Source organism: Benincasa hispida, chromosome 10 (genome assembly GCF_009727055.1).
Source record: "Benincasa hispida cultivar B227 chromosome 10, ASM972705v1, whole genome shotgun sequence".
NCBI lineage: Eukaryota > Viridiplantae > Streptophyta > Magnoliopsida > Cucurbitales > Cucurbitaceae > Benincasa > Benincasa hispida.
The window spans coordinates 13,383,104-13,455,192 of record NC_052358.1 but is presented as its reverse complement, the minus strand read 5'-3'; the positions used below and the strand labels follow the sequence as shown (position 1 = coordinate 13,455,192).

The following is a 72,089-nucleotide window of genomic DNA, read 5'->3' as shown; positions in this document are numbered from 1 at the left end:
TCTTGGAATGAGAATCCAAAGTGTGGGCTTTGTTTGGATTTAGTAGAGGGAATGACGAAAAGCGGCCGTACACAACAATCAAGCAAGTGGGAGAAGAGGTCGTCTATCGCATAGACGGGATGCTTAATCGTTTAGGTGAAGTATACGATCGTGTAGTAAAAGTAAACGATCGTCTATACGATCGTGTAGGAAAAGGTAACGATCGTGTAGAAAAATGGTGGGCGATCGTCCAATACGATCGCGTAGGAAAACATATGGTCTGCTATTTATAATGCACTCATCTATTATTTTAAACGAAGAGGTGTCTTCCTATTTCTTTTTTAAACCGTCCAATTAATGTGAATTTATCACATTCATAACTTATAAATTAATATCAAATATTAATTATAATATTTTTCCTCTACTAGATATATATCCAATTTCCTCCAAATTCATGTATCTCATACATAAAGTTAATTATATCATATTTAATTAACTCGTTCAATTATATCATATATAATCGAACTCCCTCTTGTCAATTTGAACATTTCAAATTGACCCAAAAACTAACTCTCAACTTATATCCAAGCTACCAAGGGGACCTCATGAACCTATGGCACTAAACCCTTTAGTCACAATATCCACTATCCGTTAACTGCCATACATTTCACTAAAGACCGATAGTTGAACTCTTCTTGCCATAGATGTATTTTTATGTCCATTGGATATAACCAATCATCAGTACGATGACCTTTCACAGATGCTCGTAAGTGCAGCTGGGACAAATTACCGTTTTGCCCTTGTAGTTACGTCTCATTCCTTAAGTATCACTCATTCCTTTAATGAACAATACAACATAGTCCAACTATGTGTGAACACCTCTCAGGCCAAAAGAAGGTGTGTGGCGCCACATCGTTCAAGCCTCGAAATCAGCCCTTAAGGGAGCTATCTATCTACTTACCTCTGCCTCGGGGAAGGAGTGAATTCCATCTTGTGTAGCTGAGTTCCCAACTCCCAAATCAGATGAATCCCCAAAATGGTAGGTTTGAGTCGACGTTCTGGCCACTCGCACCCATGCAAATCAAAGGACCGCCCTCAATGGCAGGAGTTGCTAACTCACTCAGGATTGAGGTCATGTTACCCATGGTAATCCTAGTGAAGTGAAGTCTCAGTTATGAACGGTGTTATATAACGAGACGTTAACACTTTGTGGTCAGGTCTTATACAAACTCTTTGTATAGGATGCCCCCGCTCGCATGTCCCCTACACGAATGATCAGGATCAATTCATCTGTAACAAATCACAACACTTGTGACCATTCCACAAAGCGGGCTGCATCCGTAGTGTTACCAGGATAAGGTTTCCCTCCTATATCCATATAATACAGACCATTTTGGTTATCACTCAAGACATGATCTACTTGTATGTCACCACATACATGCTTAAGTTACATATAGATAACCAAGGATTTTAAGTTTATTGGTTTGTGGTAAAATGAAAAACATCTAAATGTGCAAAGTCAAGTAGTAAAGTAAATATCATTTATATTATACATCATAAGTACTGTCTCTTATACACATCTAGATGTGTATAAGAGACAGTACCGTTGGAGCTTCGAGCCATAGGTCCATAAGGTCCCCTTGGTAGCTTAGATACAAGTTGAGAGTCAGTTTTTGGGTCAATTTGAAATGTTCAAATTGACAAGAGGGAGTTCGATTATATATGATATAATTGAACGAGTTAATTAAATATGATATAATTAACTTTATGTATGAGATACATTAATTTGGAGGAAATTGGATATAAATATGATTTATATCTAGTAGAAGAAAAATATTATAATTAATATATGATATTAATTTATAAGTTATGAGTGTGATAAGATCACATTCATTGGACGGTTATAAAGGAAATGGGAAGACGCCTCTTCGTTCTAAATAACGAATGAGTGCATTATAAATAACAGATGGTGTGTTGATCTCGGAGTGCATGAATATTTGTGAAAAAGATATTGTCATCGTTTAGAAATCAATGCCTATACGATAGTGACTGCACGATCGCTTACATATAAGATATCACTAAGCAATCGCATATCGATTACATCGTCGCGCACTATTATCTAAATGATCGTTTACCTTTTTCCTATGCGATCGTTTAGCTCCTGATATTTACTAAACTACGATCGCTTAGTTTTTCCTATGCGATCATTTAGACGATCGGTCACCCTTTTTCCTACATGATCATTTATACGATCGCTTACTTTTCCTACACGGTCGTATACTTCACCTAAACGATAAAGCATCTTGTCTATGCGATAGACGACTACATCTCCCACTTGCTTTATCGTTATGTACAGTCTCTCTTCCTCCTTCCCTCTACCAAATCCGAATAAAGCCCACACTTTGGATTCTCACTCCAAGAATATTGAGGGCTCTGAGTGGTGTTGTCTTCTCCGTTTCCTTCTATCCGAGTGATGATTGTTCTAGGTAGATGGTTGGGCTTCAGACTCGCTGTGAAGAAGAAATCTTCATCTTGTATGATTTCTTGATCTCTTTAGCATTATGAAAATATGTTTGTATATATATGTGGTAATTCTGTCACAATGAATTGGAAAGATCCGCTTCCGCTCGTAGGTATTCTTGAATAAGAGTTCATTCATGTATGTATGTGTGTATATATGTGTATATATGTATATATATATATATATAAATTCAATGGGAATGATTATGAGACTATGATAGGTTGTTGAGATTATAAACTACTAATCAAATTTAATAGGTGCTAAAGAGATAGATTCACTGGAACAGGTTGGACCGTAGACGTCAAAAGAGGGTTGACGACTGTTGTCTTCACATTCCTTCTCGGATTTAGAGGATAATTTGGGAGGGGTGTGACAGGAAATCTATAAACTTTCAATTTCATATATGATACGTTCTTGATATATTCAGGTTTTTTAAAAAATTGAATCTATTGGATATTGAATTACTTTTGATGAAGTTTAAACTTTCAATTTTGTATTTAGTAGAACTATGAATAATTTGAGGAAAAAATTGAATATCCAATTACCTATTACTCTATTAAACATAAAATTAAAAATTTATAAAGTTATTGGACACAATTAAAAGTTTAAGATTGAATACTAAACTTTCAATTTCATATATGATATGTTCTTGACATGTACAAGTTTTTAGAGAAGTTGGATTTATTGGATATAAAATTGAATTTTGAGCATGTCTTCCATGGTGATCCATCAATGGTAATATAAAAAGTGGGTTCAAGTTGATTTCTTTTGTTGTTGTCTACTTGCTTTCTAATAAGATGTGTGACCCGCATTGAAATTTGTAATTAAATTATGTAATCTAATTGACGAATGAACGATGCTCAATAGGATCGTGGTTGAAAATTACGTGAGATCCACTATCTTTATCGTTACGAATATTATTACTATAACGATATGAAGAACACGAATTTGTCACATTTATTATTACTGTTACCATTATGGTAAAGGAGTAATATCTAATGATAACAATAACGACAACGGTCAAATAGTATTATTTTCTATTGAATTTGAGTGTCATCTCATGGACTTATGATAAAATTCGCCTTGTGCACAAGTACTTTTGAACTAAAAACATTTGGGTACCGTTTGGATTGCATTCATTTTTGTACACCCCTAGAAGATTAATAAAAATATGTGGTATACATTTTATATATATAAATATAATATTTTTCGAATTATGAAGAAGCGGAATGCATGATTGAGAGGCTCCGCCGACGACAACTAACGATGGGCCTTTATCAATAATCAATAATTGTAGTTGTAGGGTGGTAGCTTTTGGAGTGTGAATGCATCTGTTACGGAAGATTTGATAATCAAATGATAAAATCACCATCAAGGTACGACTAATTATTCTGTCACAAATCTGATTTGGTTGGGAAATCGCGAATTAGATGACAGCCAATCAGATTGCGCCAAGTTGCAAGATGGTGCGCTTGGCCGTCGCAAGCAAAATAAATAATAATAATAATAATAAACACAAGGTCGCAGGTGACGCGGCCACCTTGATTATTGATTATTACACTAAAAAAGAAAAAACGCGTCCGTTTCTGTACGTCACTCGCGAGTTTGTATTTAATGTGCGTCCTCTCAATCTCACTTCTCATCTCTCCCTTGTCAATATCGTGTGACTCTCCATCATCTCCACCTCATAATTGAACTTCTATTGCCCCTTTGATAACCCTTATTATTTATTTATTTTTCATTTTTTAAAAAATTTAGAATACTTACCGAGTATTCATGGATTGGATTGGATTGAAAGATTTTTTAGACCTAATCTAATTATTCAGGAACCCAAATAACTCTAATTAAAAAATAAACTCAATTCAACCCATCCATGAAATAGTTGAGTTTGGTTGATTCGGGTTAATTGAATCATTTATTTAAAATTTTGTTCTAAAAATAAGCAAACGTAAATATATAAATATTTAATTTAATTATTTTCATATATTGAATTAAGACTAACAACTCGATTTCAATTTATATAATGAAATTTTTTTTCTAAAGTACAAAAAAAACTACTTTTAAAAATTGAAGAATACATTATTAAAAAAATATTGGAATTAAATAAAATTAAAATCAATAGTGCTGGTATAGTTATATTGATATTATAAATAATAAAAAATATATTTTAAAGTTAATAGTAAATTCAGGTTAGTTCGGATTGGTTTGAGTTATATTAGATGAACCCATGAACCAACCCAATTCATAAAATTTTTATTTATTTAAACTCAACCCAATCCAAAACCGTACGGAGAAGGTTGGGTTGATCGATTTTTTCGGGTCATCGGGTTTTTTGAACTCCCCTACTCTCACCTCTCCTTATCCTTGAAAGCCAAAGATTGGCTTCAAATTTGGATGAAAGTTGAAACTTTTTTTTCTAATTTATTTGATCGTAAGAGGTGTTGAGAATCCCACATTGGAAAAATCAAGAGAACTCGCACTCTTTATAACTTGTATATTGTTTTTTTATTTAAATTTTATAATATACATACTTAATATTATCTACTACAACATCTAAAGAAAAATATAATGGAGTTAGATATGAATTGTTATACTATCTGAGAAATGACTTCAGTGAAAGAGAACATTCAAAGCATTGTATATCAAATTTGGACTAAAAATTATATTTATTTATTTATTTATTGTTAATTTGACATTGAAACTTGTTTGATTTATCGCTTGATATTATCGATATTTGAATTTTTTTTCTTTTTTCTTTTTTCTTTTTCATGTTCAAAGTTATTTTTATTATATATTATATAATATTTATTTTTTGATACTTTATACAGTGTTTTTCTCTCTCTGGCATTTACAATCATCATTTCTTTTATCTATTTTTATATTTCTCTCACTACATACTTCTTCTATTTTGTATATTATATAATTCATACTTTGTTGTTATTTTTTATCTCTCTAGTTCATAATCTAAATCCCCTCTTTATCTCTTGCTTGTGTTTTTTCTCTTTATTTTTTTCAACTAAAAAACAAAAAAGAACTGATTGTACTTCTTATGATAACACTTTTTTAAAAAAAAAAAAAAAAAAGTTGATTACAAACCAGATCGATTTTACTTTTGAACTAAATCGATCATGTTTTATTGTAAACTAGACCATTGATTCACTTAATTGTAAATTCCTAAACTATTACCTCTCGATAGTATTCCATAATCATTTTTCAAGTTTCACTATTATATATATGATTAATTACCAATCATATTTGGCTTTTAATTATTGATTTATAAGCTTAAAGTCATAGTTTATTATTTAAATAAGTTTTTTCTAAACTTTCATTTTAAAAAATCACAATATTTTTTGTAATTTTTCATGATATCCAGGATTTTTCTCAAAGTATCCGTCGATATATCCATACATTTGAGTTGTTGATATCTACATCGATAACGATATTTTTGTCCTCGAGACAATGTAATTTTTTTTAAATATGTTTGGATGGTTATTGTTTATTTTCGTATTACATAACTAAAATATATTTGAATTTTAAAAAGATGAAAGCTCTATAAATAAATAATAAACGATAAAAGACAATATACATAATAATATAAATATATATTATAACAATTATCAAGCAGAGACTCGTGTGGATGCAAAATGTAAACAAGTTATTATGACAAATATTTATAGTTGGGAGTGTTGGGGAGGTACTTTTAACCCTTAGAAATAACCTAAGTTGATGGTTGGTTAAATTTATAATTTAATTTGTGAGTTTTGAAGTTCGTACCTATTCAAATATTTTAAATTTTGTGTTTGAGTGGTAATAAAAAAAAACAAAATAAAGTTACAAAACCAACTAATATGAACTTTTAAATTACGTATGGGTTAGTTAAAAAATTAAAATTATAATATGATAAGGTTAAACAGTAATCTAACTCTAATTCATATATAAAATATTTTTCAAATTTGAGTTTGGTATGGAAAGTTTTTGTACAAACCGAATTTTGAGATCATTTTCTTATTTCAAATAATTATCTTTCTTGTGATTAATTACAAAGAACATAATTCATTTAAAATCAATTATGATATCAGATCCTTCTAAATTTTGAGATTCCAAATAAGGCATACATATTTATAATTAATTAATTTCTATATTCTTAAATTTATAACAATTGAGTCTTTACGATAATAAATCTCATCAAAATTAATTGTGAATATTTAACCTTTAGTGACTTGATGTCTGTAGTTTATCAAAAAGTTGGATTTTCTAATTTATTTATCAGTCTATATTTATAATAAATTTTATTAAATGTACGATAATATTTTGCATGATAGAGACGTTACAAATCATAAAATTTATAAAAATTAAAATTAAAATTTTAAAAAAATAATAATTTAATAAAATACGGTTGGAACATGGAATTTACCGTTAAAGTCGGCGGAAAGCCGTTTGAAATCAAAAGCCACGTGAATTAGCGTCGAGTTGTGACATCCAATAACGGCTGGCAATACGACCCTGGCTGCAACCTGAATGGTGCGTACTTCTCTGGGTCCGGTGGGCTTATGAAACAACTATTACAGCTTGGTCCAATTTTCTATTTGGGCTCGTTCTTGGGCCCATATACATAGTCTTTTACGTAACCGCCCCTTTTCAACAGAGTTATTTTACGCAAATAGCCCCTTTTGAGATGAAGAATTCCCTCGTCAACTACGTTCATCTCCATAATCTATACCACATATATAAATGAGGATAAATAGGGATAATTTTTATCTTTCCTTTTTGTCCTTACTTTTTCTACAAAATATCTATTCTATCCTTATATCCTTTCGTTCTAAAACCTCATTATTCAAAAGACACCCCATACATTAAAAGATACAAATCTCAACAATATAATTAAGAGTTATTATATGTTCTAAAACCACTTTTTTTTGGAAGATGTATCATCGTAAAAATATCTAAATCCTAATAATATAATGAAGAGTTATGAATATATTACTTGGGAAAGTAACATAAATTTATATCGTCTTCTAAATATCTCTCAAAAGAAACCTTGGTGTGGTGATGATCCTCGTGGGATAAATTTTTGTCGGCATGAACGTTTTCACGAGGTACATCATGTCTCCCAACAATTTTTGTTTAGTTTCGTAGAAGTTATTTTTCCTCTATTGGTATTTTTTTTTCATTTTTGCCAATTAATTCATATGATTAAACTTAAAACGAATGGTTTCTAAAAATGGTCATTAATGAATGGAAAATTGCTTGAAAATTAGAAGAAAATTATATCGTCTTCAAAGTATCTCTCAATACTAGACCAACAATCTTCTAAAAGAAACTTTTGTGGTGTGGTGGTGATTGTCAAAGTATAATCTTTGATGACGTGAGTATTTTTACGAAGCACATCATGTCACTCAACATTTTTTTATTCAACAATTAGTTATTTTTTTCTTTTGTTACTGTCCAACAATAGAAGAGAAGTTCTTTTTTCTTCATTATCTTTTGAAAGATTTTGCTTCCGAGTATTTTGTGGAATTTGAAAATTCGCAATGATAATTAATGCATTGACCATCATTTTTTTTACTTTTATCGATACATCACATACTCATATACTTATCATGGAAGAGTTATGTTTTATCGTCATCAATCTTATATAGTGATAGTCGTGTCTCTTCAAAACCAACCGGCACATAAACTAGCCTGTTGGTTGAAAGACCACATAAACAATTTGAGGAGGTATTGAGAGTATTAAGGGAATTATTAAAATACACAAAAGCAAAAAGAGAAGGAGAAAATTCTCCCCTTTTAGCTCCTTTTTATGTAATATAGATATTATATATATATATATTTATTTATTTATTCATTCATTCAGTTAACATATTAAGTTATCACTTAAATAGTTCTAGTTCTATATTTTCAACACATTATAATATTTCTTTTTCACATTTCAAACAAATATTTAAAAAATAAATAAATTAAACAGCATATTAAAATTATTTGTTTTAGTTGTTGTTATTTATATTAGAAAATAAATAGAAAGCAATATATATATAGCAATTCGAATATTTAAATGTTATTATCAAATATAAAAAGAAAAATTAAATGCAATAGTATAGAAATGCAATGAAAAATGAGTTTAAAAAAAAAGTAGAAAAAGAACAACAAAATAATTTAAAACAAACAACAAAAGCAAAATTAATTATGTATTAGTTTATGTCTACTTCAAATTCATTGATTGTTAGTAGAAGCTGCTGAAGAAATCTTTCAAGGCGTGTTAAATCTCCATTTCATATTCTATTCGTTGTTGAAGCAAGCAATGTATGAAATTTATTTTATATTTAGGATTATACAATCGAGGCGTTTGAATAAGCATCCGCATTCACATGTAACTAACAACAAGTTGAATTGATAATGGAAAAAATGGTGAACAAAACTCTATTTTTATAATTAGAGGTGATGAAAACGTTACAAAAATCTCTTGTAATTTCAAATAATATTTAATTTTTTAATTAATTATAATTAAAAGCAAAGTTTTAATTATTCTTTTTTTAGAAAATGAAAAAGACAACTTTATAAATTTCATTTATCTGTCATAAGTTTATGGTTCATTTAATTTTACATTTACTCAAAAACTAAAATTTTGTCAATTATATTTTGTTTACAAAAATATAATGAATCTTTTGGCTAATCTTTAGTATGATTAATGTATCAAAAATTTTCAAACAGTAATGATGATAATAATAATAATTTGCAATTAATTCAGATGAAAAAAATTTGTTTTTTATTTTTGATTTTTTAAAATTAAGTCTATTTTTTCTCAATTTCTTACAATGATTTGCATATTTCTTAAATATAATGGTTGAATTATTAGCATTCTTTTTTTAAAATCAACTTTTAAAAGCTAATTTTTTTAGTTTTCAAATTTTGGCTTGTTTTTAAACCATTGGTAAAAATTAGATAATAGAAGAAGAAATATGGAGGTGGACGTAGTTTCTATATTTTATAGACTTAATTTTAAAAAACAAAAATAAAAAACCAAATGATTACTAAACAGGACATATATTTTTTAGATCTAAATAATAAACTTATTATTAATATTTAGTTTTGCAATTAACCAAGGTGAATTACACTTTTTGAAACCAAATAATAAATTAATTATTAACAAAAAAAAGTTACACTTTTTTACAATTAAATAACAAATATTATAAATATCATAATATATGTGTAAAGTAGATACCCATTATTGGTGTCAAAGAACTAAGTGGCATTTGCTCACTACTCCATGTGTTTTCCATGTGTCTTAGATCACAGACTATTAGTTTCTATTAATCCATCTCTACTTACCAAATGCCTACAAATAGTGGCATTTGATGGAATTTATATAGGGTGCATGTTGGTGAGAAATCCAAATAATTTGGAGCCAATTTCTTCAATTAATTTCCTATTTTTTATTTTCAAAATTTGGTTATTTATTTTATATTTTTTTATATCTATGTTCCGTTATGCCTCATTTTGCTACTTAATTTTACAATACATCCTAAGCATGAGCTTCTGTCGGTTCCCCTGCTGAATATAGGTCTTAGAGGTAGGTTATTTTTCTCCTCTTTATTATAATTAACAAATTAAATGTTATTCAGCATATATTAGATTTCTAATATAAATATAATGTATTGTGATAGTGTTACCTGACAAACCTTACAAAATTAAAATTCGCAACCCTTGACATTAATGATAAGAATTATTTGTCATGGGTGCTCAATGCCGAAATCCACCTAGATACTATGAACTTTTGGGAAACAATTAAATAAGGAAATACGACATCCAGTCAGGACAAAACAAAAACTATGATTTTTCTTCATCGTCATCTCCACGAGGGATCGAAAATGTAGTATCTTACAATAAAAGATCCACGTATCTTGTGAAAAATTTGGAGAGAGAAGTATGATCATAAATAAATAAATAAATAAGTTATTCTTCCTAAAACTCGTTATGAGTTGATGCTTTTGAGGCTACAAGATTTGAAATCAGTAACGGATTACAACTCTATGTTATTCAAAATTGTTGTTATTAAAGGAAAATTATTGATGTTGATATGTTAGAGAAGGCATTTTTTACATTTCATGTCTCGAATATGATTTTGCAGTAACAATATCGAGATAAAAATATTTTAAACAGTATTCTGAATTAATTTCATATCTCCTCGTGGCCGAACAAAATAACTAGTTATTGATAAAACTCACTAACCTCGACCAACCAGAACAACACCATTTCATGACGTGAATACTATGAATTTTAATAACAATCGTGGCCGAGGTCGTTGTCATAACTGTGGTAGAGAAAGACATAATTTTTCTTTTTGTGGTGGCCATTATAATTATCCAAATTTCAAGAGAACCACGCGAAATGATGATCACAAAGGAAAAGCTCCACAAGGTAAGAGTCAATAAATATTAAATAGAAATGCTTCCGATGCGGTATGACTGGTCATTGGGCATGTTATGTCGTATATCATGACATTTAGTTTATCTTTACCAAGCTTCTCTGAAGGGAAAAAAGAGGAAAACTTAGGAGCAAATTTTGCATACTAGGATATCGATACTTTTACCCATCCCAGAAGACAAATTTGGATGTGGCATGCTTCTTTGAATCTCTCGAAGATAAAATTAGCATTAGTGATGGTTAGTTTCAACAAACATGCAACAGAATAAAACATAATCATTAAGTACTCCAATTCATCAACTTTAACTTCAAACTAAGCATGTTCATACAATATATAGAAGGTTCAGAAATACCTTTGAAAATATTCTTGAAACTTCAAAATCAACTGCAATCTTCTCCTCTACTGGTCGTGAACCATCAGAAGGTCCACTATCCTGTAGGAACCTTTGATTGAGTTGTGGGACATAAAACAAGTTGAATTAAGGGAAGAATTTGAGAAGATACACAATGGTTTTTCACCCAGCTAAAGAACCCTTCTTCAACATCAAATCTCAGTAAAAACCAACAATTTGCATGCATTTTCTCATCATTAGAATTTCAGTTTTATATCAAGAAAACATGCAATCATATTGCATACTCAATCCACACCTCCTACTTCAACAATTTGAGTGGATTTCAATGAAATAGTGAATAAGGTGCTTTAAGTGAAAGTGGGAAAATCCCACTTTTATGGATTTTTCCAATTTCAAATTTTCTTTTTTTTTTTTTTTTGAAAAATAATTTTCATATTTCATTCTTTAATAAAACTAAAAAATATTAATTTTAACCAAAATTAATTTAATTAGTTAATTTTTTTTAATAAATTAATAATTAATTAAACAATTTATTTAACTATATTAATTTAATATCAAATATTAAATTAATTAAACACCAATTTCACTACCATGGATGGATTCATGAAATTAATATTTGAAGGATCTCTTACCAAAGAGTTTCATGAGCAGATTCGGATTGCTCCGATCTCACAGTGACCGAAATACATATTATACATTCACAACATACAGTTATGCAAGCAAACACTAATTATCGACATGCTATGAACGACAAAATAACAAGGGAAAGAGTGTCATATTAATTGAAGAAAATCTTCAATCTTTGGAACTCAACGCAGCGGAACCCTCCAAACGATCTACCAACGCCTAGCAGTAGCGTCAACAACAGCAACATGAACAACCGCACGAACACGAACATCGCGGGGACAACACCACCAAAAAAGAGCCTCAGGTATTCTCGGAGTGAGAACCTAAAGCGTGGTATTTGGTGAATTTGGTAGAGAAATGAGGAAAACCATATCGTGTAGGCGATAAACAAGTGGGAAGGAAACAACGCTATCACATAACAAAATGCTTATCGTTGGAAAAGCTACACGATCGTGTAGATTTTACTGAATAGTCGTTTAGGAAAAGGTATACGATTGTTTAGCAAAATCGACACACTATACGATTGTTTAAAGAAGCTATCCAATCGTGTAGGAAATTGCGTGCAATCGTTTAGGTGCGAGGTGGACGCTCATTTAGGCGCGAAGCAACTATCGTATAGGCTCTCGATTCTTTAAGCGATAATTTTTTTTTTCAACAACGCGCTCTTGCGAATTCTTTTAGGCGATCAATCAAAATGAAAACTATTTTTATTTTAATTCATCGGTTACAATAACCGATGTTGCCCCACTAACCCACGTCCGAACGTGAATTTTGGATTAATTATCATATAATTAATCAACTAATTAAGTAATAAATATAATCATATTATATTTTTATCCTATAGTTTGATATCACATATCTACTATCGTATTTTCTCCTCTACTTGATATAAATCATATTTATATCTAATCCTCCAAAATAATGTACCTCATACATTTAGCCAATTATATCATATATAATTAACCAGTCCAATTATATCATATATAATCGAACTTCCTCTTATCAATTTGAACATTTCAAATTAACCCAAACACTGGTTCTCGACTTTATTCAAGCTACCCAGGGAACCTAATGGCCCTGTGGCTCGAAGCTTAAACGATCCATGAATAGCTGACTAAACTCTTTAGCCAAGATCCATCATCTGTTAACTGTCAAACATTCCACTAAAAACCAACAACTGAACTCTTCTTACCACAGATATATTTCTGTGTCCATTGGATATAACCAATCATGAGTACGATGACTCTTCACAGATGCTCGTAAGTACAGCCAGGCCAAATTACCGTTATGTCTCTATAGTTACATCTCACTCCTTAAGTACCACCGATTCCTCTAATGAACAATACAACATAGTCCAACTATGTGTGAACACCTCTCGGGCCAAGAGAATGTGTGTGGCACCATATCGTTCAAGCCTTGGAATTAGCCCTTAAGGGAGCTATCTATCTACTTACCTCTGCCTTGGGAAAGGAGTGAATTCCATCTTGTGTAGTTGAGTTCCCAGCTCCCAAATCAGATGAATCCTCAAAATGATAGGTTTGAATCTGCGACCTGGCCACTCGCACCCATACAAATCAAAGGACCGCTCTCAATGGCAGGAGTTCCCAACTCACTCAGGATTGAGGTCATGTTACCTATGGTCATCATAGTGAAGTGAAGTCTCTGTCATGAACGGTGTTATATAACGAGACGTTAACACTTCGTGGTCAGGTCTTATACAAACTCTTTGTATAGGACGCCCCCACCCGCATGTCCCCAACACAAATGATCAGGATTAGATCATCTGTGACAAGTCAGAATACTTTTGACCATTCCATAAAGCGGGCCGCATCCGTAGCGTTACCAGGATAAGGTTTCCTTCCTATATCCATATACTACAGACCATTTTGGTTATCACTCAAGACATGTCCACTTGTATGTCACCACATACATGCTTGAGTCACATATAGATAACCAGGGATTTTATATTTATTGGTTTGTGGTAAAGCAAATAAAACAAGTAACCAAACAAAAATACAAGATGTGAAGTAAATATCATATATTAACAACACAAGCGTTCGTACAAACTGTTTACAAACTACAGGACACGAGACTTTAGGGCATCAACCTCAACAATATTTAAATTATATTTAAATATTAATCAATTCTCCAAATTTCATAATTAAACGCGTAATTATATCGCATATTATTACTAATTCCCTTAATTTGAATTTGAACGTTTCAAATTAACTCATCACGCTATTCTAAGGCTTATTCCGTTTGTGAGCTAGTAAGGTGACCTAATGGACCTACAAATCACGGGCTCCAATATTCCAAGACTAATTGATTAAACTCTTTAAATCGAATTAATCCTCATTCGTTAACTACCAGATCACTCCACTAAAGCCCAGTAGTTGCACTCCCCTCACTGTAAATATATTTTATCCACTTGATATAACTATGATTAGTAAGTTAACCTTTCATAGGTTGTTCGTAATAACGGCTGGGTCAATAAACAAGAGTTCATAGTTACCTCGGGATTATGGTTAAGTTACTTAGGTTATCACTTTGAAATAGTCAGTCTTAAATAGTAAGCAACGTTATAAAGTAAGAGTGACTTATTTCTTGGTCCGATCTTATACAAACTCATTGCATAGGACGTCCTCACTCCTTATGTTTCCACATGAACGCATTAGGATAACTTCATTTGTAGCACTTATAACGATTGTAACAACTATAAAGTGGGTCGCATCCAATAGTTTTACCAGAATAAGGTACCCAGTCTTATTCATATACTATAGACCATTTTGACTATTTACTGAACTTGATCCACTCTTGTGTCTCCATGTAAAGTTCAAGCGTTCATATAACAACTATGGATCTTTAAATTTATTGGATTTAGTCTTAACAAGTGCAATTTATATATTCAATAATAACTTTATTGAATAAACGTTAATAAAATCTTTATTGAAAATAAAATATGTTTCTTGTTTACAAACTACGAGTTTTAGGACATAAAACCCAACAGTGATAGCGTAACAAGCGCTTCTTTTAATTTAGAGAATATTTAGTATCAATATTGTCTGCTTTTTTTTTTCTACCTTTGTTTTTTTTCTTAGTTGATGTTAACTTGTGTATATTTCAAGTGTTGTTTTTCTTATTGTAATTATTTTCTTTTAATGAAGAAACATTAATCATTTTCATATGTTGGGTGATTAAAAAATGAGGAAAGAAGATTTATATGTGGCAGACAGTGCAACTATACACACAATACTCACAAGTAAAAAATACATTTCCAAATTGACAATGCTAGAAGCAGAAGTTATTACGATATTAGGTTTTGCAAATTTAATTAAAGGGTTTGGAAAAGTAAATATTATTTTGCCTAGAGGAACAAAATTTATAATTGACAATTCATTATTCTCTAGTCAATCAAAGAAAAATCTTATAAGTTTTAAAGATATATGTTGCAATAGTTATCATATTGAGACTGATAGAAAAACTAAGATAGAGTATATTTATATAATATCTACTATCTCACGTGAAAAATGTATATTGAAATTTTTTTCTGCCTTATCATTTGGATTATATTATACTTATATACAAGTAATTAAGACATATGCAACAATGAACATGAAGTTCATCAATCTAGACATATTTATAATTTGGCATGACCGATTGGCATGAAGTTCATCAATTGGTCATCCAAGATGTATAATGATGAGCCAGAAGATTCTTTAATCTAATGAATTATCATGTGATGCTTGCTCTCAAGGAAAATTAATCATTAGACCATCACCAGCTAAATCACCTAAATTTTTAGGGCGAACTCATGGTGATATGTGTGGACCTATTAACCAACTAGTGGACAATTTATATATTTATGGTATTAATAGACACCTTCAGTAGATGATTATACGTGTGCATATTATCAAGTCAAAATCTTACATTTGCAAGATTAATTGCTCAAATAATTAGTTAAGAGCATAGTTTCATGATTATACAATTAGATCATTCGTCTTGATAATGTCGGTGAATTTACTTATTGTATGTCAATTGGGATAAATATTGAAGATCTTGTAACTCGTGTTTATATGCAAAATAGTTTAATAGAATCATTTATAAAACGTTGGCAATTAATTGCTAGACCATTGCTTATGAGAGTTAAGCTTCCTATATCTGTTTGGGGTCATGCTATTTTGCATGCTACGTCGCTTATATGTATTAGGTCAGTAGCTTACCATACGTACTCGCCATTACAATTAACTTACGACCATGAGTCAAATATTTCTCATATGAGAATTTTTTAATGTGCAGTATATGTTCTAATTGCTCCACAACAACGTACTAAGATAGGTCCTCGAAGGAGGTTAGGAATATATGTTGGATATGATTCCTCATCGATTATTAAATATCTAAAACCCTTGACGTATGATTTATTTGTTGCACGATTTGCTGAATGTCATTTTAACGAGACAAATTTTCCAACATTATGGGAAATTATGAAGTTGGAAAAAGAAATTACATGGAATGCATCATTATTGTCTCACTTAGATTCTCGTACAGATCAATGTGAACTTGAAATTCATAAGATAATTCATTTACAAAATATAGCAAATCAGTTACATATGCATTTATAGATACAAAAAAGTAACTAAGTCACATATACCAACTGCAAATGTTCCATCGAAAATTGATGTCCCAACTTAGCAAGTTGTTACTAATGAGCTTGAAACCACTAAAAGCATGGTATACCACTAGGTTCCAAAGATAAAAATCTTCGAAAAGAAAAAAAGTCAATAGTAAAAAATATTTGGTTGAAGATGTAAATATCCATGAAGAAAATCTGGACATGACTAGTTGTTGAATTAGTGAAGAATGTGAAATATCTAAAGATAATAATGAGATTTCAATAAACTATGTCGTGACAGGGAAAAGATAGAACCAAACTAATATAGTTATTGAGAACATTTTTACCCATAATGTTGTTCTTGATATTATATCTAAGATCGAGGATTCTGAACCAAAATCTGTTGAAAAATGTCGATATAGAAAATATTGGATTCAATAGAAAAGGAAATCGATGCATAATAAAACTCACATTCAAAACATCAAGTTTTTGGACCAGTCGTTTAAACACCAGAATGTGTTAAACATGTGGGATACAATGGGTATTTGTGAGAAAAAGAGATGAAAATAATGAGGTTATAAGATGTAAAGTAAGATTAGTTGCACAGGATTTTTTTACAAAGACCTGACATTGGTTGTGAGGAGACATATTTTTCGGTGGTGTATGCAATTACACTAAGATATTTAATAGCTTGACTGTGTATGAAAGTTTATATAAGTATCTTATGGATGTAGTCACAACATATTTATATGGATCTTTTGATAATGATATTTATATGAGAATCCCATAAAGATTTAAGATACCTGAAACATATAAATAAAATTACCAGGAATTGTATTCAATAAAGTTACAAAGATCATCATATGAATTGAAACTACTAAGATGAATATGGTATAGTTGTCTGAGTGGATATTTGTTGAAAGAATGATATCAAAATAATCCAATATGTACATGTGTTTTATAAATAAATCACAACCAATATTTGCTATTATAACTGTATATGTTGATGATTTAAATATAATTGAAACTCCTGAAGAACTTTCAAAGATAATAGAATATCTTAAGAAATAATTTAAGATGAAAGATCTCGGAAAAATAAAATTTTGCCTTGGTTTGTAAATTGAGCATTTAACATATGGGATATTTGTTCATTAGTCAACTTATATAGAATTTTTTTTGAAAATGTTCTATATAGACAAAGCATATCCATTAAAAATTCAAAGGGAAGTCTGTTCACTAGATGTGAAGAAAGATACATTTCAACCTTGAGATGATAATGAAGAAATACTCGGTCTTGAAGTACCATATCTTGGTGCAATTGGTGGACTTATATATCTTGCTAATATAATACCAGATATTACATTTTCAGTAAATTTATTAGCTAGATATAATTATTCTCCAACAAAAAATATATTGGAATGGAATTAAGCACATACTCCGTTATCTTCAAGGAACGATGAATATGAGTTTGTTTTATTCAAATAAATCAAATTTTGATCTAGTTAGTTATGCAGATTCTTGATACTTATCTGATCCATACAAAGTTATATCTCAAACAGATTATCTATTCACACGTGAAGGAATTGGTATATCATGATGATCAGTGAAACAAACCATAATGACTACTTCTTCGAATCATACTTAAATTCTTGCAATTCACGAGGCTAGTAAAAATTGTGTATGGTTAAGATCCATGACTCGACACCTTTAGAGAACATATGGTTTGTCTTCTAGTAAAAATCTTCAAACGATATTATATGAAGATAATACAACATGAGGATATATTAGAAGAGATTGAATAAAACATATTTCACCCAAGCTTTTTCTTTACTCATAATCTTGAATAAAATTATGACATTATTTTACAACAAATTTGTTTGAAGGATAACCCGATAGACTTATTTACAAAATCATGACCAATCGCAACCTTTGAAAAATTAGTGCAAAACATTGGAATATGGCGACTTAGAGATCTCATGTAATGTTTTTGTGAGAGAGAGTAAATATATTGTATTCATTTAAAAGTATCAATAATATGAAATATGTATTTTTTTTTCCTTTACTAGGATTTTCTTCCATTGGGTTTTCTCCTAGTAAGGTTTTGATGAGACATATTTTATATATACTAGTTAAAAAAACACGTGCGATGCACGTGATCATACTTTTTTAGAACATAAATTTTGAGGGTAAAATTTGAAAAGTGATCACTTATTTTAAATAGTAAATATTTAATATCATTTTACAAAATCAACAATAGTAAACGAGGTTTATAGTTTTTCTTATAAGTTAATTTACAACATATATAAGAAGCAACCAAACTGAGCATTATAGCTTGCATAAATGTTTTACTATCGTCTCGAGGCTAAAGGACCGATTCTCTCATCCCACAAATTGTAGGGGGGAAATCACAAATGACTAAAAAAATAAATATGAAATGTTTTTAACCTAGTTGAAAATCTCTCTATAACATAAATTGTACAATGAAATATAAAAATTGAATAATTATACACTTCATCAAGTCTATTGTAAATATTAGACATTAAATTTTAAAGTAAGGAAAGAGAGATGAAAATGAAAAAAAAAAATAATAAAAAGATACATTAATTAAATGAAAAAAAATGTATGTATATATATATAATATATATATATATATATAATATATATATATTATTATAATATATATATATGAATTAAACAAAAAGTTATATATTAAACCTATATAAAATAAAAATAGTATAATAATATATCTTACCTTAGAGTAATTGTTGTATGATTTCTTCAGATGTGGATTGATTTATAGAGAAAAAAATAAGTATTTTATATAATAACTACAGGCATTGACATTTTTTAATAAAATAAATAAGTATTAAATTAAAAAAAATAAAGTATCGAACAAATTAAACATTCATCAACACAATTGATAATAAATATAATAAAATGAGATTACAAAGAGAGAGAAAAATGGTTTGTTAGATTTTTAGATTAAGAATGAAATTAATTTTTTTATTTTAAAAAAAACTATATTTTATAAAAGATTTCTCTATAACTTCTCTCCATATCTCCCTAGCTTCTCCAAAAAAAATATTTATTTTACAAAAAAAATTTCTAAAACTTCTCTCCATATAATAAACATAAAAAAACCATTGAAGTTTGAAGTCATGCATAGGATCGATTTTGGTTTGAAGTTTTCAATTATGGCAAAATTTGTCCAAAACTCTGCCCACCAACCACGGGTCATTTCAATACTCTCTTTCTATAAATATTTCTAGATATGTTACTATGTTCTTCATTATTCTCATTATTCTCTTCATCATTCTTATTTATTTATCTAGTGTCGATTGAAGTGAGGATAGAAGAAATAATGAAATAACATCTAAAAAAAAAATTTAAGACACACTACTAACTTAGTCATAGATTACCATACGTCTCTATCGATGAAATGAGTTTATGAATTTGCAGGACTTCATCTTCATTGGTTTAATGTTTTCATTCAAAAGATTAAAATCTTTTAGTCAACACTATTTTTGAAAGGTTCCCACGATAGAGGAACTTTTTGTGGCAATAATTGGCTATGAGACTATCCATTTCTTTATTTTTATAGATAGATTATCACATTCATACATGGAAAAGTTATGTTGTTTTTATTTGGAGTTGCATGGGAAGTTTTTTTTAAAAACAAAAAGTACGTATAATCATGAAAAGGATTATATGTGAGGGCAAAATACTTAAAAAAAAAAAAAACAATGAGGGAAGTGAAAAGTTCTCCCATATAAATATAGTACAAGTATATGTATATAATTAGTATCTAAGTGAAGTATTATAAATATCATAATATATGCGTAAAGTAAATGCTCATTCTTAATATCAAAAGAGACAAGATTACACACTATTATGACCCGTTTGGTTTGTGGGAATAAAAGATGGAAATGAAAATGATATTTTATCACTAGGGTTAGCAAAAATCCTTGCCGGGTCGAGTCCCCACTCCGGTCACGGTATGACTAAGGATTATATCCCGGTTCCTGACGGGGGACGGGGCGGAGACGAGGAGGGTATCCCCGCCCCGTCCTCGTCCCCGTTTACTTTTTTAAATTTTCTAATATATATATAAACGAGGATGGGTCCTCGACGGGGAATCCCCGTCCTCGCCTTCAATTGGCGGGGATGGGGGAAATACCCCGCGGGGATGGGGATGGGGAGTCCCCCGACCTCATTGCCAACCCTATCTATCACCATGATTGGTACAAGTTTTTAACCTTGGAAATGAGAATATTTCATTCAAGGCATTTCATATTCCCATCCATGGAGGTTTTTCATAACTACCCAAATAGCTGAGTTTTCTCAATTTCTAATGGTTTTCTCCTTCTTACCTTTTATCTTCTCATTTTATTAGTTTTTCTTTTTTTGTTGATATTGGTTAATTTATTTGCAGCCAATTTAGAACGAATTCATGGTGATATGTGTGGATTTATTAACCCACTAAGTGGACAATTTATATATTTATGGTATTAATGGACACATTCAGTATATGATCACACGCGTGCTTATTATCAAGTCAAAAACTTGCATTTGCAAGATTACTTGCTCAAATAATTAGTTGGGAATATAGTTTCATGATTATACAATTGGACTATTCGTCTTGATGATGGTGGTGAATTTACTTAATGTATGTCAATTGGGATAAATGTTGAAGATCTTGTAACTCACATTTATATGCAAAATGATTTAGTAATCATTCATTATGGAATCGTGCTATTAATAGGGTGCATATCGGTGAGAAATCCAAATATTTTGCAGCTAATTTCTTCTTTTAATTTCATATTTGTTGTTTTTCTAATTTTAGTTATTTATTTTATATATTTAAATATTATATTATATTTTTTTTATATCCGTGTTCTCGTCGTGTCTCGTTTTACTAATTAATTCAACAATAAATTAATTATTAATATCGAATAATAAAGGGCATTTTTGTGAAAGTAAAAATCAAACTAAGGGTATAATTGTCCAATTTTTTATTAAGCTTGTGGTTTTTTAATATACTAGTTGGAGGACACGTGCGATACACATGACTTAAAATTTTCAATAATAAAATTTAAATTGTGATTTAATTGTTCTTTATCATAAATTTTGATTTAATATTTATCGAATGTAATTAATAAATATTTGACATGAAATAAAATGATTTAAAAATAACGTCTAATACCATGTTTCAAGTTAATTTACAAAGAATATGAGATATTTTGAATGTCATTGAAATTTTTTTTAAAAGGAAAGATCATACTTATATAATTTAATTCAAATTTTAAATAATTGACATGAAATTTAAAAGTATAAAATGAGAAAACTAAATATAGAAATAGATAGAATGAATAAAATTAAATACAAATGATGTAATTGGAGTATTAGTGATGCAACACAATAATAACTTAATTATTATTTCATAGGTTAATTCTTGATATATAATTCTGTGAAGATAGTGATATTTTTGGGGAGAAAAAAAAATGAAAGGAAAATATTTGAAATAAAAGCCATTTTTTTAATGACTCTTGTAATTTTCCGGGGAAAAAAAAAGTTAATATTTTTTTAGCGAAAATCTCGAATAATTCAATACCTATAAAACTATAAGGGCATTCAGATTTACTAATTCAATAAAAGTTAAAAAGAATTTAATGTTTCTATAAATTTATTGTTGATAGAAAAAATACATGAAATGAGTAATATATTCTAAAAAAATAAATAATTAGCTAATGACTAGCCAGTAATTATTGCTTTAAATTAGTTTTAAAATAATTTCTTTCTCTAAATGAGACAATCCTTTCTTTTAGATTTTTTTTCTAATATAAAACACAACAAATAAGCAATTATAGAAAGAGTACTTCAAAAACACAAAATATAAGTATTTTGATATCCAATCCAATTATTTTATTTAAGTAACAATATCAAACTTCAAGTTTGAACTTCATTTAAAATTTCAGTTGATGCCACCGTATTTCGTATTCGTAAGATATTTATTTTTTTAAAAAAATATTCTTTGAAAGAACAAAAAGACCACAAACATTGACAGATATGTCTTAATTTCGCATATCAAACTATATTTTATTCAATTTTAATTTATATTTATTTTACTCTATTCTTTCTTTATTTTTTAGAAAAATATTGATAATAAAGTGAATCCCCATCTAATCAATATTTGACAAATAAAATCTCTTAGGGATGTTTTTAATTTCAATGGCTAGCAATTTACACATTTTAATTTAAATGAAAAAATGGATACAACTAAAAGATCCAACAAAAAAGAAAAAACAAATTTCTCTCCCTAGATCCATACAAATCCCCTTCAATGTTTAAGTGTTTCTCTCGATAAAAATCTAAAAAAAATCAAACAAAATTGAATAAGGAAAACAAAAAACTTACCGCTCAACCAATAAGTAATGGTGGGATGATTTCACAATTGATTTGCGTGAGTAAGGAAACAAAGTGAAAATGTGAGAGTGAGTCTTCTTTCTTTCCTTCATTGTTCTCTTCGATTGAGATTGAGTTATTAATTTTCTCTCTATAAATCCATGCAAATTCAATATTTAAGTGTTCGGCTCGATAACAATCTAAAAAATTAAACAAAATTAAAATAAGAAAATTAAAAATTTACTATTCAATCAAGAAATAATAGTGAGATGACTTCACAATTCGTGTGAATCATCTTCTTTGTCTTCCTCCCTTCATTTATGAAACTGCAGTTGAGTTTCTACCGTTGCGTTTTTTTTTTTTTGCTCAAATTCACACTCATTATCCTTTGTCAATCTCGCCATCACCTTCTGTCTCCTTTGATTGGTCGTCCATAACCACAAAATATAGAAATATAGTGTAAAATGGGAAGAGTAAAATTGGAGTAAATGTAAAATTCTCCCTGGAGGGTGAGAGTTCAATGGAACGTTTGTGAATGTACATCATAACCATAACAAATACAAAAGATGAGAATTAAATCAAATCATCTAAAATTATGAAATGGTGGGAAGGTTACATTAAATCTAATTCAATTTATATATATTTTTAAAAAAAAAACATAAAATCTAAAAGTATAATGGATATATGTTGAAGAAGGAATGATGAAATGAGAATGCAAAGATTCTCCCATTTTGGCCCCTTTTAATATAGTATAGATGTAGATTATATATCATAGATGCGACAAAACTACTTAGATGCAAGTGATTACACATATTGAATTAATGTATCCGTTCCTATATGAATGTGATCCGTGTATAAAAAATATGACTATATTCAAGTTTATATGTCTGTTGATATTCTTCAATCTTCGAGACACGACTCTTCAAGTTTAGATGCCTATTGGTTGTTTTGTATAGATGATTACACATCAAATGAATGTATTCATTCGTGTATGGATGTGATCGATATAAAAGGCAACTCATTGAGTTTAACTCTTCCCTTGGAGATGTTAGAGCAATAAAAATTGTCCTTCATATTTTCACTTTACAAAATAGATTTATTACACGTGAAAGTTAATTTTGAAGTTGAATAAGTACATTTTAGGTCAACAAAATACCACAATACGAGTGTAGCTAGTGTTATAGTTTGAATCTCTGCCTCAATTACTAGTTTTTTAGTTTTTTGTTTGTTCTTATAATGAAATTTCATTATATCATAAATATTTATAAAGTATATAATGACAGGAGATATTTCAGTATATTTCATCAGCATGATTTACGTCTAGTAAATATAAATAATTTTTCAATATTTACACTAAATCTTTAAAATACAAAAGATAAAATAATAAATTATAAATTTTATAAACACGTACATCACATGTGAATCATTATTAGTTTCCAATAAATTTATACATTGTAATTAACCATTGTCTTTGTTTCCCATTTCCCTCTTTGTGAAAGATATGAGTAAAGATAAATAAATCAACAGATTTTTTGAATTAAAAATAAAATGTCAAAATAGAATAAAATTTATTTTTCTTTTCCTTCGTGTCATAATCTTAAGCACGTAAAGGCGACAATATGGGAGAATTTAGGTTCTCGTTTTATGCGCAAATATGGAAGAATAAGTAGATAAACATATAATTACAATTTTTTTAAATTTATTTTATTGCATAATTTCACATAAAAATAACATAGTTGTCAAAACCTATAAAATTCCACCATGTTTAGCTACAAGATGGATGGTTTCATTTTTTTAAAAGGTATATAAATATGAAATTTATTGATAATTTATTTTTCAGTTCCATTTAAAATTACAAACGAAAACAATTGACTCCATTTTATCTTTTTAACCACTTTTATAAATTAACTATATATAAATACAAACACAATATATACAGTGGAGGATCGAATCTCTAATCTCAATACGATAATATTGATAATTCACCTTATAAAATTATGTTTTGAATATTATCAACTATGTTAGACGTATTTCATATTCATTATAAATTAACTAAATAAGAGATATATAGTTTTAGTCATTATGTTTTTCATTACTTTTAAATTTTATGTGATGTTTTTCATTACTTTTAAACTTTATGTGAAATATTTACCTTTCAAATTTAATTAAAAGCATATTTGTTTACAGATTTATGTTCTATACATGTTTAAAAAATGCACACGTCCTCTAATTATATAATTTAAACGTAAACAAAGGTTTATTTATAAACATTATTTTAGTTAATTTAACTATTTTTAAAAACAGTTAAATATTAAGTTATAAAAAATACCATTGACTTTGTACCGTAAAAAATAACCACAAACTTTCAGACATTTTCAATAATACTCTTAAGAAAAAATAACACGATGTACTAATACTTTGTTTAAATTTTCAAAAGTCTGAAAATTTTCAAAAATACCTTGCAGACAGAAATTGTCAATACCTTATTCTAAAATTACCCCTAACTTTCTAAAGTTTGATCAATCTTCTACAAAAAAAAAAAAAAATAAATAAAAAAATAATAATAAATGCTCCTACCATTAGCATAATCAACTTTTTGAAGATACAATAACTCAATAACCCGAATAACTCGGACCACCTGACCCGTATTGTACGTGTTGGGTTGGCGTGGATTAAAATTTTCTATTTTGTCGAATCGGGTTGACTCCTAGGTTGAATAAAAAAAATTCGAGTTGACTCAATCAAATCCGAATTACTAGGATTGATGAATTTGTGGATTTTTAATATTTTCTTTTATGAATGATTGTTTTTGTTTAAAGATTGAAATAGATATCATGAATATTTGGTATTTAACATTTGGAATTTATGAAATTTTAGTTATAAACACATGTTGGCAATAAATTTAAGTATTTTGACTTAATAAAAAGTAATAATAATAACTTGACAACCCAACCGAACCCGAATTTTTAAAGGTTACGTTGGATTGGAGATCATGTTTGGGTCTTTTGGGTCGTGGGTTAATTAACCTGAATTTTTGGGTTGGTCCAAGAAAACATCATAAGTCAACCAAATGCAACCCATGTATACCCTTGGAAAATAACCAATTTTAAAACAACTTACATAAATATTCTATATTTTCCCCATATACACATTCTATTTTTTCCTCTATTTGTCCCATTCATACACCAAAATCATCAGCAACCAAATGCAAACCAAAGCCTCAAGTTAAAATATAAAAAACCCACAAAATCTCGCCAAAAAAAAAAAAACCTCCCTTCAAAAAACTCATCAAACTGATTAAGAGCCAGATACAAAAACTATAAGGACGGATAAAGGAATATCATATTCAATCATGATGAATCTTCCTAACTAATCACAACACATGGAGTAATTTGAAATGTGAAAATGATCCAATCAACAAAGTCTTCAATGTATCTCTTTATTCTCAATGTGCCTCTCTTTTCTTATTAAACTTAAACGATATATTTACGCACACATAATTACCAACATACAACCTTGATAAACACATTGAAATTCTAATGTCTTTTGGTGGTTCCATTATCATCTTTCTGCTTGCTCTAATATATACACCTTACTTGAAGGGGGACAACTTTTTTTCCTCTAATGATAAACGAATAATAATTAATATGAAACAATATAATTAGAAATAAGGAGATAATAGAGGATGGAAGAGACGAATAAATAGAGTAAGAAGGGAATTAAATAGGAGAGGAGAACAAAAAAAAAAAAAAAGAGAAATAAATATTTATTAGGCCATGGATCGAAGCATGAAATAAAGATGAAATGGATACGAGGTGATAGGGTATAGATAAATAGTAAGAATATTTTTTTAATTTTTTTAAAATGTTAAGAATACTAATACCTTGAAAGTTTAATATTTTTTTCAATTAATGATTTTTGTTCGTACACTAATAATAATAGTATTTTTTTTATAAAAAAAGTTTAAAGAAAAATTTGAAACTTTCCTCCAAAATTAGAAAGTATTATATAAGTGTATGGACATTTTTTAAATTTTTAGTATTTCAAGGGTATTTTGATTCGAACTACAAGGATATATATGTTGCCAAAATTACATATTTTATATCTTCTCCAAAAGGAAAAAAACATATATAAAATAAATGTATTATTATTAACCAATCAAGTTAATAAAATAAAATATATTTAAGTGTCCAACTACTTTTACAATTTTCACGTACAAATGATTGTTTTAATTGTTTTAAAATACCGCATAGGTATGAGATATCATCTTTTGTATCTTAATTCCATTTGCCGTTTCTAATTCACATCTCCAAAATTTCAATATAGTTTATATTTATTTATCGAGTAGAATGGGGTATTTGGATTTATCTCATCTTTTGCATCTTAATCGCATTTGATTCCAATTCACATCTCCAGAATTTTAATATAATTTATATTTATTTATGGAGTACCATGAGACATTTTTGGATTGTTTTTTAGTATAATGTGGAGCATTTGGATTTGAACTTAAATGAATACATCTAATAAGACATGTTTCATAATGAATTATTTTTATTATTTTTAAAAAAGAACATCGAAACATATCTAAACATCAATTTTAATGATATAAATTTGTTTATTTAAAAATATATAAATTTATTAAATTAACTTTAAATGTCGAAAGACATTTAGAACCTAAAATAGCGATTAACAATTTTAAAATATAATTATTTTTTTAAGAAGCATCCAAATCTACATCATCCACCCCCATCCATTTTAAATTCAACTTTGAAAAACAATTTATGACAAAAGCCAAAAAAAAAAAAAAAAAAAAAAAAAAAAAAAAAAAAGAGAGAGAGAAATATTGCATGAACAAAACAATTGCTCAATGGCCGGAAAAAGTAAACCACAGCGGCGGTGCGGGTGGAGCAGAGCCAATTTTGTAATTAGGGCAACGTTGAAGGGTATTATTAGAAAATAAATAATATTAATTTGACAGCGACGCAGAGTGAAGACAGCGGCCAAAAAAGCCATCCAAAGCCAAGAGCTTCTCTCTCCTTAAAGGGTCCTCTTATTGTTCTTCTCTCTCTGTTCGCGTCTTCGTTATCGTGCGCTTCTCGGACAATCTCAACCTCACAGATTCATTGCCTGCCTATTGTCGATCTCTCAACTGTATGACCGCCAGCACTAATCTGAAGCCATAATTCTGCAATCCGATCTTTCTCTTTTGTTCAATCTCTACTTTTGTGGTTTCAATCTTCAAGATCCCTAAATTTATTCGTCGTTTCATTCTGAAATTGCAACAGCATATTTATTTCGTTTTCATCTAATTTACGGCGACTTTTGTTCTTTGATTCTCATACAATATGTATATACGCTTTGATTCTCGATTTGTTGCATGTTAATGAATTTAATTAGGTCTTCGATTCATCTTTTTCCCCCCCTTCGCGATTACTTGGTGAGTCCTGGATATTTTTTGTTTATATATATATTTTTTTGATAGTATTTCGATCTAGAATTCTGGTATGTATAGTTTGTATGTCCTCTTCGTTGAAAATGTTCTTCTAGCTGCAGCATAGTCGATTGCCATCAGGTTTCATCCATATGTTGTGCTGGTTTCGGTCAATGGACGGGTTTGGGGGTTCATTTTATTTGTTTAAAATTATTCATCGCGTTTAGTGATGAAAGTGTTGGCATTAGATGTGCGGTGTGGCCGTGAGTATTTTGTTGGAAGATAATTGCATGTCTAATCAAATGAATCAGCGAGCCCTGGCATCAGTTTCGTCTTATTATTTTTTGTTACTTGTTCTGATGGTTTAGAAGAAGAGGATATAGAAGGGAAGCGGTCGTTGGATGTCTGTGTTATGATTTTCTTGTTCCTGTCGAATGTTAATTATCGTAAACTGAACCTACTCTTACAAATAATAAAATGAGGAATAAAGAGCACCGTTTCGTTTTCATAACCGACTTTTAGATTGGAAAGTAATTGGAAGTTATGTATTGTGCACCATTCAACATCAGGAATTGTTAGACAACTGCTTTCTCCCTAGTTTCTATATGCACTGGATAGGCTTTTGTTCCATTCGCTGGTAGCCTTTCCGCCGTTGCTTTTTATAATTATATTTCCTTTGTTTTCGTTCTTAGACAACCATGAGTGACGGAGGAGAAAAAACTTGTCCACTCTGCGCGGAAGAGATGGATCCAACTGATCAGCAATTGAAGCCATGCAAATGTGGATATGAGGTCTGATATATATCATTAATATAGACCAACAATTCTAGATGTGATCTAAGCTCTAGAAGAAATATACTAGATTTGGGATCTGATCAGGACTTAAAGTATGATGAAGCCAAGTGTTGTCAATTAATTTAAGAGCTTTTAGCATTTGACACTAGCACCTATAATTTCCTTCTTGTCTTCTTTCTTTTATGTTTGAAGTCTAAAGTCAGGCGCAAAATTTTGTAATCTTAACTTTCACTTTATGGGTTGGTGGTAGCTTTCTTATTAAAATGAAAAAAAAAGAAAACTATGATGGTCGACAGGTTTCGGAAAATACTGCTATAATTATTTGTTTGGGACCGTATTCCTATTTTTTTGGGGACTTCTGGATTTTATGAGTTGATTTTAGTTTTAATTTGACTTTTGACAATTTTTTTTGGTGTTTTAAAAGTTAAAACGGCTTTCATGTTTATATAGAACTGCTATCAACCAACCTCATGGAATCGTTTGCAATTTTCATGAATCTTTTTTATTTTTATTTTATTTTTTATTGAATACTTGTGTTTCATGCTTTAGATGTTGAGTTAGATCTTTCATTTTTTGAGAATTAGGACACTCTGATGTTATATTTTAGTTTTTGAAATTTCATACATCAATGAGATTTGTTTCTTATAAAAAGAATATATTATTAAATCCAACATCTTTTTCAAACCAATCCAAGAAATAAAATAAAATATTAATTTCCACAAGTTCTAATTATGTTACTGGAGCTTTCAGTAGTTAATTATAGATATAGTGCGATCATTTTAATTTAAGAGTAGAATTGAATATTAAATTGTGGCCACACCACTGGCAGATTTGTGTTTGGTGCTGGCATCATATTATGGAGATGGCTGAGAAGGATGGCACTGAGGGTCGATGTCCTGCATGCCGTGCTATATATGACAAGGAAAAAATTGTAGGCACGGCATCGAGCTGTGGAAGGTCATATTTTCTTTAGTTTGTTTTTCTATCTATCTACTTCTATTAACTTTGGGCTTCTTACAATATCTATCCTATTTCATTAACTTGAGGCTTCTTACAAAGTCCTATCCTTTGGGAGATTTCTTATCTATTTTTACCCTCTTCTTTATGGTCCCTGATTATCGATGAAGTTTCCTATCAGTAATAATGTAACAAATCAGAATTCAGAAGTGTTTGGCAAGTGTTTGATAGTCTTGTAATTGTTATCTTGTTATTAACACAATCGATTTTTTTCCCCTGTAAGGTCTGATATAAGATTTTTCGGGCTTAGTTTTATGTTTTTTCTTAATATTTTGTATTTGTTTGTAACTTCTTTTGTTTCTCTTTCAAAGCCGAGTGTTAGAATGTTAAGTCCCATCAATAAGTGATGTGGTTGTCTGATATGTGTCTGGACTAAATGCAAATATTTTCCATTACTTTGTCGTTGCCAATTTAGTTTGCAATGATTAGATAGATTTTTCATTGATAATTATTCCTTGCAGATTGGTTGCTGAAATCAGCGTGGAAAAAAAGGTGAAGTCACAAAAAGCAAAGGCCAAATCATCTGAAGGACGAAAGCAGCTTAGCAGTGTACGCGTGATTCAACGGAATCTTGTATATATTGTTGGGCTGCCTCTTAATCTGGCAGATGAAGATGTATATTCTGCTTCTCTGTTCCCCAAACTGTTGGTTCTTAAATAGATCTGTTTACTTTTGGTTCTGATGGGAGTAATGGTGCCCTCTTATCATTCCTTGTGCAGCTTCTTCAGCGTAGAGAATATTTTGGTCAGTATGGGAAAGTTCTAAAAGTGTCTATGTCCCGTACAGCAACTGGAGTCATTCAACAATTTCCAAATAATACGTGTAGTGTGTAAGTTCAAATGTTCCTATGGCAATGTCTCAACCTATTTTTTCCCCCTTAAAACACCGTCTTATTATTTTCATAGGTTATTTAACTTTCCTATATTTCATTACATGATAAGTTCCCTCTTTGGGACATCTTCTTCATATGGTATCTAAACGAAGGCTGGATAGTTTAGTTTGAATTGGGGCATCGACATAATCCTTATTCTGCACTCTACTTAGATAGGTGTATCACGCATGTATTAAAAAATATTTATATCACGTATGCATTCAGAAATATTTATTTATGTGTTATGTCTTCATTTAAATGGAAAAAAATTTATTTGCTTGTAACTTATTTGGGTTAGATATATTACATACTCAAAAGAGGAGGAAGCTGTTCGATGCATCCAAAATGTACATCAGTTTGTCTTGGAGGGCAAACCATTAAGGTTAGTGCATATATGAGTTGTAAATTCTAGAATACATTTTGAATATTCTAAGTAATGGATTGGCGAAAATTTTGTAATTTGCTTTCACTGGGTGTCTCAATATTAGGGCATGCTTTGGAACGACAAAATATTGTCATGCTTGGTTAAGGAATGTGGTATGCATTTTATAATTTGTTTCCCTTGTTTTTGACTTTTGTAGTTTTACCGACTGACAATTTCATAACTTTTACATCTGCTTTGGATCATAATGTTATCAACTAATGTTTCAGCCTTGCACCAACCCCGATTGTTTGTATTTACATGAGGTTGGTTCTCAGGAAGATAGTTTCACAAAAGATGAAATCATTTCAGCATACACAAGGTGTGGCAATCATTTTGTATTTAAAATTGCTGTTGTGCTTTTGGTGCTGGATTTCTCAGTTCTTTTGTTTAGTTTTAGTGTTTTTTTTTTTTTTTTGAGATTGAGATTCATTGCTTGATTATTTATTTATCGTTTTATTCAAAGAGCTAATTGATGTTTGCCCCTATGAGCTATCCTGGAGGCCGTTGAAAGAGAAATGATATTTGACTACATTGTTGTGTGGAATAACATAACAATGGTTTGCCCTAAATTTATTTCATAGGTTTGTACTTCTTTCTACATGCATAGGACACTAATTCAATGGTAGATTATAAGATTTCTACCTCGATTTTGGAGACAAATGAAGTCATCAATCAAGCCCAAAGATAATAGGCAATGGATGCAATACATACACCTATATCTGCCTCTGCCTTTCCACAACCTAGTTTGGACTATCAATGCAATAGATATCCCTATATTCACCTATAATTATTTCCCATGATTGTCTCGCATGACTAGAGCAATGAGCTTGTAGTTGCAATGGTAATTTAACTAACAATGATAATTGATGAGTTGAAAAGCTTCATTTCTGTAGTTCTATGACCTGGCAACTTGTTTTATGCTTCTATGCATTTACTAAGTGGAGTAATAAACGTTCTACATCACCAAATAACCCAACGTACTTCATTATTGTATCAGTTCCTCATTCATCTTCTTACTTTTCCAGCATCTATCAACTTCTATTATTGTAAAGGAGATGTCATCCTTGGAGGAAGTCCAACAAACATCATACCCCAAAAGCATTTTAACCCACAGCTTCTTGCAAGTTGTGAACAATCGGGATAATATATGATTCAGTGTCACTTCATGGACATGCTAATTGGACTAGTAATCAATCTTTCCAATCCAAAATCTAAAGAGCATTTGATTCTAATAAACCACACCTAAAACAAGGATAAAAACCATTGCATGATTAGATAAGTAAGTATTACCATGATTGTTTTTGTTGATACTGTTATCACTGTTTTGGATGACTTTCTTGCTATTTGCCTGCTTGGAGACTTCATGTTTTTGGTTGGATGATTAATTAACTTACATAGTTGTATTAAAGGAGTAGAGTGCAACAAATTACCGGTGCCTCAAACAATCTTCAACGGCGTTCAGGGAATGTGTTGCCACCACCAATGGATGATTTCTGTAATAACAGTTCTGCAAATGGAAAACCCATTGTTAAGAACACTTCAAGTGTAAGACTTCCTAAACTCCTATAGCTAAAAGAAAACACTTGGTGTTTCTTTCATATATTATATGCAGAAATAACTTGTTTTGTCAGTTAGATATCAGTTTATGTAAACCTCTAAATATCTGTTTGATGATTTATGTTGTGTTAACTATGATTGACACCTCTTAAAGTGCATTGGAAGCTAATAGTTGAACTTGTTAGAACTCTTCAATCTAGGGAATATTCTTGGGGTGTCAATCTATGGCATACTATTGTGGCAAGGAATATATGTAATCTTGATTCTTCTTCAGAGGAAATGTTTTAAATACTCTTTTCTATGCCTGTTATGTTTTCGTGCATTTCTCTTTTTATTAATCAAAAGTGATTCACTGGTGATGTCTACTTTTATCCTATTCATTAGAGTTGAAGGTTTCTATGCTTATATGCTTGATTAATTTTGTTAACCAGAATACTGTTAGCATTAGAGGTTCTCCGCCAAATGGAAGCTCAGATAAGACAATTGCTCTCCCTGCAGCTGCCTCATGGTACGTGGATGTTTATCTTTGCACATGTTTTAAAGTTCTCAACTTTGTTTAAGCGGGTCATCAAACACCACATTATTTATTTATATATTTTCCATGGCAGGGGAACTCGAGGCTCAAATTTTCAAGCACCAGCTACAAGTTTACCCAGTCCAAATGGGCCTCCCAAAAAGTCTGATGCTGCTAATAGCATATTATCATTTCCCCCTGCAGTTGCAGGTATTTCTTCGGCTCCTACAGTACATAGTGAAGCAGGAAAGAGACCTGCATTCAATGAGAGTTACACTTCTAATAATGCCAAAGGTCATCAAGAATCCTTAAAATCTTTGAAACCTCCTGTTAGCATGGATTGTCAATCTTTTTCAACAGACAGACATGATTCACCAGAGGAGATGCCTTCTTCGGTATCTTTGAGTTGTTCAGTGGTTGGTATGCCAACCACAAAGGACAATCAGAAAACAATGGCTATGTCACCGAACATTTCTACTTCTACTCTCCATATTGAGGATTCTTGCAGTTGTCCTGAAGCAGGAGCTATTTCTTCTGACGGGCTAATACAAAATCTGAGCTCTGATATGTCAACAGTTAGCATTGATAGAGATGATATAGATGATCAATCTGATCTAAGGCCAAATACTTTAGTCTCTGATCATGATTTGATTAAAGCTTCCAGGGATCACAACTTACAAGAGCAATTTTCCGGGCAGTCTATAGTTGCCCCTTTAGCTTCTACAGATGTTTGGAAAGGCGATGATGTGGTTAATTGCATGTCTTTTTCAAGAGAAGAGCATGATTGGAGATCGGACTTCCAGAGAGAGGTAATAAATGCTACTGAGTTGGAAGAGGATGTGATATCTTTTAATAGTCAGAGGCTCAAGGATCCAGAGATTATGAGCCCTTCAACTCGGCTGCCTGGCTGGGCATCTACGTTTCATGCCCTGAATGGCTCTACCTCTCATCCATTGTGGCCAGATGCTGTCAATGGGGCGGCGACCAGTTTGGCTACTGATTTGTCGTTTGTTGATAAACAATTCAATGATAATTCATCTCTAAACTCATCTAGCATCCCGCCTGCATTTAGCAGTCAGCTTGAGAATGGAGTCAATACTTCTGGGCAGTCTTTGCATACTTTAAGACATATAGTGGCCAATGATCCTGCTAATTTAAATGCAGATTCACTTTTTGTTGATAAACAATTCAATGATAGTTCACATTTCCATGCATCTAACATTTCAACTGCTATCAATAGCAACATGGAGAATGTGATTAGCTCTTCTGCTGCTACTGATATACCCCATGGAAATTCATTTTTACTTCATAATGAAGGAAGAGGAAGGCATGTGGGCAGGTTATCTGGTGACTCACTGAATGCCAATAGCAATGGTTTTGTAGATAATGGTGAAAATAGCATAATCTCAAATATATTGTCAATGGACTTCAATATGTGGGACAACACAATAACATCCCAGAGTTTGGCAAAGCTTTTGGGTGAAACTGACAAACAACCACCAAGTTCCAGGAAGGTGCAAAGCAACAATCAGTCCAGGTTCTCCTTTGCAAGGCAGGAAGATTCTAAAGGTCAAGATTTTAGGATACAACCTTCTCTTGATATAATTGGACAAATGCAGAGAAATCAGTCTTTGAGGCGTGATTTCTCGGAAAATGGAAATGTGCATTTGGACAAGTTTCACAATAGTGGTGGCTTCTATTCAAATAATTATGATGGATCAGTAAATCATTCAAGCAATCAATCCCTTAATTCTTCAAATAAGCTCTCCGGTGAGTGCTAATATACATATACATATACATATATATATATATTTTATTTTATTTTATAAATTTTGAGATATTCTTACATCTCTGTGTTTGAGATTTTCATATTTAATCGTGGTCTATTTGTTAGATTGTTTTCGAACGGTTTTATTTCCCATCAACTTTGGAAATCTTCTCCATGTATTTTTCTTGCATGTTACGGGTAGTGTTGGTGGAAATAGTCTCTTAGTGCCCTTTCATAGGATTCAGAACACCAGATCTCAATATCTTCAGTTTTTAATTTTTTTCTTTGAACAGATGGTTCTAAAGTAAACTAGAGTCTATCTTGCTTCTTTTGATTAATTCATTTATATTATGGGAGTTGAAGTAGTGTTCCCAAACTTATTCTGGACGTGCACTCTGAAGTTCTCTTTTGGAATAAGTTGTTTTACGTGTTTTGATTAAGAAACCTTCTTACAGACTCTTTTACTGCAGTTTCGAGAGCTCAAATCTCGGCTCCACCTGGCTTTTCTGTTCCAAGTCGGGTGCCACCTCCCGGATTCTCTTCCCATGACAGAGTAGATCAAGTTTCTGATTCCCTCTCTGGTTTGTGTTTTCCTATGCTTAGTAAAGTTTATCTTAAGAAATTTTGTACCTTTGTTCTCCATGTTAAACTCTTGGCTCTTTATTCAGGAAATCATCTGCTAGAAGCTTCTTCCTTATTGAGAAATTCATATCAGCCAAATCAAACTGGAAATAATATTAGCACTGGTGATATTGAGTTTATGGATCCTGCTATTTTGGCAGTCGGTAAAGGGAGGCGTCAGATAGGTCTTAACAATACTGGTCTAGACATTAGGACACCGTTTTCTCCTTCATTAGGTACCTTTGATAATGAAGCAAGTCTTCAGTTACTGATGCAAAGATCTCTGAACCCCCAGCAGAGATACTCTGATGTCGGTGATGGGTTCTCTCATCTTGGGGATTCCTATGGCATTTCTTCAAGGCTTGTGGACCAATCACAGGTTAACAATCTTTCTAATTTTGCACAACTGTCTCTCCAACATTCTAGAAATGGGCTTATGTCACATGGCCACTGGGATGGTTGGAATGAGGTTCAAGGCGGAACCAATATTGGTGTGGCAGATATATTGAGAAATGACAGGCTTGGATATAACAAATATTATTCTGGGTATGAAGACTCCAAGTTTCGCATGCCCACCTCTAGTGATCTATATAACAGGACCTTTGGGATGTGATATTTGTGAATGAAATGATGTGAGCACCTAGATTGGTGGCAGCGTTTGAGCAAAAGACTAGGATTTACCTTGTGAGGTCTGTGGACGTGTAGCCATGATGTCGTGAGAGATTCATAAAACCGGCCTTGATGGCAGCCTGATGAAGATTTGTGCCCTGATGGAATCGGATCATGTTACCATCAGGTAAGGATATTGTCATTATATTTTCCATTTGATAGTTACCCCTCTTAACATATTTTCTTAATTGTTTAATGGATATTTAGATCTAATAATTTCTTTTATCATTTTCCACTTTTTGTTGATAAAGTGTATTGATTGGAGCTAACCTTGAAATCATTCTTCTATTTCTTGTGATTGGCTTGCTGCTCACTGACTATTGTTGTTCTACTTGTCGCATTTGTGTCTTGTAGGTGTGATATAAGCTCACGTGATTGTTTCGCAGAAAGTTGTATATTGGCAACGATTATTTGACAGGAAGTTGTAAATGTCTGTCAATCTGGTAGGGGCGACCCTCCCCTCCAGCTGTTGAATATTTTGTTCCTTGCTAACAGCGAAGAGAGAAAGAATCTACCTACCTTTTTGGCTCTCAAAACCTTAAAGTTGAGATTCTGAGTTCCTGACTTCACAAAGGCTATATGCGAATCATCAATTTGACTATACTTTGATATTTTTTTACAACTGTTTTACTTAGTTCCTTAGAATTATAGATATATAGTTCAAAGATCCAGAGCTTCCTGCCGTTTGAGATCGGATAGATTGATGATAGATTGATGGAGTTCCTGACCTCACAAGGTAATAACCCATTCTTCCTTCGAGTTATTATTATTACAATTACAAGGAGGTTGAGATTTGGATCGTTTGCAGTTACGTAATTCTTGCCATGTCGCGTGGCAGAATAAACTTGATGGTGACTTCACTGGGGAAGCACACATATCAAATCTTGCCTCTTTAGTTACCCATCAAATTGGGTATCCCCCTCCCCCAAGTAATTCGTACCCACTGTTGAAAGTGGGATCGCAAATGAATATACTGGTTTCGCCGTATTCTGGACGATACTGTGACCTATGAATTTGTATTGTTGTAGGATTGATTTCTTTTTTATTTCTGGAGAAACTGAACAATTTTCCTACTAGAGTTGGAATTTTGATTCAGTGGGATGTTGAGTTGCATGGGTCGTTTAATGAAAAGAAATTTGGTCCTTTTCGCGTTGGTTGGTAGAAGTGTTCTTTTACACCAGGTTGGATCAGGTGATGGCATTGAGCTAGGCATTAAAATGATGCAATTTCACCACGTTTGTTACCGCATTTTTTGAGACCACTTGTCTTTTTAAAACAATGGAGATTTCAAATATCAAGCATAATTTTAGAAATTTCTACGTAGGCAATTGATTTCAATCATTCATTTGAAGCCATCAAGAAAACTGTGTAGAGAATGAAAATAGTATAGTTTTCTACAATACGGTAATTTGAGACCAAAATATTGCATTTAAACTAAATTAAATTCAATTGTTCTTTCGAAGCATTTAATTAGTCTATTTATCCCATTTTTTACATCTTCCCAGTAGAAATTTTTGATAAAAAAACTTTGTTCTTAAACTAATCATTCGATTACATTTGACTGGGTTATGGGTGATTTTTCTTTTACAAGAAACTACAGATAGATGAATACTGTATTATTATATCCCTTCTACTAAATTGAAATACTATATAGATGGAGAACCATATTGGAAATTAGGTTTGTGGGCTTTGGAAAGGGAGTAACTGTACTAGGTCATTTATAGGCGAGCAACCTCCTTGGACTTGGAAAGGAACATACCTCTCAAATGTTATTCAGTATCATCATATTACACTCCAGGTTTTCTAAAAAATACATTTTCGATCATTGAAGTTTAGTTTAAGCAGTATTTGAATCTTTAGAGTTTTCAAATTCAACAATTATCCCGAGTTTTGCTTTTGATAGCATCTTGGATCTCTCTATTAATTTTTCTATTAGTTCAGAGACAAAAATGGTTGAATTTATCCAAATGTCACCTAATAAAATGTATTCTTTCCCCAATAATATAATAAAAAGAAAAGAATAGAGAAACGAAAAGGTTTTATGCAAGGATGGCAACAATAGTACCCCCATTGGCCATAATATTATTATTTTGAGCTAATGATAACTTGGCCCACAAAGACGAAGTTGGTCTCCTTAAATGAGGTCATTGTCACTTGCCATTCACAAATCCAACCATATCCTGTAACACACATAGCCCAATCGGGGAGGTTTGATTTGGGAATTTCTGTGGCTACCAATTGCAACACCAATGTACTCTCTCCGACCCTTTTTCTTTATTTTATTCTAAAATTTAAAACTCTTTTCAATTGCAACTCTCACCCTCTTATCTTCATTTATTACAATAATGACAATAATTTTGGCCCCACATAATATTTTACAACATCTCCTCCTTACCAATTGGGCTGTCCTTTTCTACTCCACAAGTTATATATATTTAAAATTTGAAGAAACCAACCAAAACTTGATTTTTTTTAAAGGGCAATTATTAGGTTTAATTTATACATGCAATCTTCACTTTATCACACAACAACATAGAAAGAAAAAAAAAATAAATATTTACAAAATTAAATTTACTTGTCATATGACAAATTTTAATCCAGTTAACACATATATTTTTCTTTTCTATTAGAAAAATATTTATAACGAGACCCCACTTAGTGCTAAAAACCTAACCAGTCCCATTGCAGTTTAGTGGGACCCACTGATGGGCTAAAGGGAGCAAAGGGCCAAACAAATCCAAATGGGCTTGGGCCCACCACGTGCTACAAGGCCCACTTATAGGATCTATTGTGGTATAGCTGGCCGTCAAAATCATTATGTGAGAGAGAAAAAAAGGTGAGGATTTCATTCAACCTATTGTTAAAAGGAGTAAAGTTTGAGGATTCAAAACCTTAATGCCTCGTAGAGAAGGAAAAAAAAAAAAAAAAGGAAGAAAAATAAATAATACAAAAAGCACTGAAACCTTAATAGTAGAAAAAGATATCATTAAAAAATGATGGATGCGTTTTCTACAATAATAATCTGTTCCCTCAATTTAAAATTACATTTTTGAAGAAAATGGGTAATCAAAATAAAGCATACCTAAGCTACACGGTTTTATTGTGGACCCTACATTTTTCTGATTTTTCCAGTTCGTCCTCATTTTTTTTTATTTGCATAACCACCTCCAACTTTTGTATAAATTCTTTTCTAGATTATCTTGTTTTTTTAGTATATAGAATGAGGAATTGAATCTCCGACCTTTTGGAACGAATGTCATGTAAATACCAACAAGTCAAACTCACTTAGGTAAAAATCAAGGATTTAAATTGATTCAATTATTAGTTTATAGTTTTAATTCATACAACCAAAAAATTAACTATAAATAATTAAAATAGTATTTTAAGTTTATCCGAATTCTTGACTTTGTTTAGAAATGGTCCAACTAACATTAGTGATTAGGTGCATGATTGGAATTCTTACCTCTTAAGATTAGAAATTTTATTTGTTTCATTCTCAAATGATTGGAGGAAATGTTGCATTGTTTTTCTTTTCATTTATATTTAAAACATCACAAAACAAGAATTTGAAAAAAATAAATATATTTACATAACAATATATGAGGAAAAGAATTCTCTTAGTTTCTTTTAAATTTATTTTTAATAACATTTATATCCAAAAATTTAGGCAATCATACCATTGGTTCCTTTACTTTTCTAAGAACTATATAATATTATGAGTAGTGGCGGATAAAAAAGATTTTATATGGGGCACTATGTAATAATAATAATAATAAATTATAAAGAAAAATGTGAAAAAAATATTCATAATTTCGTAAATTAACTAATTTGATACATCTATGAATTTTCATGTTTTGAAAATTGATTCATGGTAACTTTATTATCTAACTTATCTAATAAAATTTTCTCAATATATGCTATAAAACAATCATTCATTAATTGAGTCTTTTCGATTTTATGGATAAATTTTAATTTATGTATAATTAATTTAGAAATTTTGGTTCTTAGGTCAGGTTTCGCAGGTAATTCTCTTAAATTGACTTTTGTATAAGATCTACTGGAATCAAATATATATATCCATTTTGATTTAGAGATTTAGAGTTAACTCTACAAAGGTATTAATAATAAAAGTATTAAGATTTATTACATATATTTAAAAGTATATAAAAAACTAAAAAGATTGAGAAAAATTTGAAACTTAACCATGAATTGTATGATATGTATATCTTGACGAGTGACAAAAGAAATTATTTTGTAATTTTAACTCTAATATATATATATATATAATTTGAGAGGGCACGTGCCCGACCCCTACGTAGATTCACTGTGTGATTACGAAAAGAGTTTCTTAGTTTATTTATTTATTTTAATAATATTTAGGCAATCGTATCACTTTTTCATTTAACCCCCTTTCTAATCATTTTGTTTGTCTTGAAAATTAAGATTGTTTCTCACTTTGTTTGTCTTGAAAATTAGGATTGTTTTTCACATTTTTTTTACGTATATTTAAATTTTAAGCCAACTTCGAAGAATAAAATCAAATTTAGTTTTGTATTTTGAAATATTTGCAAAAACAGAAGCAAGAAAAATATAAATAGAAGCGTCAAAGTGAGCAATGCTCGATTGACATAGAAGTGTGTTAGTGACTATGCAAGGTTTGTAGTTCAAATCTCCCGACACCCTTTATACTTAAATATAAGAGCAATTATCAAACTAAAATTTTATATCCGCCAACATCTATATGAATGTGCGACGTGTCAACTTTTGATATTGTCTTTTCTCGCTTCCCACTCAAAAGAGATTCTAAGAGGATTCACATCTATTGAATATATTTTATCTATTGAGTCCTACTCCTACATCACTTTAAAGCTTCACGACGTGGATAAATATCTTTGACATTTAGTAATTGAATCTTCCTACATTAAAGATTCTCCCGCCCAAAAGGATTCTTAAAAAGATATATATATAAAGAAATGAAAAGAAATATTAGAGATGTCGTCTATAAAAATATTTAAATATATATAAATTAAAAAAAATCCAATTACATTATATCTCATTTCTCACTTTATTACTTTGAAATAATTAAGTAACTTTCTTGGATGAAAAATACAATTTTCCCCCATAAACATATGTATAGTTTTCCTATACATTCGATGAATATTAAATATTAGAAGTTTGAATCTTTCGAATCAGTTTTCCAAAATAAAAAAATTATAGAGAGTGGTGCTTTAGATCTTTAACTAGTCCTAGATTGGTTAGTATTTAAAACTTCTAATAAATAGTTATCTGCAAAGATTTTAAACTTCTCGATAATATATGTGTGTTAAAGATGAAGAAAATATTTGTCTCATAACTTAGTACTATTATATTTGCATAATTTGAAGAAGAGTGGCTTAAGTTCATTATATACATTGCATACACAATACAATATTGAAACATATGTGATTTTTTTTTTTTTTTTTTTGAAAAAGACAAATCTAAATTTATATATAAGCTAATTAGCAAACATATAGTTTGAGATAAACAAACTCTCTCTTATATAAAATTTATACTTTGATTCACAATTTTATGTATTATTCAATCTCAATATGCAAGCCATAAGGCCTTTTTATTTATTTATATTTCACTTATTTTAAAGGAAATTGGAATTTTTTTTTCTATTTCTTAATATTTAAGTAGTGAATATTCTGCCTAACATTTGGAAAAAGTGAAAAAGAAAGGGCAATAAGGTAAATAGGAAGAGTTTGATAAAAGAAAAATGCATGTCCCAAAATTTACCATTTCAATCTAAATATTAATAAATGGGGATACCTTAAGCTTTCATTGGATTCCAATTCTATCTAAAGCAAAAATGGGATGGAAATGGATATCCTTATTCCTTCTTAAAGATTGACAAATATTTTAGTTCATATTTGTATGCCTCATTTTTGTTTTGATATATAGAATGAAAATAGACAAAGTTTTACTACTTTTTTGCAATAATTTTATCATTATGGACTATGGAAATTTAGATAAAATTGATTGAAAAAAGATGTGATAGAGACATGAAATACTATCCATATTTTTGTCACACCTTTTCCTTATCTACAAAATCAAATTTTGTATCTTTTGATTAAGATGGAAAATATGTACTTCCAATATAACTCCTTTTGTTTTTGTTTAGTTAAGTTTTTTTTTTTTTCCATCCCTCTTTTGCAAAAGCTTTAAAGCTACCTTTCTTTAAAGTTAAGTTTGTCGGTTAAATGAGAATCAAAACTTTAAAAATTCTCATTTGCATTCATGTTCTTTAACCATAGGTTCAAGTCCATGATAATAAATTAACACAAGGGATAAATTCAAAAATTTTAAATGATAAAGAGAGTGAAAGGTGTGTATAATTCGACGGGTAATTAACATATTCTTCTTTATCAAAGTTCAAAATTTCATATTTGATCATTTATTATACTTAGAAAAATGGTAAGAGTAATATATTTATAATATGAATGTAAAACTAATATTGGGAGTTATACTTGCTTAAACGACATAACAATGGTATTGTAGATGGTAATAGAAGAGGTGAGCAAAGTACCACACAAGTAGGGATGTTCATGGACATGGATGACTTCTTCATCTGCCTCTATGCCCCACATTTCATTCTCCATTCATGCAAAAATTTTCGTTAATTTTTGTTTGGATTCTCCATGAAAAATTTAATTCACGTTTAGTTATGTAAAAAAATGTTATGGAAACGACAAACGAAGAAAACAGAAAACGTAAAATAGTAGAGAATTGACACAAATATTTATGTGATTTATTAAAAGTGTGTTACCTACGTCCACGAGCAAAGGGAGAACAATTCATTATTGGAGAGAAATATTCAGAATACATAACAAAAGACATCTCTAGGGTTAAAGAATTTATATAGTGCAGTTCTCTGAACCCTAAGGTCAAAATCATATATAATATAAATATGTCAAATACGAATTCAACTTGGATTTTGATCCAGGGTTTATAAAAGACCTCGTGCTTGATCGTTTATAGTGCCACATATTCGGTTAAAAACATTTCAACAAAAAAAAGATTTTTTTTTTCTAATTATACATTTAGCTTTTTAAGAAAAAAAAAAGAGAAGGAAAAAATAAAGAAAGAAAAAGGAAAGAACCTCTAAATGGTTAATTTAGGGAGAATTCTCAAGAAAAGTTCCATATACCACCTTATAGAAGTAAAATAATTAACCTATTAAAGTATTTAAATGTTCAAACACGTAAAATTATCGAAGTCATTAAACAATACAACTTTAGATTTCTAACATTATATATATATATTTTAAAATGTATTCTCCGTTTCCATCTCCATTTATCTCTTAAGAGCCTTAACTTTGCACATAGTTAATTTAGCAATGAATTAAGTGTGTAGTCTAGTATTAAGTGAATACTGACTATTTATGACACTTGGTGTATTATCAATAAAGTTGGAGTTTTATTTTATTTTTTCATTTTATATTTCAAATTCAACAATTATGGAATAGTGATTAATATCTGATTCATTAAGCTATATTCAGATCGGTCGTTTAACCATGAAACGTCAAGTCAAATACTTGAAAAAAAATTGCTCATACAAAAACTATCTTTATTTCCTTCCGGATCATTCGTCTTAGTGTCCTAGTTGTTCGATGAAATACATATCGTACATTTATTTTAGAATAAAATATGATTTTACTTTGATACTTTGAGTCTTATTTCACATTTTTGTCGATATATTTTAAAATGTTCAAATTTAATCCTTACACTTTTAATAAATTTTTTTATAAATTTGTAAACATACCCACATTGTGTTTTTCCTTGCGTTGAAATTATTTTTGTCATTTAATCAATTGTGATAAAAATAAAGATTTCAATATGCACATAAAGTTTTGAGAGTTTCATCTTAATTCTTGAATTTTAAAAATTAAAGACGTAATTAATGTGTAAATATTGGAAGACATATATGACATCATTTACAATATTCACCAAATTAGCATGACAATTAAGTGTAAAAAGATCATTTTATAAATGATATCAATGATATCTTTTGAGTAAAAATGAAAAGTAGCAACGATCTTAATATTCTATATCATTGAAACTGAGTGCTAAGTGATGTTACGTACATTTTATAAAAAAAATTATAATCAATCGCTACGCTGATTTATTGTTGAGATTAGTGCTCTAAATCCATAGATCTCATAGTTTTTAATATCGTGTAAATGAATTGTTTATTTAATAAAATAAAGAGTTATTTTATTTGTGCAAAACTCAATCCAATAGAATAAGATCTAAGGTTATTGTATGTAACTTGAACAATATGTGGTAGACATACAGGTAGATCATCTTTAAGTAATAACCTAAAAGGTCTGTGTAGTATATGAATAAGGTTGGGTGCCTTATCCTAGTGATACTACGAATACAACGTACTTTGTACATATTACTATAGTTGTAAGTGTTATAAATGATGAGATCCAAATCATTCACGTGGAGATATGTGAGTGAGGGTATTTTATACAAAAAAAATTGTATAGGATCGAACTACGAAATGATTAATTTCTTTTTATAACACTGTTGATTGAAAAGATTAATATTTTATAGAATGGTCATAGATAACTCGATCTCAATACTCGATGAGTTATGGACTCCTGTCTATGAAGATAATTCTTTGATCTATATGAGTGACGTTAGCTCAACAAGCTACGATTTTAAGGATTTGTCTAAGTAAGGAGTTGGGAACATAGTTATACAAGATGAAGTTTGCTCATTCCCATTTTAAGGTAAGTAGAAGAATTGCTCTTTTAAATGTTGATTCCAGGTTTTGAACAATGAGGCCTCACCCTCTCACTGATCCGAGAGAGATTTAGTTTATAGATGAGTTAAAAACTGATTGTTCATTAGAGGAATCATTGGTACCTAAGGAGTAAAATGGTAATTTGACCCAATTGTAATTACAAAAAATTCGTAAAGGGTCGATTGACTGATAATTAGTTATATCCATGGACATAGAAATATATTTACAGTTAGGATTGACAAAAAATCTCTGCAGGTACCCCCGACTGGGGTGGGGAATCCTCAGTTTGACCAGGGATGAGGGTCAAACTGGGGACACAAAAAGGGACTCCGATCGAGGATGGGGAAGGCATCCCCGCCCCATCCCCGACCTAGACCCTGCCCCATTTATAGTTTATATATATATATATTGAAGGATCTCATACCGAGAGTTCCATGAGTGTGTTCAGATCGCTCTGATTTCACAGTGACCGAAATATAAAAGATATACATTCAACACATACAGTTATGCACATTAATCTAATTATCGGTATGTTCAGAACAAAGAGAATAACAGGGAAAGGATTCCATACTAGTTGAAGACTCTCTTTGAACTTTTAAACCCTAACGCAGCGGATCCCTCCAACAGATCTACCAACACCCGGCGGGAACGTCGACTGCAACAACACGATCAATACGAACACGAACACTGCAGCGAGGACGACACCACCACTAATGAACCTTGGGTATTCTCGGAGTGAAAACCCAAAGAGTGGGCTTTGGTGAATTTGGTAGAGGACGGAGGATAACGAGTTGTGTAGACGATAAGCAAGTGGGAAATAATACAGTACTATCGTATAACAGAAATGTTTATCGCATAGAGGAGCTACACGATCGTGTATGAAAAGCTGAACGATCGTTTAGGAAAAACGTATACGATCGTTTAGAGAAATCGTGAGGTATACGATCGTTTAAACGGAAGAGCTACTATCGTATAGGCTCTCAGGCGATCATTTTCACGAATTGTTTTGGGCGGTCGAAAATAATGAATGCACTATACGAAAAATGAAAATTCTTTTCATTTTTAATCTGTCGGTTACCATAACCAACGCTGCCCACTACCCACGTCCAAACGTGGAAGAATTGGTTAATTATCATATAATTAATCAATCAATTAATTAATAAATATAATCATATTATATTTATATCCTATAGTTTAATATCACATATCTACTATAATACTTTCTCCTCTACTTGATATAAATCATATTTATATCTAATTTCCTCCAAAATAATGTATCTCATACATTTAACCGATTATATCATATATAATTAACCAATCCAATTATATCATATATAATTGAACTCCCTTTTGTCAATTTGAACATTTCAAATTAACCCAAACAATGGTTCTCGACTTTATCCAAGCTATCCAAAGGCCCTAATGGACCTGTGGCTCGAAGCTCCAACGGTACGTGAATCGTTGACTAAACTCTTTAGCCACGAGATCCACCATCCGTTAACTGTTAGTGATTCCACTAAAGATCAACAACTGAATTCTTCTTACCACAAATATATTTCTGTGTCCATCGGATATAACCAATCATGAGTACGATGACCCTTCACAGATGCTCGTAAGTACAGATGGACCAATTTACTGTTTTACCCCTGTAGTTACATCTCACTCATTAAGTACCACTGATTCCTTTAATGAATAATACAACATAGTCCAACTATGTGTGAACACCTCGGGCCAAGAGAAGGTGTGTGGCGCCACATCGTTCAAGCCCTAGAATCAGCCCTTAAGGGAGCATCTATCTACTTACCCCTACCTCGGGGAAGAAGTGAATTTCATCTTGTGTAGCTGAGTTCCCAGCTCCCAAATCAGACGAATCTCGAAAATGGTAGGTTTGAATCGGCGACCTGGCCACTCGCACCCATACAAATCAAAGAACCGCCCTCAATGGCAGGAGTTTCCAACTCACTTAGGATTGATGTCATGTTACCTATGGTCATCCTAGTGAAATGAAGTCTCTGTCATGAACGGTGTTATATAACAAGATGTTAACACTTCGTGGTCAGGTCTTATACAAACTCTTTATATAGGACACCCCCGCTCGCATGTACCCAACACGAATGATCAGGATCAGACCATATGTGACAAGTCACAACACTTGTGGCCATTCCACAAAGCGGGTCGTGTTCGTAGCGTTACCAGGATAAGGTTTTCCTCCTTTATCAATTTACTACAGACCATTTTGGTTATCACTCAAAACATGATCCACTTATATGTCACCACATATATGTTTGAGTCACATACAGATAACCAGGGATTTTATGTTTATTAGTTTGTGGTAAAGTAAATAAAACAATTAACCGAGAAAAATACAAGATGTGAAGTAAATATCATATATTAACAACACAAGTGTTCGTACATACTGTTTACAAACTATAGGACACGAGACTTTAGGGCATCAACCCCAACATATATATCTAAGTTACTATGTTCTATATAACAGTAATATCTTTTTTTTTAGTTTTTAGTTTTTATTTTCTAGTTTTCCCCCCTTAATGTTGTGTGTTTCTGTATTGTGTATTAAGTGTTTACTGTCATTTTTTATTTTGCTTTTAAAACTGTATTTACTTTTTTTAAAAAAACAATTTAATTTACTTTTGTTTCTCTTTGTTTTATTTTTATTGTTTAATTGTTTTTATTTAACTTACTCTTTGTTTTTATTTAATTGCTTGTATTTTTTTTAAAAAAATTAACTCGGAGATGGGTCTCCGCAGGGACTCGATTCCTTGATGGGAAATTCTTGACCTCATCCTCGCCTTCAATTGACGAGATGAGAATGGATTTTCCTGCGGGGACAGGGATGGAGAATCCTCCCCAGCTCCACCTCGCCCGTTACCAACCCTATCTACAGTGCGAAAAGTGCAGTTGTGGGTCTTTAATGAAGTGACTCACATTTAATGAATGTTGATAAACATAATTAAAAAGTTTAATTAGTTAATTTCGAATAATTGGAGTTTCTAATCTATAAGTTTATAAGATCTCCTTATTAGCTCATTAAGGGTAAAACAAGGATCAATTACTTTTGGAATAATTTGAGTGGTTCAAATTATATTAGGGAATGCAAATTAGTTGTATGAGAAACTATTAATATAATGTGTATGAATACATTATAGTGAAAAGTTAATTTTGAATACGATTCAAAATTTAACTATAAAGTATAAGAGAGATAAATATTTGAATAAGATTCAAATATTAATTATATGAACGAGATTCACATAGAAACTATAGGTTAAATTTAATATGAATGAGATTCACAATAAATTATAGATTATATGAAAGATAATTATTTCAATGTGATCCAAATAATGTTTTAATTAAACATAGGATAATTAATTAATTAAAATAAATTTGTTATAATTAAATGTGATTTAATTAAATTTCATGTAACTCCCAAAAGGAATTGGAAGTTTAAAGAGGGGATTTGTAACTCCCCTCCATATTTCTGTATGAAGATACAATGTTGCAATATAGGAAATATGTATTTTATGTGAGAAAAGTTCTCTTTGCAAAGTACTCTCTCAATCTCTCATCTAACTTTACGGAGAAGAGTTTTTCTGTAAATCTTTTCCATTCCCTTTTGTTCTTCCAAAAATACGGATTCCACAATCCAGATTTTTGTCAGAGAAAAACAAGGTTGCTAAGTGGTGGTATCTTGATTCTTGTTCATGGAAGAAAACTTCTGTTTGTGGAAGGATTCATACTGTGGAAAGGAAATTCATTGAAGATAATGTTCAAGGCTAAGGTTCCGTTTCCTCTGTAAAAGCATGTTTTAAGTTGTTTATCATGTACTGTATGTTCTCTCTATTTTTCTTGATTTTCAAAAATCAAAATCGTTGGTATCGATGTTCACACACTTCTGCATTGAAATTCAATCCTTTCATACACGTCTTTAAAAAACTTGACAATGGTTTCTTGAAACAATTTTAAAGTTTAAGGGTTAAAATAAAGCTTTCTAAAAGCGCAAGATATAGTTGATACCTACTAAAAAAAGTCATGAGTGTTATGTATAATTTAATATTTTAAAGATTTATCAAAAGTATAGAGATTATTATTATTATTTTTTTTTAAATCTAAGAACTAAAATGAAATGAGACCTAAAACCCACTAGTGTGTCTCAAACCCACAAGATACCAAGAGGAAGAATAGGGGAGCATGTGTCCCAAATGAGAAATGTTAGTACCTCAGGGTTTGGACCAACCAGTCGAGTCAATAAATATATACAAATAAGAAATAACCAAGTTAGATTTTGGACTGACACTCTGTAACCTCTAGCACTAAAAACATCCCTAACACCACTGCCATCACATGTAACCATATATGTATGTCAGAGGATAGACTTATAAATCCACCCCAACTGGGGGGAGCAAGTAATTTTTAAAGGAGAGACTCGATCTTACTTCTTTTGTGTTTAGTTGAATTAGTCATTCTTTGTAAAAACTTAGGTATCAAAGTGCAGTAGGTTCGATGATGTCGCGCAAGTGCATGTTTCAAATTATAATATAGTAAAATAGACAAGAGACCGAGTATCGCCCTATAGTAAATTGGTTTGATACTTTTAGTTATTCAAATATTCTTTGAATTTTATTTAGGGAACCGAAATGTGATGAAAACTAATCTAAACTAAACTAAGAAAGCAATAAGATTGATCGATTATAGAGATTGTCAACTAAGAGACGTTCTAGGGAATAAACTTCATTAATGATATTATTAATCAATTTCTTTGACTCTTGAATTAATTAACATTTTTATCCGGATTATCCTTCTCAAGATCAATCTTTTCTTTCACCTAATTACTAATTACTGATCTCTTGAAACTAAATTAATTAATCAACACATTAAGACTCTTCATCAACAACTTCTACTGTTACTAGACTATCTCGTACGTTCAAATGATAATCTAGTATGCATGATCTAATCTGAGGCCTACTTTATCAAGAAAGATTTAAATCATGAAATCGTTCAAATATTGTCCAAGTATTCCAAAGCATTAAGAATGGTCATACTAGAAAACATTAGTATAAATAAACATTCAAGAATCACAAAGTTTTTAACAAAAATCTATAAAATCTATTTAGCCCTAGAACAATGGGAAATTTAACCTAACATGACTTCCATAGATAGAACCATAGAAAAAAAAATGTAAAATACAGAAAATAATCCAAGATACAAGAGGGAAAGAGAGAATTATACGGCGTCTGATCACATATCGGGATAGATTTGGCCCTCCAATGATCTTCGATCATATTAATTTTGGGAACAAAGAGACTTCATATTCTGCTCTAAACTCCCTCTCTATACCTCAAATACTTCAAAATTTGATGATGAGAACCATTGCAAACCTTCTTTATGCAATTTTTTTTTTCTAAATTGTGTACGAATTGGATAAATAAAAGATAAAAATCGTCACTATTTGACTTGATTATCGAAAGTAGATGAAAGCAAATCTAAAGTCTAATGCTATAGGTGAATAAAGAATGAAAAACGAAGAAAACAAGTGATCATTTGCCTATAATTCCCAAATCAAAAGTTATGACCAAATTACAAATTGCGAATTTTAAAGCAGTGGGATAGTGCTAGGAAAATTAGATGGATATTGTAAGTTTATTAATAAAAAATCAATATGTCCTACAAGGCGGATGTCGTCGGTTTCGAGTTGGTTGTCATTGTCGACTTTGAACTCTATGTTGCTCTGATTCCTCTTAATGTTGCTTTGGTTTCTCTTGATGTTGCTCTAGTGGTTTTGGTACCTTTGCAGATGCTCATAATATAAATATTCATTATGCTCTCCATGGCCGCGCCTATGTCCATGCATGTATAAAGATGATAGACCGAACTCTGAATCATAATATCCTGAACCAAATACTGGCATCATCATCAGACTAACATAACCAGTCTAGTTCTGCGTCAGCGTCGTAGGAGGAAATTCTTCCACATTGTGGGTGACCTCATCAAATTCATATTCTTCTACTCGAGCAGATACCCTACGTCTAGGAACTGGTGGAGGAGCAATAGGTATATTGTACATATAATGTTTCTTCTCCATATAGCCCTCGTTATCACTGCATATAGCAAGAACTTGGTTTGGATCATTTGCAACATCACGAAGACTGTTGTTGCTCGATCTTTATGAATTATAAAACAATTAGACAATATTTAAAATAAACTTAAATTAAAAATGCTTAGACAATACTTAATTATGTACCTGATAACCCATAGTTGCTCCCACACGAGTAAGGTAGTGCATTGTAATATTATTGTGCCAATTGATGTAATTTTGAGTTGCATTCCTATCAAATTACCCAATTGAAATCCACATTGCAATAAACCTTGTACGATAGTGCCATCGCACTATCAAATGTGCAACTTTTTTAGATTAATCTTCAGTTCTTAGATTGATGTCATGCAATAGGAGTTCAGTATTACAAGGCGATGGGACATCCGGCTGGAACCAAATTATCTGATCACCTTAACAGAAAGATGTCATTCACCAATGTGAAAACATATGAGAAGACTTATCGTCCACCATATGTCTTGATCGTTTGTACAGATTTTGGGCAAAGTGTCCATGATAGCTTTGTGAGGCTCCCAAATAATCTGAAACATAAAATATTATATTAAAAAATGTTAAAGACAAATACATTAAAAATATGAATAAAAAATCAATCAGGTTCAGTATTAATGTACCTGATCAGGTTGAAACAGATCAAACATGTATCTATACTAGCTAATTACATGTGTAATTGACCTAGTTACACAAACTTTATCTCTCCACCTATATTATTAAATTAATATTTTAGATTTTAAATTAACTAGACCAGTCATATAAAAATAATTGTTAAATTAAATTGAATTAAAATAACATAACGAGAATCGTAAGCTCGTCCAGCTAATTAAGCATCATTGACGTGTTAGAGCTGTGGAGCCATTGATGGAAATAGATCCCAAGCCCATAATTGCAAAAGTATCAGAGGCCCAACGATTTCACGAATGCCAAGTTTGTTGCTTTGCATAACTGTCTATACAACCATGCCAAACATACTCCACCTCAAGAATACCGTTCCGCATCATAAAGGTTGGCTAGCAATGACAGGAATATTAAGTGCATGGAATGTTTTGATTATTCAGAAAACAAACTTTCACCCATCATCTATAGTATGTATGCTTGCGTATATCTCATGACAACTTCCTTGTTTGCATCGTCAGTAAGCTCACGAAATTGTGCCCCTAACCATGTTAAATTTAACCTCAATCCTTTAATTTTAACAGAATGGGGGCACACCGAATAACATTTGATAGATATTTAGCCAATCATCATACATTATTCCGATAACTGGGTCACCGTCATCTGGTAACCCAAACAAGACTTCTATGTCCTCTAAGGTGATAGTGCACTCTTCAGTAGGCATATGAAATATATGCATCTCAGGCCTCAATCTCTCAATCAGTGTAGTGATGATATGCCAATCTAACTGAAGGAATCCTAAGGTAGCCACTCCATAAAATCTGGATGTATGAAGTAATGGTCGTATTCTAGCGTGGAGTGGGATAGTGTGATGAACAACCACATGTTAACGTCTACAATATAACTCGCCTATGGTACGATCTTCCTATACATTTGATGATCGATGAATAGTTGATCGTATAACACATCATAGTCATTCGGTCTAGAGTTTAAAACCATGATCTAAAAAAATGTCTCGAGTAAAACATAAAAATAATGTAACTTAATAAATTACAACAATAAATTAATTACACAATAAGAATATTAATTACACAATAAAATAATTACTTACAAGATAAAATTATTAACAATAAAAATCCCTAACTGTCTGGAGTCTGTCTTTGTAACAAAGAACATTTCCTTCGATTATGACCTAATTGGTTACAAAATCCACACCATACTTAAGCGTTTGGTTCTGTCTAATCCATCTCATTATGGTATCGTGAACTCTTTGATCTACCATGTTTCCTCAACAACAATGGGTCAGCATGTAAGACAGACATATTAGAGTGTGTAATCCAGTAATCTTCATGCAGTATAGGTTTAAATTGAGGAGAGTAGCATGCAACGTATATTTCCTCAATAAAATATTCGTAGCTCATGTTAAAAACATGAGCAAACCGTCATAAAATGAGAGCATGGAATACCAAACATTTTCAATTTAACAGTATCGCTCGGACCCATTTAGCCTCAGTATTTAAATATTCCCTCCTTTAGCATTGAGGTTGTAATGCCCGATTTTCACATGAAACACTCATTCACATTGATCATATGACTGTACTTTATGTTTACTAGATCTTGCAGCCCATTTCAAAAATTTTACATGTGCATATCTGAATATTTACTCACTTAGTATTATAAATATATTCGAAACAAATGTTGATTACTAAAAATAAAATTATTACTGGGTATATTTATCTTGACACTCCAAAGCAACTCTTACTTCTTTTCTTCTTTCTTCAAAATAATTTACGCATTTGAAAAATGTTATTTGAACAAGAGCATTTATCGGCAACATTCGAGCTCTTTTGAGGACTCTGCTCTGATAGATTCTTTGTCATCCACTTATATCCGAATCTTCTATCATGTGTATGAGTCCATTGCTCAACACCAATATTGTCAAAAAAAACTCATACAACTTCGATTCAACTGATGTAACAATCAATAACTTTCCTCGATATTTGCTACAAGTAGGTACCATCTATTTGAATCACTGACCGACATCTACTAAAAGCCTTTATACAAGGACCAAATACCCAAAATATAGAAGTAAGGATGACACGTACTTCAGTTGGAATTTCCTTTACTCTCCACTCCACACACGTTCCGAGATTGGTCTGCTTAACTATATATAGCCACATGGGTAACAATTTGTATGACTTGTCCCAGTCACCAAATACTTTAGCCAATGCCTTTCTTTTTCCCTCCTACACCCTATGGTAAGGAATATGAAATCCAAATTTTGTTTTTACGTCAAATTGTAGTTGTGCAACGCTGGTAAACGGTTTTTCTCTTACGACATCACAAAACTCTAGTGCAATCATCGAAGAATCTAACTGCACATGACTTTGACTAAGTTCTAAATAAAACTATGTATATTACTCAACATACTTAGTGATCTCAAACAAGCCATACAATTTTTCCTTTGTTACACGAAGTCTCCAATTGCAACATTCTTTTTACTTCTTACACCGAATTGCCCAAATCGTCAGTGACGATTCCACAACCTCATATGGTGCGTGGTACTTAATAGCAAAACACTTGACTGCATGTTGTAGAATTGATTTTTCTTGACAAATCATCCCCTTATATAATTGGGTATTGTCAATATCCACAAGGGCTACAAACTAATCATCCCCTTATATATAATTGGGTATTGTCAATATCCACAAGGGCTACAATTGGGTCGTGTTCTCGAATGCTATCTACTACATTCATATCCAAATCATTGAATGTATATGAAGGTAACTCATGTTCACGACCATCAAAATCCAACTCCTTAAATTCTTCGTATGTTTCTATTCCAAAATCCATGTACTAATTGTTAACACCATATCTTCATAATCACAGGGTGGTGCAACTAATTCCGGGTCAAGGTTAATACATCGAGTCGGATCTTAAAACTGACTAAAGGGTTGTGCATTTAAGTTTATATACAACCCTACCCTACTCACATTAACATATAAATGCACTAAATTCGAGAGTGACATCGCGATTGAGAACATCAATTTCATTGCTTGTTCATTATGAATAAGGATTGACATAAATCTTGATCCTGATGATGTTAGATTAGGATGTCAATATACTATTTCTAACTTTACTCTGACATCTACACCAAGTGACATCTCTACCATTTCAATAAATTGTTAAAAAACAAGCTTACTATTCACATTTATGCTAAACCCCCCACATGGTGGTCGATCATAATCAACTCCATCAACTCCATCTGGAAGGTTCGAGAACAAAAAGTGGGCCCCGAAGTCCCGGAAGCCATTTCGGGCACCAAATAGGCTCCGTTCCTAAAACCGTCTGACACAAATTATATCACCATTTGTAAACAATATAAATCCCAAACTATCATTTTCTAAACAAAAAAAGACCAACAATACATTACTAATTATTTTACTAATTATGAAACTTAAATACAAAAAAAAAAAAAAAAGAAATATATAAAAAAATGTCTCACATAAATAATTTTGTATTAAATAAAAAATACTAAACTTTTTAAACTATAAACGTCAAAGTTAAATAAAACAATCAAATGGTATAAAAAATTCATTAGATTATGATTTTTTTATTAAAACAAACAAAAAATACTCAACTTTTTAACTAAAAAAACTTTAAACAACAAACTTAAATACTAAAAAAAATGAATATTATAAAAAATATATAAAAAAATCACTCGAATTACTAATTTTGTATTAAATAACAAAAAGAAAACATTAAACTTTTTAAACTATAAACGTCAAATTTAAATAAAAAAGAATCAAATAATATTAAAAATTCATTCAATTAGGAATTTTTTTATTAAAACCAAACAAAACTACTCAACTTTTTTACTAAAAACTTTAAACATCAAACTTAAATGCTTAAAAAAAAATAGTATATTATAAGGAGTATATTAAAAAAAATCATTCAAATTAATAATTTTATATTAAATAAAAAAAACTAAACTTTTTAAATTATAAATGTCAAAGTTAAATAAAAAAATCAAATAGTATAAATAATTCATTAAATTAGGAATTTTTATTAAAAACAAACAAAAAAATACTAAACTTTTTAACTCAAAAAAAACTCTAAACATCACACTTAAATACTAAAAAAAATCAAATATTATAAGAAATATATATAAAAAAATCACTCAGATCAATAATTTTTTTTATTAAATATAGAAAAAAAAGCTAAACATTTTAAATAAAAAAAAAATCAAACAGTATAAAAATTTCATTCAATTAGGATTTTTTTTTTAAAATTAAAAACAAAGAAAACCTAATGTCTAAAACTCTAATACTAAATTTTCTTCCAAAGAACTCTAAACCTAAAAAACTAACACTAACAAAATAACTAATATTGTAGTAAAAAAAAACAATAATATTAACTTTTTTTTTTTTTAAGAAAAGTCAAACGTAAAAAATTCTAATATTGTGTAAAATGCAAAAGAAAACATTAACATGTTAGATCTAACATAATATAAATAATAATATTAAACTATAGAGAAAAAACTACTAATATCAATATAAATATTCTTGAATTCAACAACTATTAAAAAAAATTAACATGGTAGATCTACTAACATCAATATATAAATAATATTAAAAAACTACTAGCATCAATATACAAGGAATTAAAATGATATATCTAGCATAATATAAATATAAAAAAGTATTAAAAATAAAAAGCGGACCTATTTCTTTTTCTTCGAAGTGATAACGGTTTCTCTATTTTTTTTTTTTTGGTTCTTTGTTTCCCAAACAACAATAAAAACTATAAAAAAAAAATAATAAGATGAGAATAGGAACAAAATTTATAATTATTTTAAAAAAATAGAAATTTAGTAGAGTAAATATATAAATCTCACAATTTGATAGATGAATGTATAAAATAAGGGGATTTAGTAACAAGTTTTTGAAGAAGAAGAGGGGAAAACGTGCGGGTAGAAAGTAAAGATAAGAAGAGAGTGAGATAAAGTGAATAATATGAAGAGAGTGAGAATAATTTGAGAGGAACGATAAGAAGAGAGTGAGAGTGAGAGTAATCTGAGAGGATAAGAGAAAGAAAGTAATGTGAAGAAGTGAGTGAGGGATGTTTCAGTTTAAAAGCACATAGGTAGAGTTTTGACAACTCAACCTACGAATTCAATGCTGCAGGTGAGCTGAGTGTGAGTAGGAGAATTGATTAAAGAGGGGATTAAAGGTAGATGGGACAGATCGAGACTTCAAGTCTCGAGAAGGGTTGCAAGTCCGGCAGACGACAAGGAATCTTGGCAAGTGGGAGGGGCATCATGTTGAGTGATGGAAACTCGACCTATATAGGTCGAGACTTCAAGTCTCGATATCGGCAAACAGGCAGGCGAGGAGCATGTCGAAGGTTGAAGATTCGATGTCATTTTTAAATGTTTTTGACCCTCGAACTTCTAAAAAGGTTGCCACACTACCATAAATTTCTAAATATTTTTAAAAGTACCCTATTTTGTTAATTATTTTTCCAAATTGCAGTATAATAAAACATCTGATAGTGCCACCCACGTAGTTTTCACGCCTATTTTTGTCCTAGGGAAGCGTGCAGGATCTATAGCTAGTCTCCTGGTTCTATTAGAAGTTCAAGATAAAAAAGATATAGAATCACCACTTTTCATTAACTTTCACCCGTTCTTTTAATTTCAAAATAACCCATTCCGATCCAAATGCTTGATTCCTACAAATTAAACACAAAAGTGCATCGACTAATACAAATTAACAATAAAACCAACAAAATTCAAAACCTAAAAACATACTTTTTGAATGTGTTTCACTCTACACCACACTGGTGCGAGAATCTCCCACGCAGGTCAACTGGAGAATGTTTAGACCAAACCAAGGAAAAGCAAGTTGGAGGCCAAGACTACTAGGCACTCGTAGTGAAACCAAACGAAATCCGAGTGTTAACGTCATATATTTAAATACCATTGAATTTTGTCATTTGCATAAAAATTCTCCTTAGACTTATAAAAAACTTCCAATATTACCTTTGATCTTTCATAAATATTTCAAAACTACATCGGAGTAGGAATCATTTAAATTTTTTGAACGAAAATTGAAATTTGGAATGCTGTGTGAATGTTTTATAACAGATGTTTAGATTGCTCCATAATATTAGGTTATTACTAGCTAAATCATTTTCAATCCCAGTTTTTATTCGAAATTTTAAATGATTTCTATTTTAAAGATAATTTAAAAACATTCAGAGGTATTTGACCTCCTAAGTTGGGTTGGATGGGTTAAAAAAAACTACCACTATTTGGTTTATCTCGTTATTTACAATAATTCATATTTCTCACATCGCTATTCACATCAACTCTTCTAATTATTCTCTTTCTATAATAATTGTCAATGCTGCGCATCAAATGTTCTCAAAAGAATAATTAAATTCTCAAAAGTATAATTACACTCTGAAACAAATGACAAGATTGAAAGATTTTTATAATTAAAAAAAGAGGGGTGAATGGTTAATTGAGGTAAAATTGGAATGATTTAGAGTGAGGTCATAATCAAGAAGATGGAAGATTGGGAAATGGCAGCCAATACAATAGAGAGAGAGATATGATTGATTTGACACTACAATGAGATTAAGAGACATAAAAGGCCCAACACTATATAGTAAACACTAACATCATATTTTATTTCATGAGTTCATTGCTCTAAATGTTTATAAAACATTAATAAATAACATTTAGTAATCTCCATTTCAAAATAATAATGATATTAATAAGACTAATAATCTCATTTCTGTCACTCTCATGCTCACATGGCTCCACTTTCTTCCTTTAATTTTCACAATGTACTAATTTCATTTAATTCACGGGTTTTTATTCTCTAATTATTTCATTCCATTTATTACTCTCTTCTCGTTTCTTTAGTTCGTACCATATTTCTCTATTAAAATTATAAAATCCGTCAATAAAAGCGTAATTCAGTTGTTCAATTGACATAGTAATTATACTATTGACCTCGAGATCTAAGGTTCAATTTATCCACCCCATATTTTATTTACAATACTTTTGTAAAAAAAAAAAAAAAAAAAAAAAAAAAAAAAAAAAAAAAATTATAAATCCCTCCATTTTTTCCTTATTAAATACCATTTTGGTTGGTTTGTTTTAAGTTTCTACTTTTAAAAGTTAACTAATATATAAAATATGTTAGTATCAAGAGACATGTAGTTTGAATAGTCCATCTTCATTGTATTTAAAAATAAAAATAAAAAAAAAAAAAAAACTAAAAATTTATTTATATTATTAACTCATTATTGATCTACTTAAATAAAGAATTAGTTTTTATTAGCATTTCCTTTATAAACTTTTAATATATATTTATCGTGTCTTTTCTTACATATAAATTACTGTTATTGTTTAACCAATTTTGACAAAATATATATATTTTTACTTCACTCTTTACATCAAAAGAGAAGATTAAAAGAAATATGATTCAACCTCAATTTCTTTTGAATATAGCCGATAATAGTAGAGCTTGAGAATTGATGTGTATCCAAATTTTAGGAGTTAGTAATTGGCCATATGCACATATTAGTGACGTTATTGCTGTTGTAATCAAGATTTGAAGAACTAAACTTAAGATTTATTGATAATACATGGACTAAATTTAAGGCTTGTTTAAAGTACATGTACCACTACAAACACTAAATTAGAATGACATTTGGAATTCAAGAACCAAATTTATGATAATTACTTTTTAATATAAATATTGAAAAGGCAATTGACTCACTTGATACATAGTAAAAGGTAAAAACACGAGATCACCCATATATAAAAAGAAAACCACTTTTAAGTAAATATAGAATAAGATTGAGAATCAACCATTATTATAATAAATAATCACCAATCAAATGTTATTTCAATCATAATAAAAACATATAATAAGAAAATAATCCAAAAATCATACTACAAAATTATTTTGACATCAGAAAATACTAAAAAAACAAAGTAGTAATTTATAAAGTAAAAAGAGTTAAGATTACTTGAGCACGTATGCAGGAATTTGTTCGTGGGAGGCATATTTTTAAGAAATCTATTAATGACTTCATTTTGTTCATAAAAAATAAATAAAAAAGTGATTATTTAAAAGTTAATATACAATTAGTGTTATTTTATCAACACTAATTTGATTAGAATTGCCTCATAATCATTTTTATACTTTTCAAAATCAATGCCCTAACTGATCCTCTAACATAAGGAGTATAAAACTTGGTTGAGTTATTATTATTATTATTATTATTTTAAATTGATTTAGTGTCATAAATAATAGGAGACATATAGTGACATAAACAGCTATATAAGGAAGAATAATGCTTCAAATATTATTAAAAAGAGTAAGTGCTCCAAAACGATGCGATAAAAAGGAATTGGTTTCATAAGAGGAGATGATGCCACGAAGGAGTGTTGCTATCCATTCAGTAGTTTGCTTACCAATTTTCAAAATATTCATTTAAAATTTTAGTTATCATCATCAAATTTTATATTAATTAACCTAAAAAAGTGCTTTTAAGATGTGGGAAAAAAGACTCTAAAAAATATTATTTCTTTAAAACAATGCTTGCTTTTAAGGGGAAAAACAGAGACAAATTAAATGCATGAACAGACATTTTTTCTAAAAAAAATTATACAACTATAACACCGTGAAAAAAGATATAGATGAGATTATAAAGAAGAATATTTAATTTTCTCTTTTGTTGTTACAATTTTAATGAATTCCTATTTCACCTTTCATCGAATAGTTACAAATTATAATGTTCAAATAGAGGTGGTTATATATTAAATTGACACATCCATTCATATATGGGTGCGATCCAAATCGTAGATGTGAAATATCATAATTTATCAATAGAGATTTACCTAAAATGTTCGAGATTCTCTTATAATTAAAGTTCATTTGATTAAATATTCTTTTCGTTCTTTATCTCTATTTTTTTTTTCCATAAACTATTTTTCCATTGAATCACTCGTCAGTAAAGAATTCTCTTACAATATCATTTATTTATCAAAGTTTTAGTTTGCTATTTTGGAGTGTGGTAACTAAGAAAATCTTAGAATGTGGAGTTTGATGTTGTTTATTCTCTTATTTATTTATTTTAAATTTTCATTTAAATTAATTAAGATGGGATGTTTTGTTCTTCATATTGCTATTTTTTTATGCATGATAAAGTCTCAAAGAAAAACTACGATAGTATTCAACGTTGGTCATTCGACAAGTTCACATGAAACGATAGTGAAATTTGTAGAGATTGAGATTGATGAATGCAATGTACGTGTTTGAACATGTCCATGGACATCACTCTTCTCACAATAAAGCCATTGTTTTGGTAAAGTATATAATACGTGAAGGCGCGCTTTTCTACTTTTTATATATTTATTGAATGCTGAATTACACTCCAATGGTAAAATATTGTCTCTAAAATGTTTATATTGAGATTTTCTATAATCTACGCCCTATTTATTAATTACTTATTTATTTCTTTTTCTCTTAGAATTAATCTCTTCTAAGAATATTAAAGATTTACTCATGAAATAATAAATCATCTTATCATGCCACTTATTTATCATATTCTAATTTGAAACTTTTCATTTCATATATATTATATGTGTATTTTAATTTTAATAATTTATATGTGTGTGTTTTTAACACTTTTTTAAATACATTTTTTCAAAAACTTTTAAATTTCATGGGTCATTGAAAAATAAAGAATCTTTATTTTCCTCTTTTACCTTTATAATTATAACAAATTTATAATTACTCTTCGATCATTATTAATATGATGTGACTCTTCAAATTGAGGTGTTTGTTGAGAGAAAAACATTGAATAGTTACAATATTTACTAGCGGGACATGTCTGTTTGAATGGACGTGATTACATCGAATTTGGCTCATCCATTCATGTATGAACGCAATCAAAATAGTTGGTGTAAAACATCAAAATTTGATATTGTGAGATGTGCCTAAAATATTTTTTTTTATAAATATCGATATTCTCATATAATGAAAATTCAATTTATTAAAACACTTATTTCTTTTTTTTTTCCTCTTTGAAGAATACCAAAAAAATTTCTTTGAGGTAATAAATGTCACTCCTTTGCCAAATTCAATTGCATTCTATGTATTGTAATTTTAATCATCCATGTGATCTCTTTCATTATTTTTTAATTTCATGTCAAATATTTACCATTTCAACTCAATATAAAATATAATCATTAAAATTTTCGATATTACCTAATAAAATTAGGTTTTAAAATTATGAAACTACATTCAACCCATTACAAATTTATTATCAACTAACTTATATATAACAAGAATATTTGGATTTTTACAATATTTATTTTATTTTTTTCTTTTAGTTAAAACTATAACTTCTAAAATAATTAAAAAAAATGCAACTTTTAAAATAACTTTTAACTACTTAAAAATTAGCCAAACTCACCTAAAGGAACTATGAAATTCCGTAACGGACGAAACAAAAATTGAGATGTGGGACTCTGAGATTTTGGAAGAGAGGGAAAATTATTAAGAGAAGAAGAGAAGTTTTTGGGAAATTTCAGAGAAATCTCAAAAAACCAAGTCTGTTACAAAAATCTTCAATGAAGAAGATTATCACCACTCTCAAACTATCTCTCACTCACTACATGAGTTTAAGAGAGAATTAAGGAGAGTGAAGTTATTTTCTTCTCTTTAAATTTAAATTTAAAATTAAATTAAATTAATTTTAATATATATATATTATTATATATATATATATATATATATATATATATATATATATATATATATATATATATCAAATTAACAATATAACATATAATTTTAATTTACATTAATACATAGTATTTAATATAAATCTCATTTATACTAAATTTAATTATATGAATCTAATTCACATAATTAATATTTGAATCATATACAAATATTTATTTCCTCTTAATTAAACTTTATATTATGTATCAAATACATTATATTAATTATATAATATATAACCATGTTATAATATATAATTATGTTATATATCCAAAATTGATTCTCATAAATCCCTGTTGAGCTACATAGGAGACTTTATGGACTTGTAGATTGAAGCTCCAATGAAACTTGAATAATTAATTAAACTCCTTTAATTAAATTATTCAACATCCCGTTAATTGTCGGTCATTCCACTAATGACCGACAACTACACTATTCGCATTACAGATATATTTATGTGTCTATTGAATATAATCCGTCAACGGTGCGATAACCATTCTCAAATTGCTCGTAAGTACAGTTAACCAAAATTACCATTTTGCCCCTATAGTTACATCTAACTCAAGTACCATTGATCTCTCTAATAAACAATAAGTCATAGTCTAACTATGACCAAACCCTTCTCGAGCCAAAAGAGGGTGTGGCGCCATATTGTTCAAGCCATGGAATCAGCCCTTGTAGGAGCAATCTATCTACTTACCTCGACATCAGGGAATGAGTCAATTCCGTCTTATGTAGTTGTGTTCCTAATTCCAAAATGGTAGGTTTATTGAGTCGGCGATTTGGCCACTCTCACCCATACAAATCAAAGGACCACCTTCACAAACAGAAGTTCACGACTCACTCAGGATTCAGGTCATGTCACCTATGGTCATCCTGGTGAAATGTAAGTCTTTTTTATAAATGGTGTTATATAATGAGATTAGTCATTTCATAGTCCGGTCTTATACAAACTCATTTATATAAACACTCCTACTCACATGTCTCTACATGAATGATCAAGATTGGATCATTTTACAACAATTGTAACATCTACAAAATAGGTCGTATTCGTAATATCACCACGATAAGGTACCCAGCCTTATTCATCTACTACACAGATCATTTAGGCTATCACTTTAAACATGATCCACCTGTATGTCTTTACATATATGTTTAAGCTACATAAGATAATTTTGGATGTTAGTTCATTAATTTGTGGGTTAATACTACTAAATGTCAAATAAAACATCTCATATTTTATAAAGAAATAAATTGTTTGTATATTACAATTACAAACTACAGGACCCACGAGATTAAGGACATCAATCCCAACACTTAAAACTATAAAATATTATATTAACCTCTCAGTCCCTAAAACCAAATTTCCAGATCATATAATAAATTGTAGGAAAAATAAAGTGTAGTCTAGGATCTAGTTTTTATTTGGTTGGTCAATTTCAAAATATTATTCATTTAGTTAAGTTTTGAGTTTGGTTTCAATTTAGTTTATAGATTTCAAAATGTTACAATTTTACCCATGAGATTGAGTTTTGTTTAATTTGGTATCTAGGTATATTTATTGTTTTAACCTCAATTTGGTCATTAAAGATGGTGGGTATTTTCTCAAAACTTTAGAACTAAGGGTGCGTTTGGAGCACTTTATAGTTTGTGGGCCATAATAGTCTGTATGTTATAATAATCTATATTTGAGGTACAGATTATTTTAGTTTGGGTAGAAAATAGTAAACACCGAAACAAAGAGGAAAATAGAGGATGAGTAGGAAATAGTAGACACAACAACAAGGAGGGATTTGAAATATTAATAATATAGACCCCGTTTGATAACCATTTAATTTTTTATATTTGTTTTTGAAAATTAAGCCTACGACACTATTTTTCACCTCCAAATTTCTTCGTTTGTTATCTAATTTTTACCAATAGTTTAAAAAACAAAGCCAAATTTTGAAAATTAAAAAAATAGCTTTAAAAAACTTGTTTTCGATTTTGGAATTTGGCTAAAAGTTTAACCATTGTACTTGAGAAAGATACAAATCATTATAAGAAATAGAGAGAAAATATGCTTAATTTTCAAAACCTAAAAAACAAAATACGAAAAGGTTATCAAACGAGTTATAGTTAATTATAGATTATTATAGTTGGAAATACGATCTATTAAAATTGGAGCCCCAAACAGAGAAGGATAGCTGGCTCCAGTAGACTACAAAATCTAGGGTCAAAAAAGTAATTTTGTCTAAATTCAACTCCGAAAAGAGGATATAACTATAGTCCTTATGAATCGAAAGAATCCTCCAATATAAGGATAAGACTAAGAGAGAGTAGAGAGCAAACGAACATCAGCCATAAGAAATAAAAAAACATTATCCACAAAAACTAATATATAATGGTTTCTTCTGAAATTCTCCACCTGTATTCATTAAAATTATATAATTCAAAAGGCAATATGAAAGCACCACGTTTCCTCATTTTTGGCCGCATTTCACTGTTTACAAACACAGGCAGAGGCAGGCAGTCAGACACAAAAGCATATAAATGAAACTGCAGGTCTAACAAGGAAACCATGAATCACAGTCCTAGTTCAACTGACAATTATAAGTTCAATACAAAAGGGAAAAGAGGGTAAAAAGGTAACAAAACAAAGAAAAAAAATTTGTGCCAAAAAGGAAGTGTTTTGTCATTTGTGGGCTCCTCTTCAATATTTTGACTATGGTAAGGACAAGAATCTTGCTTTCAAGTTCTTGTAGAGAACTCAAAACTATTTGACAAATGCAAAAAACTTCCTAACCATACAAACGAGAGAAAAAATGAAGTGTGACAAAGCTGTACAATAATGAATGCAAGAGTAGGTATTATATTAGCATATTATATATATTTTTCAGGTACAGGAATATGAAACAAACATAGTATTTTTGTAATGAGCTATTTAGTCAGGAATCAAGCAAGAGTGCAAATCAACTATCATTACTTATAAAAGCATACAAATGAAAAGAAGATAACCAATTGAAGCATATTTTACTATTGGTTACCCTCTAATGTAGAAGAATAAGGATTATGGTGGTGCCTGTTGTTGGTTCAACTGGTGGTGATACTGAGGCGAGTTGAGGGAAGCTTTGGCAGAAGAGAAATGGAGATTATGGGCGGTCGAGCCCGGACGGCACAGCGGATGGATGGCAGCCGGGAAATGGGTAGCTGAAAATGAGAATCCTGATGATGCTGCAGCAGAGAACAGTGGCACTTGGGTGGCATTAACCTGGCTATGAATTTGCCATCCCCAGTTGGGGGGGACTCCTTGGGATGAACCTAATGCAAGTCTCTTCTCTGTCACGATTTCCTGTAAGCGGAAATTTAGATAATCACTCTTTAAATTTTATTAACACCATGTAATTCAGCTCCTGTTTGCTATAACATGTGATGTATTACTAACAGTTTCTAACATAAGGTCAAATATTAGCCTCCAGTACTTTAGTGTATGACTATTCATTCCTCTAGTGGGCTTACAAGAATAAAGTGTGTGTAGGGTTAAAATAAGTCGTGCAATATTGTACTATGTTATCCACTAAGCTGTTCAATGATTGCTGAAGTCAAATTCTTCATCCTTTGAGCTCGACACTATGAGTGGCAAAACATCAAGTACTTTTTTTTTTTAATCACAATACTATATGATGTACAGCAGAAACTTAAGAGGAGTCGACTATTCATGGAATAAATTTGGTAACTGAAAATGAAATGCAATAAAATCGATACCATATTTGTTTGGATTATTAAAATCGATCGAAGTTGGATGCGGAAAGTTGGAAATGTCAAACTAAGCTCTACACTAGAATCACATCAATGAAACTCACCTCACTGGGAAAGAAGCTAGATTGTAAACTGTTCCATAAGGGAACACGCTCCGATGTCATTGCTGGTCCTTTCAAAGGTGGATCGCCAACTGCTGCATCAGCATTGCTCTCCATCTTCAACACACACAATTCAAAATGTAATTTAGAGTCGGGTTATAAAAACATCGTGTCGGTCGTTCATTACGTGAAGAGTGAAAAGTACATGAACATACAAGAGTACATGAACATATAAGTTTTGGAAATCTCGTTACTCTATGAAAACTAGAATGTTTCAAAAAATTCTTAGTTTAGTGGTTACCATTGTGCTCCTGTCATTAGCATAACAAGGACCCGATTGAAACCGCAGATGCCCCTCAGTATCCTTTGGGCAGTTGTTAAGTGAGGGAGGCGAAATCCCTAAATTCAAATCGAGCATGTTCCGCCCACCTATATTTGAATTTGAACACAAATCAAATACCAGTGAGAAATAACTTCCTAGGCATGCCAAATATGATACTGGTGACTACCAGATCACCCATACATAAGCCTATATGGTTATTGCAATATACCTTCACTGCTGCCCTCAGAAATTCTCTCTCCGTATGTGCTAGGCTCAAAGTTGGTCACTGCCTCCCGCCCATTACATTTGATTGCTGCCTTGTCATAAGCCCTAATTTCCAGAAAAATAAAAAGGGAGACGGGTTGGTTGGATGCCTATTGAGGTTGAAAATTTCAGGATAATAATATCAGTTCAGGTAGAGTGAAATTTGTGCTGTAAGACCTTGCAGCTTCTACCTCGCTGTCGAATAGCCCAAGATATATATACCTGCAGCAAGGATTGTAACCTCCGTGATGAAAACACCATCCCATTTCTTCTTGAAATAGGCATCTTAGATTTCTATTTTCCCAAGTGAGGAAAGAACAAACAATACCCATAGAGACTTGAAACCAAGTCTCAATTTGCTACATAACATTTATTCACAAGCCTCTTAAACCAATAGATAAAAATAAAAGCATGCGTTTCAATTTCATAAAATGATTGCTCACTTTTTACCGAGGAGCTGCCCCATTCTAGCTTCCCATCGGCCACATTTGTGCAGTGTCACCCCTCTATATTTGGAGCTCCCTCTTGAGAAACCAGTGCTCTGGCGACGAAGTATGTGAACAAACTCTTCCTTGCTTAAATTCTTCATCTGTTCAAGAATGTTATCAAAGGCGGATACAGGAAATTATCGGGAAAAGCAATTCTTAAATCATGTCATTCAATGATGATACGAATTTGTTGAAAAAAAAAGAGATGGGATTCTAGTTAACCTGTTTCAGATCATCCTCATAATCACTAAGATTGAAATTAATATCAGCATCGACCCCTCTGAACTTGATAGCAGCTCGATCATATGCTCTAAATTAAGAAAAGTTCAAAAAGTCAAACACGAATTCTTTGCACATCATAGGAATAAGTGTGGGCTTTCTCCTCCATGGATATGAGAATTACCTTGCTGCAGAATGTGCAGTGTCGAATCCACCTACAGGAACCGAAGAATTATAACTTCTTTAGAATTTTGCCCCAATAGAACATATTAATGAGGGTTTCCTTAAATAACAAAAAACTGAAAATGCTGTAGATAACAAAAATTTCCATAAATAACATAAATCAAAGACAATGAAGTAATCGAGTCAAAGTCGTACCGAGATAGACCTGCTTTCCACAGTCCCTGCATACGAACAGTTGAACAACAGAAGTTAAGATAATAGATATACTAATGAAGCATACAACGGAGTGAATTAGAAATTTGATTAAACCAGGCAAATAAATTCGTATTAATTCAACAGAAGGGTAAGTTAATTGAGTGAACGAAGGACTACTGGAATTTGACGAAAGAGGCAAAAGCAAACCAGTACACTATTCAACAATTATTTAAAAAGTACACAATTAAATCACTCACCAGATATGAGATTCCCACCGCCCAGTCCTCCGGTAGAATGTGACGCCTCTGTACTGCGAGCTCCGAGACCTCGGTCCCCTCCTGCTCTTCTTCACCGGCTGAGGCTGAACCGGCTGAACCACTCTCCCCTCCCCTGCCGATCCGCTTCGATCAAACGCAAGGTTGATCCAGTTCTTCCTCGATGAGGTTGACGAAGAAGAGGCGGAGTTATGCCCCTGAAGAATCCCGAAGTCAGCATTCACCGTTCCACCTATTGGAAAAAGCTCCTTCGTAACAACGTCGTTCGCGCTTCCTGCCTTCAATATCTCGAAGCTGAACGTGAAGAGCTCACCACCGGCGCGTGTGGAGCACGAGTCGTCATCGCCGCCATTGCTGGAGGTATCCGCATTGACAATCGAAGAATTGGAAGTTCCTGATTCATCCATTTGGTTCCCCGAGCCTTGAGGAAGCTTCTCAAAGAACACAACGGAGCCCTCATTCTGAGTCGCATCAGGCGAGTCGACATTGAGATTAAGATCAAACATCTTCTCTTAATCTCTTCCCAAAGCTTCCAATCCTGAATTCTATTCAGATTTTCCTACCACACACCTTCGCAGTCGATCCAATTCAACATTTAAGCATCGATCACCATGTTTGATCGAACAGTACAAATCAATCGTTATCAGAAACCACCAAAAGACTAAAACAACCAATCGCACTATCAATTTGAATGGATAAAGTAAAAAATAAAATCCAGAAACACAATCAAGCGAAGAAAACTACTAAAAGATCTTCATATGAGGAAACTTGAGGAATGAAGATTAATCCGTAGAAAAAGTAAAAGTAGAAAGTGAACTTCCAGCTTCTTCTATCCGGATTTCCGTCGGAAACGACGCCGTCCGCCGTTCGCCGGAGCAACAGAATAGTAAAACACAAAGAAGCTCACTCAAAGTGAGAATCGAGCGGCAAAAGCTCGAGAGATGTTAGCATTTCGCATTCCGCCGGCGATGCTAATTGGCACCGGAGAAGTGTGAAATTATTGGCAACTATGTGATTCCACGGCGGAGAAAGATGAAAGAAGAGGATGGGACGTGTGAAGGAACATTTCAGACCCATTCTACGAACAAGGGAATAATAATATATATAAACAATTTTTTTTTTCTTTTGTCAAGACAAATCACCGGTTCATTCGGTCACCGGTGGACACTTGACATTGCCAAGGTAATAATCCTCTATTTTGCAACGCATTTCTCCACGGTGTTTCATAGACGGGAACAGCCGTCTATACAACTAACCAACCAATCAACACGTAGCCGTCGTGTGTATGCGTACGGCCGCTCGATAGTTAATATTTAACCCCATCTGTTACCGTTCATTTCTTTTCCGTGATTATTACGAAAACACACTTTTCATGACTTATTAACTCAAAAAAATAAAAATAAAAACAAAAAATTACAAAATTATGAATCATAGAATTAACTTTTTTTTTTCCATGAAATTCTATGAATTCAAACAAACAGATATAAATGAATACGTGAACTAAACAAAGTTAATTGAATACGTAAAGAATTGCTTAAATATTTATAATTTATAGGAAAAAGTTTCAAAAGTACAAGATATTTTTGAATTTTTTTCTTTTGTCATCAAATGTAAATATTTTTTGAATTTTTCTATTTATAAGAATTTCTATATCTTTTTGAAGGAAACATATCAATTTATAACAGAGGATTGTATCAATTTAAATTTTAACTAAGAATTTTATCAATTTAACCCTTAAAAAAACTTTAGGGGTTGTATCAGTTTAAACCATTAACTTTTGAATTTGTATCAACTTAAACCACAAACTAATAATTATATCAATTTAAACTTTAAACTTTTATAAGTGTATCGATTTAAACTCTGAATTTTCATAAATATATTAATTTAAACCTTGAACATTTATAAGTGTATCCAAATAAAATATAATATAGGGTGTAAGTTGATACAGTTATAAAAGTTAAGGATTTAGATTGATACACTTATAAAATTCGGGACTTAATCGATATAATTATTAGTTTAGGTTCAAATTGACATAATCCCTAAAATTTAGGATTTAAATTGATACAACACCTAAAGTTCAGAGTATAAATTAATATTTTACATTAAAAACACACTTTGTTGTGTTAATTGAATTGTCCATAATAAGATTTAATAGAAATGTACTATTTTTGTTTTATTTTATATAACCTAAGCCAAACCATATAATAGTAATAATAATATTGCATCATACAAATACGAAAGTCAAAGTCATAGCCAAGTTAGATGACAGTTCCGGTTCAAGGTTTACGTTTTATTTTCTATTTTTAAATTGAAATGAATCTTTATACTTTTATGATTTAATTTTTAGTTTAGTTTTTATTTCGTATTTTTTTTTTCTGTCTAAAAATGCGTGTAGATTATTAACATTAATAATATAATAATACATACACACATATATATTTAAAAAAATATATACTTTTTTAATATTTAGTTAAAATTTAATTTAGACACTTTTATACCTCATTATTAAAGTTTTTTTTTTTTGGAAAAGGTCATTAATAAAGTGTTATACATGAAAAAAAAATCTTCTAGATAAATATATGTTTGAGATTTTTAAAATTTTCAAAAGTTAATTAAAAATAAACATGAGAACAGCATAATAAACTGTGGTAGGTGAAATTGAAACTCACAAAATGCGTCAAAAGTTAGAAAAAAGAAGTTGTAGGATAAAAAAAAAGAAGTCATAGGCTAAAAAAAATCTATCTCATCCTAATCTCGATAAAGAGCTAAACTTTAACCATATGAGTTAACGTCATCTAAAACTAAAACTTTCGATTTCTTTTTTATTCTATAGTCTCAATCTTTGACATAAAAGTCATTTTCATTATTTTGTAAATTTAATTCTCTCTTCACCAAATTACAAAATTTAATATTTTTATCACTTGAAGATCATATTTTGGCATCTGACGCCTAATTTTTAAAGCTAAGGATATCATGTAGTAAAATAAACTATTAATAAACGAAAACTTGTTTTTTTTAAAAAAAGGTCACGTTAATTAAAGGACTCTTTTCATATATAACAAAATGATCAGCTTATTTATCAATATAGTAAAATGACATAAGGTTTTTATTTTACTATCTTAATATTTTATTATATTGGAAAATATTTTCAGAATTTTTTTCAATTAAAATAATTTGTCTAACATATATGGCTCATTTTAAACGATTTGAACACATTTTAATGTGTTTACATTTGACACATATATAAGAAGTCAGGTATTTAATTTTTTTAGTTCACACGATTGAACTATAAAAAGTCTATTAATAATGACCAGCATTAAAAAAAATTAAATGTTGTTTTAAAAAAAATGACATTAAATGTAAGAAATTGGCAATTATGATTT

At 30.6% G+C, this 72,089-nt stretch overlaps 2 protein-coding genes across 9 annotated transcripts; one reads left to right on the top strand and one right to left on the bottom strand.

Moving 5' to 3' along the window:
* The first annotated feature begins 27,905 nt into the window (after window positions 1-27,905).
* Window positions 27,906-37,722, top strand: LOC120088502. Of its 7 annotated transcripts, none has more exons than XM_039045853.1 (15): window positions 27,914-28,349; window positions 29,036-29,134; window positions 29,967-30,094; window positions 30,616-30,769; window positions 30,874-30,983; window positions 31,324-31,407; window positions 31,514-31,562; window positions 31,677-31,768; window positions 32,859-32,994; window positions 33,438-33,514; window positions 33,615-35,290; window positions 35,744-35,869; window positions 35,957-36,705; window positions 36,933-37,314; window positions 37,417-37,722. In XM_039045853.1, exons 1-13 carry the CDS (start codon window positions 28,290-28,292, stop codon window positions 36,520-36,522), a joined length of 3,357 nt encoding a protein of 1,118 aa, XP_038901781.1. In that variant the 5' UTR covers window positions 27,914-28,289; the 3' UTR covers window positions 36,523-36,705; window positions 36,933-37,314; window positions 37,417-37,722. The 7 variants fall into 7 exon arrangements, with proteins under 7 accessions (XP_038901786.1, XP_038901781.1, XP_038901780.1 ...); XM_039045852.1 differs by having other exon boundaries at window positions 37,387-37,722; XM_039045858.1 differs by having other exon boundaries at window positions 27,906-28,063; window positions 36,933-37,722.
* Window positions 37,723-65,749: 28,027 nt separating this feature from the next.
* LOC120089448 (ethylene-responsive transcription factor RAP2-7-like) lies at window positions 65,750-69,790 on the bottom strand. Of its 2 annotated transcripts, XM_039046922.1 has the most exons (10): window positions 68,689-69,790; window positions 68,432-68,457; window positions 68,238-68,268; window positions 68,057-68,144; window positions 67,790-67,935; window positions 67,524-67,568; window positions 67,312-67,412; window positions 67,062-67,189; window positions 66,764-66,877; window positions 65,750-66,252 (listed from the first exon to the last, which is right to left on the bottom strand). In XM_039046922.1, exons 1-10 carry the CDS (start codon window positions 69,210-69,212, stop codon window positions 65,971-65,973), a joined length of 1,485 nt encoding a protein of 494 aa, XP_038902850.1. In that variant the 5' UTR covers window positions 69,213-69,790; the 3' UTR covers window positions 65,750-65,970. The 2 variants fall into 2 exon arrangements, with proteins under 2 accessions (XP_038902850.1, XP_038902851.1); XM_039046923.1 differs by lacking the exon at window positions 67,524-67,568 and having other exon boundaries at window positions 68,689-69,789.
* Between the last annotated feature and the right edge of the window lie 2,299 nt (window positions 69,791-72,089).

Coding starts and splice junctions, on each gene's coding strand:
- LOC120088502 (XM_039045853.1), top strand. CDS start 28,290: ATGTTAATGAATTTAATTAGGTCTTCGATTCATCTTTTTCCCCCCCTT. Junction 28,350..29,035: donor CCCCCCTTCGCGATTACTTG/GTGAGTCCTGGA, acceptor TTTCGTTCTTAG/ACAACCATGAGTGACGGAGG. Junction 35,870..35,956: donor AGTTTCTGATTCCCTCTCTG/GTTTGTGTTTTC, acceptor CTCTTTATTCAG/GAAATCATCTGCTAGAAGCT.
- LOC120089448 (XM_039046922.1), bottom strand. CDS start 69,212: ATGTTTGATCTTAATCTCAATGTCGACTCGCCTGATGCGACTCAGAAT. Junction 67,190..67,311: donor TTCTGAGGGCAGCAGTGAAG/GTATATTGCAAT, acceptor ATTCAAATATAG/GTGGGCGGAACATGCTCGAT. Junction 66,878..67,061: donor CTAATGACAGGAGCACAATG/GTAACCACTAAA, acceptor TGTGTGTTGAAG/ATGGAGAGCAATGCTGATGC.